The 69,626-nt window shown below is 51.9% G+C and overlaps 3 protein-coding genes across 4 annotated transcripts; 1 reads left to right on the plus strand and 2 right to left on the minus strand.

The window, feature by feature from the left end:
• The first annotated feature begins 709 nt into the window (after positions 1-709).
• Positions 710-6,649, plus strand: OPA3 (outer mitochondrial membrane lipid metabolism regulator OPA3). The gene is made up of 2 exons (XM_048499360.1): positions 710-908; positions 5,973-6,649. The coding sequence occupies exons 1-2, from the start codon at positions 767-769 to the stop codon at positions 6,299-6,301; spliced, it is 471 nt and encodes a 156-aa protein (XP_048355317.1). The 5' UTR covers positions 710-766; the 3' UTR covers positions 6,302-6,649.
• Positions 6,650-10,045: 3,396 nt separating this feature from the next.
• LOC125434237 (vasodilator stimulated phosphoprotein) lies at positions 10,046-42,010 on the minus strand. Of its 2 annotated transcripts, none has more exons than XM_048499338.1 (13): positions 41,600-42,010; positions 22,766-22,937; positions 21,985-22,153; positions 21,070-21,139; positions 19,268-19,332; positions 18,469-18,767; positions 17,981-18,078; positions 16,942-17,002; positions 16,271-16,304; positions 14,884-14,929; positions 13,311-13,395; positions 12,270-12,327; positions 10,046-11,288 (listed from the first exon to the last, which is right to left on the minus strand). In XM_048499338.1, exons 1-13 carry the CDS (start codon positions 41,602-41,604, stop codon positions 11,251-11,253), a joined length of 1,200 nt encoding a protein of 399 aa, XP_048355295.1. In that variant the 5' UTR covers positions 41,605-42,010; the 3' UTR covers positions 10,046-11,250. The 2 variants fall into 2 exon arrangements, with proteins under 2 accessions (XP_048355295.1, XP_048355294.1); XM_048499337.1 differs by having other exon boundaries at positions 18,460-18,767; positions 41,600-41,971.
• Positions 42,011-45,357: 3,347 nt separating this feature from the next.
• On the minus strand, positions 45,358-50,702 carry LOC125434245. Its single transcript, XM_048499359.1, has 5 exons — positions 50,665-50,702; positions 48,343-48,401; positions 47,993-48,167; positions 47,524-47,649; positions 45,358-46,621 (listed from the first exon to the last, which is right to left on the minus strand). The coding sequence occupies exons 2-5, from the start codon at positions 48,360-48,362 to the stop codon at positions 46,280-46,282; spliced, it is 663 nt and encodes a 220-aa protein (XP_048355316.1). The 5' UTR covers positions 48,363-48,401; positions 50,665-50,702; the 3' UTR covers positions 45,358-46,279.
• Positions 50,703-69,626: the final 18,924 nt, after the last annotated feature.

Here is a 69,626-nt window from a genome sequence, read left to right on the forward strand (position 1 = left end):
CCAACGTCAAGGAGTCAATTCAGTTCCTGTATCTCCCAGTTTCCTGTAACAATTCCCTTTTTGCAGGCCTTATCCTCACACTACACTTGGAGGGGAAGAATCCGATCCCCTCCCTGTTCTAGACTGTGGGATACATTTTCTGCTGGGATTTCTATCCATCATTGGGGAAATCAACTCCCTCCAAGCATCTAGCAAAGGACTTATGGTTGCCAACTCTGTGTCAGGAAATTCCTGGAGTGGGGTTTAGCTCCACCTTCCAAAGCAGCCCTTTTCTCCAGGGCAGGGGTAGGGAACCTGCGGCTCTCCAGATGTTCAGGAACTACAATTCCCATCAGCCCCTACCAGCATGGCCAATTGGCCATGCTGACAGAGGCTGATGGGAATTGTAGTTCCTGAACATCTGGAGAGCCGCAGGTTCCCTACCCCTGCTCCAGGGAAACTGGTAACTATAACCTGGACATCAGCTGCAACTCGGGGACATCTACAGGTCGCACCTGGAGGTTGCCAACCCCATCGACCTTCCCTTTACCCGCCTGAGGCAAAACGCAGCCCAGACAGCAACCACCTCCACCTGAGAGGCGGAAAGCCGTGACCACCGGACGTTGCCATAGAGAGGAGCGGCACATTCGTGCGAGCTTCCGGTTTGTCTAGCCGCCTTTCGCCTCTATGATGGGCGGTTTCCCTTAGGGCGCGCGACGTCAGAGGCGGCGTTTTCGCGTTGACGTCAGAGGCCTCCGCGCGGGGGCCGCTGGGAGGGAGCGCGAGGATGGTGGCCGGCGCCTTCCCGCTGGCCAAGCTGATGTACTTGGGCGTCCGGCAGCTCTCCAAGCCCCTGGCCGCGCGCATCAAGGCAGGGGCGCGCGCCAGCCCCTTCTTCCGCCAGTACATCTGCGGGCCTCCCGCGCAGAGTGAGTGAGTGAGGGAGAGAGAGTCCGCGCGGACGCCTCGCGGAGCGGGCCAATAGGAGCGCCTGGGGGGCGGGGCGCGAGCAGGGAGGCTGCCAATGGGCGCGCGATGGGTGGAGGGCGGGGCCACGGAAAGCTGGAGAGGGGTGACATTGTGAGGCTGCACGTGGTCTGGTTGAGGGCTGGGCAAGGATGCCTGATTGGAAAGGGGCCTCCCAGTGTCAGAGCAGTCCACCTGAGTCTCTCCCTCTGTTGGGGTCAGAATGCTGGGCAGGATCCTTGACTGCCCAACTGGCCTTGGCCTAGATTCTGCGGGCTTGTGCAAAGTGCCTGTCCCTCGCTTGAACTTAAAAGGGCTTGGCATTGAGCCAGGGGGAGTAAGTTCGATGGGCGCACTGGGAGAGTTGCTTTGGGGGCATCAGCTGCAAGAGCACCACTAAGCATGTGCAGATTTCATACCTCAGGCGGAGTTTCCAATCCATACTCTTAAATCAGCCCGTGTCCCACCTAGAGGTTGGCAACTTGATTGAAGGCTCTCTGTTGTCAATATGCAGGGAGCTTCCCCTGAAAACAGGGTTGGGGTGGAGGATTGTAGGATTTCCACCTTCAGTTGGGATATTCCTGGATATCTTGCAGTGCGGGGAGGTGGACCTGGGAAGGGTGGGGTCTGCGGAGGGGAAGGACTACTTCGGGTATAGTGCTGTAATGCCAGTGTAAAATGGCTGTGACTGTCCAACATGTACTTTTAGAGTGCCCTATCTAGGATTCCCCTCGCTCCATGTATATCCATCCCTTAATAGGTCAAATATTGATATGTATTCTATTATGAATTTTCTTCTCAATGGTTCTTCTGACCTCATTTGTGAAAATGTTGCCAGCTTTCTGAAACATGACCTGGCCAAGCGTAATTTTTTTTTTTTACAAAATAGTCATGGTTAATTTATCTCTCATCGTGTTATATATATAGGGGTTTGTATGCGGAGACTCAATGTATTTTTTTTACATACTTAACAGGTTCAGTTAATTGATAATTTTTTTAAAAAATACTGTAATTTATAATACCAGTAAAGGACATTATACTGTCTGTAGAGTTCATTCTCCAAAGCAGCTGTTTTTTCCAAGGGATGTGATTTATGTTTAGGGTCCCATACGCTGGTAATCTGAAGAGGGGGGAGATATGGCAGTAGGCAGAGGGGTGTTGAGGAAGGGAGATGCAGCCGGGCTCCTTGTTCCTCCAGTCTCCAGCAATTCTCCCACTTTGACAATAATGTTGAACATTTCTTCATGATGAAATTTAGGACTTGGCTGGCGTGACCAAGACCCAGCTGGGGCCAGAGGATGTAGCATCTCTCACCCCACTGACCCCTCCAGCTGACCCAGTATTTCATCAGTCGGGACAAGGAAGGCAGGGGGGTGGAGTGGTGATCCTCATCCAAAATGGTGCACCTGAGGTCATGGCGTGGTGTGTGGGAACCTGAAGTGACGTGCTGGGGAGAAACCGGTATTCTGCTGGTGTTCTGACCACTTGATGTGCCATCAGTGGGCACCTTGCCAGAGTTGGCTGAGGCGATCTCCATGTGGACCTTACAGTTCTCCTGTTCACTTGTATTGGGGGGGTGGGGCGGGGCGTAGGTTTAAGATCGCATATCCAGGGCAGTGAGCTATTTGGACTGGTCTGTGGAGACTGATGGACCCGATTGGGTTCTGGAATACTCTGCAGGATTTCTCCAGTTCTGCCTTCGGTTCCCTCAATGAGCCAGTTGTGGAGTACTGTAATTCCCTCCGATTCACCATTGATGGGGTTGGTCCTTGACGCCTTCTGCAGACCCGCTGTTTTCCCCTCCTTGGTATGCTGAAGCATTGTGGGGTATGAAGAGGGTCTCCAGACAACTTGAGCAAAACTGGAGAACTTGTAGCAAAGGGACAGGGGCTACCTTTAGAAAGCAGTGGAAGGCCTCTGAGGTAACAGTGAAGGATTCTTCCTTGTTTGCCTCCATCGGGTGTGCTAGTTTGCGTCTAGCATCATTGTTTAGGATAGTTCGGCAGCTGACCTCACCTAATACGGGTTCCCAGAATTATAGCGATTCAGCCATTGGTTGTGACAAATTTGCAGACTTTTTTTGCAGGGGAAAAACTGCACCTTCGCCGTGACCTCTCACCTTCCAATCAACAGTGTTCTGGGGGCATGGTGAGTTCATTCTTGTCCAGTTTGAGTCCCCTTCCGCCTCCTCTCTGTTGCAGATGTGGACAAGATCCTGGTGTCTGTGAAGTCAACAACCTGCTCCATAGATCCCTGCCCTTCACGTCTGACTAAGGCAGGGGTGTCCAATTCTGGAGCTTCAGATGTTAATGGACTACAATTCCCACCAGCCCCTGCTGGCATGGGCAATTGGCAGGGGATGATGGGAATTGTAGTCCATGAACATCTGGAGCACCAGAGTTGGACACCCCTGGACTAAGGCCTGCTGTGAGATGGTTGGATGCGCTCTGACTGAGATTGCTAATCTGTCCCTCAGTCAGGGTTACTTCCCTCGGTCACTGAAGGAAGTTAACGTGAGGCCCTTTCTGAAAAACCACCATTGGATTCTGATGACCCAGCCAGTTACCATTCACTGTCCCATTTACTGTCCCTGGGGAAAGTGGCTGAGCCGAGCCGTGACAAATCAACTGCAGGAGTTCTTGGATGAGACATATGTATTTGTCCCCTTCCAGTTTTGGTACTGAGAGGGTGCAGTTAGCTTTGGTTGGTGAACTCCTCCATCAGATAAGGGTAGTTCTGCGCCTCCTCAGCAGCATTTGACCATTCAGTCTTAGCCTCATTGGGCTTAAGGGGTAGTCCCTTGGACTGGTTTGCTTCCTTTCTCCAGGGACGTGCTCAGAGGGTAGCATTGGTCAGGAGAGCTCTGCAGTGTGTCTAGTTAATTGTGACCTACTGCAGGGTGCTCTTGTCCCTCCAGGGCTATAGAACATCTGCATCTGCCCTCTTACGATGCTCACCGGGAGGTTTGACGTGGGAGGCCACCCACCCACCCACAGATGGCTCCCAGCTCTTCCTCATGCTTGATAAGCTGCCCAAGGGGGTGCTGTCAAATCAAGCCCATTGTCTTGGGACCGGGACAGTCAGCTCCCTCTAAGATGGAGGTTATGGAGTGAAGTCAACCTTTGCTCTCAGTTCTGGATGGTGTTTCTTGGACTCCATAAAGAGTTTGGGGGTACGGCTAGACTCCTCCCTGTCGTTGGACAGGGACAGGTGTTAGCAGTGGGCGATTCCCCACCGAAAAAATGAGTGTAGATACAAACCGGTTTGCGGAAAACCGAGACCTTTTCAGCACGGTTTCAGCGTCCCCACTGCAGCTTCTGCCCCACAAACGATCCTTGTTCCCAGAAATGCAGCAGCAACTAAGGATTCCCCACTGAGGTGGATTGAACACGCGATCTGCTCAGGGGCTATCCTGATTGGCTGTTGTGTTGGGGAATCGACCAGTGACTCAGTTGGCTTTTTTCATCTTAGCTGTGCCTGTCAATTATCCTCATATCTCTTTTAGACTGACCGTGCTGCAGTAATGCATACCATGGTCACCTCCAGACTGGACTACTGTAATTTGCTCTACATGGGACTACCCTTGAAATCATTCTGGACACCTAAGATTGTGAGACTCCTCCCAGGGGTTGGGCCAGGCCCTAGTGGAGACGGCTGCCGTGGTTTGGCCCCAGAGCATTCCTGGGGGGATGCCTGGACTGGCAAGGCCACAGTGGGCTGGGGTGGCTGCCTGAGGGGTCTTATTAGGTCCAGGAGCCAGCTGAGGCAACCCCCCCCCTTCTTGTTTCCAAATATGGCCTGACAAAGGAGGGTTGCCTCAGCTGGCTCCTGGGCTTGATAAGGGGCTGCTTCCCTGCACGGCCTGGGCCCAGGATGAGAGACCGCCTCCTCTGGTATATTCCCCCACAGCTGCTCTACTCTTCTTGAAGTGGTTTATTGAGGGTGCAAGGACCCTGTGAAGCCCGTCTGTCTTCCACCACATCTTCCACTGCATTTTTGCTGGCCGCTGTCTCCTGGGGAAACGCTCTGCCGGGGGAGATCCAAGCCCCTCTGGATTCATCTCAGTTCCACAGGATTTGCAACACGGACTAGTTCCAGCAGCATCCCCCCAAATGTAGGCGATGGGCTGAGTCTGTTCTTCTCTGTGTGGCTGCTGGCCTACGTGTGGCCTCTGGCTCATAGTGCTGAAGAAATCGAATGGACAAATGGTTTCTGTAGCCTAATGATCAGTTATAATTCTGGGTGATCTCCAGCCCTCACCTGGAGGTTGGCAACCCTAGGCCAGTATGTGATGTGTGAAGATAGGAAGACATTTACTGCATGTCCCTCTTCCAGATGTGGGGTCCAGAGGCCGGCTTGTAGGATGGGGATCTTGTTTCTCTTAATGGTTCAGAAAAAAGTCTCTTTTATTTGTTGAAACAGCCGTGTTCTCTCACACTCAGCAGCCATGAGAATCTGCCCAGTTGACCAATGAAGAAGAATTTGGATTTATACCCCCCTTTCTCTCCTGTAAGGAGACTCAAAGTGACTTACCCTCTCTTTCCCCTTCCCCCCCCCCCCCCCAACAACAAACACCCTGTGAGGTAGGTGAGGCTGAGAGAGCTTGGAAGGACTGTGACTAGCCCAAGGTCACCCAGCTGGCATGTGTTGGAGTGCACAAGCTAATCTAGTTCACCAGATAAGCTCAAGTGGCAGAACGTGGAATAAAACCTGGTTCTCCAGACTAGAGTGCACCTGCTCTTAACCACTACACCACTGCTGCTCCTCGATTGCCCATCTCTAGACAGGTGCTCAGATGTTGCATGAGGAAAGAGCTGGTGGGGTTAGGGGTTGTAAAATCGAGGTGACACATGAATCCTGCAGCTTGTTTTGCCTTCAGAAATGCCCAGGGCAAAGGGGGCGGGGGTCTCTTACCAGTTGTGACTGAGTGGGCCAGCCTTCCTTTGACCTGAAGGCCTCCAGATCCTGACCTCTGAGTGAAGCAGGTAATTCCCAGACCCTCACCATGTTTCCTTTCCTCCCTGCAGTTTATCACTGGATCGAGATGCGCACCAAAATGCGGATCATGGGCTTCCGGGGTGCTGCCATCAAGCCCTTGAACGAGGAGGTGGCGGCCGAGCTGGGTGCGGAACTGCTGGGTGAAGCTATAGTCTTTGGTGTGGGCGGGCTGTGCATCTTCTTGGAGTACTCCCGCCAGACAACCAACTCCAAGAAGAAAGAAGAGGAGCTGAACAGCACTCTCCTGGGTCTGCAAGAGCAAATATCAGAGCTCGCCTTGACTGTGGAAACGCTGGATGCGCAACTCCGCGAGGTCAACCGGGCACTTGTGGCTGCCCCGGCCTCTCCCAGGAAATGACTGGCCTCCGGGGAAGATGCTGCTTTCTGGAACTGGGGCCTCAGGCGAGAGGGATGAAAGAATCTTTCCCCCTCCCCACCACGTGGATCGGCGGAGCAGGGGGCATTATATGCATCAGGTTTTGACTGCTGGTGGATTGCCTGACCTCTTCCTACCATGTAAATAATGAATCATTAAAAATGAGTGAGAGGTTGTTCACACAGGTGATCCTGTAGGTGCTACTGCTATTGTCCGAAAACATCTTGTAAGTCCAGGGGTTTAAAGATGAGGGGCTGTATTGTTCCAGCATTGGATGTGGCAGCTGGTGGTGCTCAGAGTTAGATTGTGAATTAAATGAGGCTCAAGGAGTGTTTGTCCTGGTTTTGTCTGTCTGATTCAGCCCTCCCTTGAACAGAAGAGGACGGGGGCGGGCTGGCTTATCAATCATTCTGTCTACAACATTTTCTTAGAGTAATTCTGATTTTGTGGAATTATTCTTGGTGTTCCATAAGGAAAAGGGAATACTGAGGTGGGGGGCTCTTCCTGATCCCACTGGGTAACTCTAATCTGGTCCCTGGATGCAGCAGGTCACCTGGGCCAAATTAACCCCCAGAAGCCCAGTCTTGAGTTTCCCATCCCTCCCCCGTGACAAGCCCAGCCAAGTGACTTCATTCGACGTGCTCCATAAACCCTCAGCACTATGCAGACTAACTGCTTAAATAATTAACTTCTCTGAGAGCCTTTGCTCTCTGTTTTGCAAGACCAGAACGCAGAGGAAGCCCACAGAACCACAGTCATTCGAGGCCTGGTGAAGATCAGGGACATTTTTCCTAGCCCTGCTTCAGCAGGTAAAGGTTGCCTCAGATTTGAGATTGGTGGACTCAAAGACCTCTCCTAGTCTCTGTTTTTAGATCAGGATTACCCCGAGCGGCTACATCTCGGGCACAGCCTGAAAAGGTCAGCCTCGGAGTGGAGGGAGCTTTCCAGTGGGGGAGGGAGAACTGGATCATAGAAGTTCCTCTGTCCTGGCTGGTTGCAACGTCTTGTGTGTTCTGGAACTAAAGAACCTAAATCAGGAGCCTAAATCAAGGGGTTTTTTTTTTGTTATATCTCCCCCTAAGAATCTGTTTTCATGTAGCTGCTGCCAGCCTGTCCTCACCCTCCCCTCTATTCTCACCCTCCCAAAATTATTCTGTCTACCATCAAGGGTTCCAGACGAATGGGCTGAAGTATGTCATGACCCCACATTTTTTGCTATATAAAATTCTAAAATCATTAAAGGCCATATTAGAGGGGTGAATGCATGACAGGGAAAACAATTTGTAAATAGCGTGGATTTTAAACCTCTTTCTGCAGTACTTTTTTTTTCTCCTAGGACTAGTTATAGATAACCAAACAGCTACAAAACAGGTAAATCACAGAAGTCAGAATCACACAGTGGCATGCTGCTAATGGGGACATGGGGTATCCCATGTTCCCGGGCGCATGCTGTTTCGTCACATGGAGGCACCCGGCACTCCCCCACATGACAAAATGGTGTGTGCCCAATCCGCACACTGCCAGGCCCTAGGGAGGGCAGGAGCTGGCCTGCAGGGGGACCCGGGGGGGGGGGGGGGGCTTGGTTACACAAGCAGGCACTACGGCCCAGGAGCCGGCCTGCCGCCACGGCACCTATCAGAGCTGCCCCCGAGCCCCGCTCTCCCTTGGCCTTCCTTGTTGGCTCCCATAAGTGGGACGTGAGGAGGCGGTCATGCCCCCAGGCACCATGTAGGCCCGGTATGCCACTGGAATCACATCAGCAGATACAGTACAGTACCACACCTGCTTTTGCCTGGATTTCTAAATAAGCTCCACTGCTACTTACTGCCAACTGTGACTCGTGGCTGGGCAGAGATCTTTGTGGAGTGGAGCCTCTGGCCTGAAGCTTGCCCCAAATACCTCCCATCTTCTGCCTTACAGGGGACAAGGGCGGAATTTTTGAATATGTACCATACTCAAAGGAGCCAAGAAGCCTCTTCGGTTCCCACGGGTTCTTCACTGGTGCTCCAAGGGAAAGTCCAGGAGCAAGAAACTTCCATTATTTAAATGACCGCCACTATGATGTACTGGTTAAGAGTGTTGGGTTGGGATATGGGAGGCCAGGGTTCGAATCCCCACTTGTGCCACGGAAGCTGAGTGATCTTGGACCAGCCATACTGTCTCAACCTAACCTACATCACAGGGCTGTGAGGATGACATAGAAGAGAGAATGGTATAAGCCATGTTGGGCTCCCACTGAGGAGAAAGGTGGGGTGCCCATGAATAAATAGAAATTATGTCATAAGAGGGCTTATCAGGCCTGCAAGCCAGCTGAGGCAAACCTCCTTCCATTCCTAATCTGTCCAGGCAAGGAGTGAGGTTTGCCTCAGCCTGCTCTTGGGCCTCTGGAGAGGCCACATCCCCAGGGATAGACACTTTTCTGACACCTGTTGTAAGGTCTTGTTTTCAGAGGTTTGCCAACTAACAATATTGGTTTTTTTCAGTTTGGGGTTGAGAATACTAAAATCTGCATGATTTCCAATGCCTGTGTTTGCTTAAAGCAAAAAAAAAAAAAAGATTGCAATTTTCAACCCCCACACCCCCCTTAATTTTCCCAGGTGACAAAAACTAGGCCAACCTCCACTGAATCCTGCGGCCTGACAGCCAGCAGGTGGCGCCATTGCCTTAGCAAGAGGGGCCAACCCGGCTCATTTTATGCCAGGTGCTAGAAACCAGAGGGCCCTGGGTTGGTTTTGCAGGGCCACCTCCATCCCCCCCAGCCAGGGCTCATCTTTATGACTGTGAGGGGCAGGATTCTACTTTGTGCGCCATTTCGTATGTCCACTGGGTTTTTCCTTCTTTTTAAAGGTGGACTAGGTCAGCAGAGCAAGGTACAGCCCAACCCTTCTAAAAACCACTTCTACCATCCAGTTGTGTTTATACCTATCAAAAGCCAAAATTTATACCTATCAAAATCCAGTTTCTGCAACACAGTGAAGGGAATAAGAATTGTCAGGGAAAGACACAAGGAAGAGGAGTTTAAGGCCCCTTGTCAGTCCACCTGTTTCAATTGTAATCCCTCCTTTGTTTGGTAAGCAGGGTTAGGGCTCGCTACGGACCCATGGTTACCCTGTAAAACATCCGATTGTTATGAGCCTACTCAGGTCTTGAAAAGGCCAGTGTGCTGTAGTGGTTAAGAGCAGGTAGACTCGAATCTGGATAACTGGGTTTGATTTTCCACTCCTGCACATGACCAGCAGACTCTAACCTGGTGAATAAGAGTCGTTTTCGCACTCCTGCACATTCCTGCTGGGTGACCTTGGGTCAGTCCCAGTTCTCTCAGCCCCACCTATCTCACAAGGGGCCTGTTGTGGGGAGAGGAAGGGAAGGAGTTTGTAAGCACCTTTGAGTCTCCTTACAGGAGAGAAAGGCAGGGGGGTATAAATCCGAATTCCTCCTCCTCCTCTTCTTCTTGCAGCCTGAGGACCAAATCCATCCATCTTCTGTTCCACTCCTCCACCAAACACACACGGCCTGTTGACACCTAAAGCTTTTAAGCCAAAAGGCAGCCAATGAACTCCTGCATCAGGCCAAAGCACAACGGAAGGCCTCAGAAACCCTTATGAAGGAGGGACTCCCCCAAGCGGCCCCCTTTGTGGGAGGAATAAAATCGTGTGTAGCAGCGACAGCACCTGCTCCTGCCCCCCACCTTCTGCTGCTCAGTGAAAAGACACACACAGTTTGCAATTTTACAAAAAAAAGGAAAAAGATTTATTCCTAGAGCAGTTTGGTGCATGGGCCTGAGATCCCGGTGCTCCTCTGCAGGTGAGTGGGTGCCCTGGGGCAGGAGAGTGCGTAGAAATTGGGCAAACACCCAGCAATCAGTCAAAACAATTTAAGAACAATCAAAATATAATATCCCATCCAGCTCAATAAAACAACACAAAAATAAAAAAATTACAGCTTGGTAGAAAATGCAAGCGTCCGGCCAGTGCCCGGTCCTCCCCAAGGAGGCAGAGTGGTGAAAACTTGTCTTTAAAAAATAATAATAAAAGAGAGGTATGGATTGGGGTTCCAGATAAAACATTTTAAAAGCTACCCAGTCTTGGTGTAAAACAAGAGAAGCCAGGAGAAAGTGTGTGTAATGAGGCAAGGTCCGGGGACAAGGTGAGGGGGTCATGCATTGTGGACGGGGGGCAGTCAGGGACTGAGGCCCAGGGATGGTGACCAGCAGGAAAGCCACCCCCTGAAACCGCCTCCTGTGCTCCCCACCCTGAAAGGAAGCCTGGCCCCCAACACTGCTACACGGAGAAGGGAGGTGGGCAGGGACCTCTGGGCCAGGCAAGGCCCCGGTGGCTGGCAGCTTTCCGGAAATGTCTCCAGTGTCATCGCAGGTGGGATCCCCCCCCCCCGCCCCACCCAGCACAAGAGCCCAGCTCCTGGCTTCCCTCTCTCCCAAGGACCCTCGCTCTGGTCTGGCTGCCCACCCCCTGGGGGGAAAAAAGAACGCACTACAGTCTCATGTTGGGGAAAAGGGGGCAGGGAAGAGTCTGGTCTTCTCTGGGAATGGCACAGGGGAGGGGGGAGGAACCAGTCCCCTCTCCCTCCCTGGGAAACAGCCTCTGGTGGGAGAGGAGGGGCGGGAGGAGGGGGCTGCTATTGCTCTGGGTAAGGCACGGGTGGGGGTCCTGCCCTTCTTGGGGGAGGGGCTGCCACAGATGGTGTCCCTCTCCCCCACCCTGAAATTGCACAGTGAGGGCCAGAGGCCTGGGAGCCAACAGGTCGGGGGGTGTGGATCTTTGGGGGGGGTGCAGGAGGGTCTTTTTGAACTTTTCTCTCTCTTTTTTCTGTTTTTATTCTTTTTCTGCACATTTGGGAGAGTTCATCGGCTGACTCCAGGCGGCACTGAGAAGAGGCTGAAGGGGGTGTGTGTGGGCGGGTGGGGGGGGGGGCTAAGGGGAGCCCCGTTTCCGCAGCTCCGTTATGAATGCTGGGGAGAGAGAGAGAAGGCAAGTGAAGTCATGCAGAACAGCATTCTGAGGGCAAAGGACGGCAGCTGTTATGGACTGTGCCCAGGTGTCACCCACTGCTTCTCTCACAGTAAGCAACTCCAGATTTTTTTGCATCCTGTTCCCAATGACCTGTGCCTAATTTCATAGCCCTGTCCTCTAAATTCATCCACTTTCATCCACGTTGCAAGGGACTGGTGCTCAGCACTTTCATTTCCCACTGGGATCCAGTCTAAATCATGCTCTCTCTTACACAAGTTTCATAATTCCTTGCATTTGGTAACTAGAAATATCCGGTGTTGCTCTGGCACCACACCGTTCCTAAGCACAGCCACCAAGCACAGTAATTCCTGAGTGGCTCAAAGTAGAAACAAGTTCTCCATCTCTGGTTCTGGGAACATTTCGATTCTTTATAAGAGTGTCTCTTATTTGCACAAGCCCTTTCATCACCTGGGGCTGCACCTGCTGGACAGGGTGGAAATGGCTTTACTTGCATCTGCTGAGAGGCTGGCAGAGGGGCAGGAGGCCAACCTTTCCCCTACCCTAGTAACAGCTGGCTGACAGACAGGAGAAACTCATGCCTCCCCTTGAAGGGAAAGTGCTTGTACAATGGGGATGTTCCTCCTGCGTGTCTCAAAGTTGGCACTGAAAGATTCCTTGCAAGAGACGTACCGTCCCTCTCATGCAGCAGGAAGTTTGACCCCCCCCCCATTTGAAGCATAGAAAAAAGGGATAAGAAAGGAAATGAATGAAAGATATATTTTTAAAAATGACTCCAAGACAATATATGCTCCAATATGCATTTCAAGGGTAGGGAAAGATTCTCTTTCCCCATCTTGACGCCTTGGAGCCGCGGAGAGCTGTGTGATCCTTCCAAGGTCAGCAGTGGAACCTGCTTGGTCCCCACAGACTTGTTTGTTCCAGTCCCGTCTCTCTTCCCTCCCTCCAACTTGCTCACTCACCTTGTATGATCTCCTCTTTCACCTTCTGGAGCTCTTTCCGGACCTCCTGCAGTAGTTCCTAGGGAGAGGGGAAGGTGTTAGGAGTGGAAACTGGACAGAGATATGCGGTGGGAGGGAAAATCTCCCTTGCCAGCTGTAAAGCCGGCCCCCTAACTTTTGAAATCTGTTGGTGTTTCAAGAGGATGTGGCCCCTGCCATCTCTGCCGTCAATCTTGGCCTGCGAAGCTCAACAGCCAAAAGATTGTGACGATTAATGCCTTTCTGTTTGATTGCATTTAGGCTATTCACTGTGTCTCAAAGCAAACAGTGCAAGTTAAGTACAGTCAACAGGATGGGGCATCCAACGAACAAGGCTTGGACTGGAAACAGACCCCTCACACAGAGCTGGAACAATATGCTAAGTCAAGTGGTGCAGGGACTGCCTGGTCTGAAGCCGACGGGCAGCAACACAGGTGACCACGGCCACCGGCCTCATCCCTTTAGCCGGGTGACTTTCATTACAGTTCAGTCCGACTGACCCAGGCAGAGAAATTCAGCCTGGCCCCAGCAGCTACATTCTGCCTCTACACTCAGGCATCCCACTGGCTTGGCACGATCACAGCTTGGCAACCACCAACAACATGACCATCTGCTAATTTAGCTACCTCATTTGCATCCTGATAGCCCACCTGAGCCTGCCCATCATACACGCCTGACAGAGCAGCAGCCATGTTTTCAGGGGGAGGCCAGAAACTGACCCTGGTTGGGCACCCCTGTACAGAGACCCGGGGGCAGCAGCCCCTGGTCAGGACGCTACCGGGGGAATAGGAGATGGCTTAGACAGTGGTTCTCAACCTGTGGATCACGACCCCTTTGGGGGTCGAACAACCCTTTCACTGGGGTCGCCTAAGACTCTCTGCATCAGTGTTCCCCATCTGTAAAATTGATAAATGTTAGGGCTGGGGGTCACCACAACATGAGGAACTGTGTTAAAGGGTCGCGGCATGAGGAAGGTTGAGAACCACTGGCTTAAAGCATATCAAAAAGAACGGAGACAGATACCTGTTTCACCCGTTCCAACTCGGATTCGTCCCCTGCTCCGCCGCTCAAGGGTTCTGAGCCAGCGATGGCTCCAGCGGATTTCATCCTGCGAGAAGGGCAGAATTACGAATCGGCCGCTCGACCAGACAAGGCACCGCCCAGCCACACGAGCTGGAGCCAAAGGGCTGGAAGCAGAGGGGGCAGCCCTGAGCCCACGCAGGAGAGGGGCAACGTTTGTGGGGAGGGGGAGACACACACCAGGAAACAGGGTCTGTTTTTAAGGATGCCCATCTGGTGTTCACGGGAGGAGGCCACCGCAGGAAAGGCTTAAACCTGTCCTATAGAGCAGCCATTAGGTTCAGGGGTTCACTCTGATACCCAAGTGGGGAGGAGGGCATAAAGGACTCGGGAGGCGGAGACTAACTTTTCGAGCGGGCAGCAGCCCAGGAGGATCCGAGGTCCCGAAACCAAACTGGACACACTGAGCTGCAGCCCTTCTGCACAGAACACAGACTCAGCCAGAGAGCCACAGCCCAGTGGCAGAAAGCCCAGCTTGGGACTCTGAAGTTCTTTCTCCTATCCAAGAGGAGCTAGGGTGGGTCCAGGAAGGAACCAGGGGACTCTACTGGGATTGGGAGAGGGAACCCCTCCCCCCCCAGCCCACAAAGGTACCTCCATGTTCCTGCCCATGGGCTTCAAGATGGGGCCACCATCATTCTGGCAATTCAACTGGGCAGAGAGAGGACCCCACCCTCGGTTCCACAACCCCCCACCCCAAGAGTGGATGAAGAGCAAAAACCTAGAGCAGGCAGTGGCTGTGCTGACCAGATACAGGAGCCCCTCCCCTGCCCAAGAGCCCTACAGCAGCCTCACCTAGTTCAAATGGCTACTGAGGGGAAAGTTGCTCCTTTAACTCTTTCCTGGGCCTCAGTCCCAAGCAGGGAGGACTCAAAAGGGGACTTGTGAGACTTCAGCAACTGCTCCCTTTTCATCTGCTCATTCGTAAGCACTCCCTCCTCGAAATCTTGCCCACACCATCCCAATGAGATGCAAAAAATGTTTCTGCAGTCAAGAGATCTATTCTGTCCCTCAAACTCTCAACCCAGCCAGAAACTTCTCGTCTTCCTTGCATGTGCCCAGGAGATTTTAGAACCACCTGGGATAGGGGAAGACATCTTTTACTCACTGAGAATCTCCAGAGAAACAGACCACACCCTATAGTGTACTTAGCATAATGGTGTAGCCGGCCTGATACCTAAAATGGCTGACAGGTGTCCGGGCTGGAGCCGGGACTGTGGAGCTCTTCGGGATCACACTTTTCCTGATTGGAAGGGGAAGAGAAAGACTGAGATAGGGGAGGGGAGGGGAGGGGAGGGGAGAAAGGAACCCTAGCCCTTCACTGGCTATCCCTGCCACAGCTCTGGGGGGGAGCATCATAGGGGCCCTCAGCTTCTCCTGAGGAGACAGGGCCCCAATCTGTCCAGTAATGCAATCGGCGGCGGCAGGACACAAAGGTCTGTGGGAGGTGTGAGGAAGGGAAGGTAGAGCCCCCTCCCTGCTCCCCACAAGGAGGCTCAAGGCCAGCAGCTCTTACCTGGGCAGCGTCGTGCTGGTCTTCTCCCAAGGTCTCCGGAAGGCGTCTATTTTTTTAAAAAAAGATAGTGCAACTTTGTGAACACGCACTTCTGCAATCCAGCATCACACGACAGGTAAATGAGCACGCAAATGTCTGTGGCATTATTGCTTCTGGGTTTGCCGGTCCCACGCAGGAACCGCTCTGCTGTTTGGGAGCTGGATCACTGGAGTGCTATTTGGTCCATTCCTGACTCCTGGGCTGTCAGTGCACATGGCCAAGACAGTGTATGTGCTCACTGCAGATATAAAGATGGGCTCACTCGCTCGAGTCACCTGGGGCTATCTCTCTGCAGACCTGTGATTCAAGCAGTGAGTGGACTTTCTAGTTTTAGGATTCTCCCTCTTGAGCCAGACAGACTAGAAATGTGTTTGCTTGTATGTAAAAAGGAAGCAGAGCTTTTTCAGTGGACTGACCTTAGTGCTGGATCCCAGACCCCCCAAGGAAAACACACAACCATTTTGGTTTTTAGAGTGGGGTGTCTGATTTGCTCAACAGGGAAATGGAGAAGTTACTACCTGCTGGGAGTGGACCAGGCTGCCTCCAGGGTGGCAAACCTAGGCGGTGAATTAGCTGCTTGGTGGAAAGGTGTCGTCAGGTGCCTTCATCACCACCCGGAAAACCACCAGGGAGCAAAGGACCAGACTCACCTGCCACCTCCCCCTTTAGGATGCCCAGACCAGGCAGGGCTTATTTGCTTCACTTATGCCCTGCCCTTCTCCCCAATGAAAGTCAAAAGGGTCTTACTTTATTATTTCATTCTCACAACCCTAAGAGGTAGGCCAGGCTGAGGGTGTGCCTGACCCAAGTCCCCCAGCAAACTTTCAAGGCAGAGTAGGTATTTGAGGCCGGGATTCTCAAATCCTAATCTGACACTCTAACCACTCTGGTTCTCTGCCGTCCACAAAACTCCAAGCCAGTCTTTGCCCATCCATATTTGTCCTGCCTTTCCTCCCAAGAACTCAGCAGGGCAGCCGCTGTAACTGCATCTTTTCCCCTCAGTCCAGGGCTGGAGGGGGCACCACCAGAGGCATAAGGCCTACAGGGACATGGGGCCACGCCTTTCTGCCACACAACGAAACAGCCTGTGCCCCAGCCGCATGCCACCAAGCCCCGCCCGCCGAGCCCCCGCCCTCTGCGCAAGCTGACTTTCCCCTCCCCAGGCCCTGGCAGGAGCCAGTCTGCAGAAAGGAAGGGGACAGGGCTCAGACCATTGGGGGGGGGGGGGGAGGGCACAGGAGGTGTTGCCCCCAGGCGCTATTTCCCCCAATACGCTTTTGGGCACCCCCACTCCCCTTTCAAAGCCTGGGTCCACTCTAACGCCAGCCTCATGGTCCTTCACACCTACCTGTGGTCCTGGCACCTGAGGCTTCTGTGTCTTCCTGCAGCAGAGACAAAATTGGGGGGGGGGGGGCGAGAAGCTCAGCAGCAGAAAGGCCACCAATTTTACCCCAATCCCTTGGTGTCCAGCCCACTCAGGTACAAAGAAGCAGCCGGCCAGGGTGGTGGGGGAAGGGGAGGAGGCTGGGCCCAGGTGCAGCGGCAGAAGCAGGTAGGGGCCTCTCACCGGCATGATGCTAGACCAGGGGTAGGGAACCTGCGGCTCTCCAGATGTTCAGGAACTACAATTCCCATCAGGCCCTACCAGCATGGCCAATTGGCCATGCTGGTAGGGGCTGATGGGAATTGTAGTTCCTGAACATCTGGAGAGCCGCAGGTTCCCTACCCCTGTGCTAGACAGAGGCTAAAGGGGCACAGCCAACTACCATGGGAAGTGACGACACAAAGTTGGAGAAGTGAGAGGGGGCGGGTGCCAGGGGTTTAAGCATTCCAGGGCCAGCAACTGTGGCTGCTGATGGGAAGGCAGGAAACAGCAGCAACTGCCGGTTGTGGCAAGTAACCAAGTCCCACCGGCTGCGCACTTCAACACCCGCCCCGTAGCCTGTGGACAAGCAGGCCTTTTTTCTGCTCATGGGTTGAGGGTGTGGCAAGGCGGGGGGGGGGGGCATCCGCTCTCACCTGCACAGGGGCCTCCTCTTTCTTTGGAATGGATTTCTCACCCTGCTCCGTGACTTTTCTCCTATGGAAGGAAGAAGAGTTGGATTTACATCCCCCTTTCTCTCCCACAAGGAGACTCAAAGGGGCTGACAATCTCCTTTCCCTCCCCACCCCACAACAAACACCCTGTGAGATGGGTGGGGCTGAGAGAGCTCCGAAGAGCTGTGACTGGCCCAAGGTCAATCAGTTGGTATGTGTTGGAGTGCACAAGCTAATCTGATTCACCAGATAAGCCTACATAGCTCAAGTGGCAAAGCAGGGAATCAAGTTGTCCAGATTAGAGTGCACCTGATCTTAACCACTATACCACGCTGTAAATGAGTAAATAAGGAGGAACTTGTGGTCTGAGCACCTGGAGGCATGGACCCTGCACACCCATTCCACTAGCAGGGCCATTTTCTTCAGGTGGAAGGAACCTTCCTGGGATGCCAAGAGAAGGCGCCCCCAGCAGAATGAATCCACAAGACCCAACCTGGGCACTCCAGCTGTGGTTCGCTGCATCCCTCCCCCAAGTGAGTGATGGCTAACTGTACTTGGTCCAGAAGGCAGACTGCCCTCCCCTCCAGCTTGCTGAGTACCAAAATCCAGAGTGGGACCTGAACTCGAGCCTTCTTCCTGACTCACATGGTATCCTGAGCTAGTCTTAAGAGAAAACCACAAAAAGGGGAGATAAAAGATTGATTTATATATGAGATTTTTTCGGACAAGTTGCAAGACTGTTCAGAATTTGTTCCAAGTACACCTTGAGACAAAAGGCAGCAGAAGCAACCCAAAGAGCTCTCCTGTTCAGAGATGCCATGGGCCTGTTCGGGGCACAAAGAATGCTCTGATGCCGGGCAGTGGGGGCCCAGACATCCCCAAACAATATAGCCTCGTTTTCCTGCAAGAAACAGCAGCTCCAAAAGGCAGACTTTCCGGTGCAACAGCCCTGATGAGCTCCTTCCCCAGATTCCGTCCGCTCCTCTCCCCCACCGACTCCTTGGGGTTTGGCCCCACTCACCGCCGGGCCAACATGGCACTCATTTCTTCCATGAGCCCTCCCCCGCCAGGCCCACCAGGAGGTGGGGCGGCAGCAGGCGCAGCCTTTGGTCCCTCCTCCTGCAGGACAGAAAAGAGGCACAGAAACCTGTGGGTGAATGGCAGAAGGGTCACAGAAACACAAGGGCCTCTGCAGAACCCACGTCCGGAAGCGGGACACGCCAGAGGTGAGGGAGCAGCAGGCCTTGGACCTCGGCCCCGACGGCAGCCCAGGAGCCTCCAGCCACAGCATTGATGGATGGGCAGGCAAAGAAAGCGGAGCACAGCCACAGACCCCAGGAGCAGCTTTCTGTTTCATTGCCCCAAAGAGTGTGGGGGGGGGGAGAGAGGGGGGAGCTGCCAAGAAATAGGGAGGTGAAACGTGTGGAGACCCACCCACTGCAGGGCACGGAACTGGCCGTGTTCCAAAACCCGGCCATGCCCCCCTCCGCCCCGACTCACCTTACCAACCTTCTTGAGCTTTGCACCGGCCAGGGCAGCAGCCAAGCCACTGGGGGGCCCTGCAGCGCCTCCGCCAGGGGCCTGGGGAGGGGGGAGAGGAGGCGCTGGGGGCGGCCCCCCTCCTGAGGAAACTGAGCCGGGGGGTGGGCCAGGGGGCGGGGGTGGTCCTGGTGGCGGGGGTGGGCCCGGCGGAGCTCCTGGGGGAGGCCCTGGATGTCCCACTGGAGGTCCAGGAGGAGGACATGGTGGTGCTGGTGGTGGCCCTGGGGGCGGTGGGGGGCCTCCTCCCGACGGGGTCACTGCAGATGCTGCGACAAGGAATAGAATTTAGTGCAAGGGAGGCTGGGAGGAAAGGGGCCTCCCCCGCCCCGCCCCGCCCCGCCCCGCCCCGCCCCCAGGCCAATTGGGAGGGCACCGGTTTCGGTTCCAGGGATGGTCCCTGATCTTTGTCCCTGATCTCCAGAGCAGGACTTAGTGGTCAGTTGGATGCCCACCCCCCACCACATTAGCTCCTGCTAAACCAATTGCTTCTCCTCCAAATACTGTCCAGTGGGCCAGACTGACCCTCCCCTGCCAGCCTCCTCCTGACCTGGGCTGGCCCTGAAAAGTACGTGGGAGAGATTCGCCAGCTCAGGCCAGGAGCTGCACAAAGACCCCCAAACCGTCCGGGGGGGGGGGGGGGGGATGTCCCTTTTAAACTGTGGGCCTCCCCAAATCCAGCCCAGGGACGGAAATGGAGAACACAAGTAGAAGGGGGGAGTCAGTGCTGCTGGCTTCATGTTGCTCCCCGCCCCCACCTGGAACCCACCTGAGACGAGGGGTCCCCTCCGTTCTCTTTCTGCCGGTTCCTGCTGTTCTTTCTCCAGCTGCTGCCTGGTGGGAGGGTCAGGAAAAGCTGTTAACTCTCCCACCCAGGAAGGACGACAGTGGGCTGAAACCCCTCCCCCCAGGTCAGTTGGTGCTTGGACCCTTCCACTCCACTCACCTGTGGGGTGGGGGCTCAGGCAAAATGGGGCTGGGAATCCCTGAAACTGCAAAGCCACACATGGCCGAGGGAAGCAGGTGAGCCGGGGGGTGGGGGTGATCAAACAGACAGGGAGTGCACACACCCAAGCCCCAGGAACCTGGAATGGAGGCAGCGGGCAGGGAAGGCTGGACCCAACCAACCCTGCTGACCCCACAATCCGATTAGCAGCTAAGCCGAGAGCACCGCCCTCAGCTGCTCAGAGAGGCAGGGAGGAGGGGCACACCAATCAGCGATCCCCCCGCCCCTTCTGCACTGGCCAAAGCCCAAATTGGAGCTTAATGGGAGGTGTAATTTTGCCCCAGGGACTGAAGGACAGTGGGAAGCACAGAAAGGTTGCATTTAATAGAGGAAGAGTTTGGATTTATACTTTGCCTTTCTCTCCTGGAAGGAGGCTCAAAGCGGCCTACAAACACCTTCCCTCCCGCCCTCTCTCCACAACACACACTTTGTGTTGTAAGTGTGGGCTGAGAGAGTCCTGAGAAAACTGTGACTAGCCCAAGGCCATCCAGCAGGCTTCATGGGTAGGAGCAGGGAAACAAATCCAGTTCACCAGATGAAGAGTCTACTGCTCAAGTGAAGGAGTGTGGAATTAAACCTGGTTCCAAGGTTAGAGTTCACTGCTCTTAACCACACTGTCTCTCAACGGAGCACATACTGGAATTCAGATGCTGCATTCAGATTCCACCTCAACAGCCTGTTTCCTTGCACCCAGTCCCTCTTTTCGCATAGGTGTCAAACTTGCAGCCCTCCAGATGTTATGGACTACAGTTCCCATCACACACCCCCGTCAGCTAGCAGGGGATGATGGGAACTGTAGTCCATAACATCTGGAGGGCCGCGAGTTTGACACCTGTGCGAGTCTTTTGGGTCATGGGGCTGGCAGCAGCCTACCCAACACGGTCCCTAGCAGGGCAAACACAGATCTGCTGGGCTTTAGCCAGATGCTCTACTAACAGCACCCTCCTCTGCTGCCGGCCTCCAGGTGGTCGCTAGAGATCTCCAGGCAACAGTGGCCAGTTCACCTGGAGAAAATGGCTGCCTTGGAAGGTGGGCTCTATTGGCACTACACCTCGTGGAAGCCCCTCCCTCCCCAGGCCCCGCCTCCAAATTCTCCCAAGCTGGACCTGCAGAGCCCCCAAATCCTGCCGGCCTCTCTCAAGCAATCAGCTGCTGCTTCAGGGGCAAGGGAGCAAACGCGACGATGGTGGGAGGGAAAGGAGCATCCCGGAGCCCCCTCCAGCCAGGCATCCGCAGCAGAGCTGTGCCAAGCAGGCGACTGGCCACTGGGACGACCAAGGCGAACTTCTGGAGGCAGAGGCACTGGGCCACAGGTGGCCTTCGGGGAAGGCGTGGGCCTCAGGCATGGCCGGTCTGACCCCGCAGGGGTCTTGTAGTGTTCTTACGCTTCAAGGCTTTTACTCCCAAGGAGACAAACGTCCTGGCCACATCGCAGGCAACGAGGAGGAGTCTTCAAAGACCCACACAGCAAAGGTCAGGTCAACACACCCAGCACAGCTCCAGCACCGAGTGAAAGGGAAGGAGGCAAAGTCCGCCCCCTCCCCCCCATCACAACCCCCAAATACCTCTTCTGCAGTTCCGCGAGTTCATCTGCCGAGGGGCCGTTCTGGGTGGGCCGTGGTGGCACAGAGTTTCCTGGGGGAACAAAAGAGCCCACTTTCGATAGGGCACCCCCTGGGTTACGTCACCCCCTCCCTCAGGTTAAAAAGGAACCTCTCAAGCATCTCAGCCAGGAACTTTGTGCCCCGCCCCTGGGTTTCCACAGGCCCCAGAAAAAGAATTCATTCCAAAGTGGCCCCTCTTTGGCAGATTCACAAACACCTGATGGAGGAAAAGGTTGGGGGGTTTCAACAGAAAAAGCAGTCGCAGGCCTCCGGGCGAAGTGCCGCCGTTTGAACTTCTGGGCTATTTTCTTCCTTGCAACATTTCTCAATCCAAACATTGCACGAAGTGCCCCCTGTGGCCAGCCAAGCCCCTCGTGCAGCCGGCCCCATTTTCCCCTGCAGATGTTTTCCCAAGCCATGGCCTGCTACAGAATTTAATCAGAACACCTCTGTGCCAAGTGTGAAGGACACAGAGAAGAGGCTGCCAGCCGTAACCCTGCATGTTTACTGAAGCAGTTTCTCCTCCTCCTAATAAACCTCTACTGGAGCAAGTCTGTGGCATCTGTGGCCTGCACATGACTGAACTGATCAATCTGCTGCAATGGAAATCACTGGCCCTCCAAAGAGGCTTCCCAGGGCATCTCTGCGTGACACTGCACTGGGTCGCTTCCAATAAAGATGTAGTTCAGAACAGGGACTCACAAAGAGAAGTTTGGATGTGGGTTAACTGAGGCTGTGCAGTTTATCCTGGATACAAAGCAAAACTACCTGCCTTTGTTCAAGGTGGTCTGTCTGCTGCCTCCAAGTACAGGCCCCCTGTTCCACCACCTATGTGAGGTCCTGGAAGACTCCCCCAGCCCCACACTCAGTCCTCACCTGAATCCAGCATCTCCAGCACCTGCAGCATTCCGCTGGCAAACTGCCCAGCATCCTCTTTGGTGCTAAAGTTGAGCCCCCAAACCTGGCGGGCATCACGCCACTGGTGGAAGTTGGGAGTGGCCTGGTTGTATTTCAGCCCTTTCACAATGGCACTGTTAATGACCACCTTTGGCAGCAGGAGAGAAGCAAACAAATCTGTGGTCAGGTGGGGAGGAGGGTATTGATCGGATGAGTTGGAACTCAAAAGAGGACATTCACCCCGCCCCCCAGGCCCCTTCAAGGAAGAAGAAGAGTTTGGATTTATACCCCCCTTTCTGTCCTGTACAATCTCCTTTCCCTTCCCCCCCCCCCTCCTCCAATCCACAATAAACACCCTGTGAGATGGGCAGGGCTGAGAGGGCTCTGAAGAACTGTGACTTGCTCAATGTCACCCAGCTGGCATGTGTTGCAGTGCACACGCTAATCTAGTTCACCAGATAAGCCTCCCCAGCTCAAGTGGCAGAGTGGGGAATCGAACCTGATTCTCCAGATTAGAGTGCACTGCTCTTAATCACTACGCCATGCAGGCCTGTGCTGCTGGGGCAGAGCTTGTGCTCCACTCCTCAAGAAGATGCATCCCATGCTATGGTGACCCAGGGGATGTCACCTTCTTTGCCAGAGAATTTCCTTTTCCATCATGACAGCAAGAACCAAGGTCCATCCCGGTACCTGCATCCTCCTGCCCAGTCCTTCCTCCCTTCTGTTCCCTTTCTTTGGGATCCTGCTGCTGGGGGCATACCTGTTGGTCCGGCTGCATCTTGCGGCCCACCACCCGGAAAGTGTTGAGGGTGGGGTTTTGGTAGATCTGGATGCGGCTGGGGATCTGGGGCCCACTCCCGGCTGGCATCCATTTCTTGTTGACGTCATCATACAGCATCACTGTTGCTCGAGTGGCACAAACGACCATCTCACTGGGCAAGAGAAAAGGGGAGGGTCAGGCACAGACACACACCCCGCCCAAAAGGGCAGCAGAGCAGTCTGTGAAACAGACTCAAGCCCATGAAAAGCCTGGCAATAGTTCCACATCCCCCTGGCGTTCCCTGCCCTGGCATCCTGACCTCTTGCCAGTAGGGCTGGAGAGAGGACTCAAAAGTCTAAAGTTACACAAATGACATAATGCAAATCTGAACGCATTTGTAAACTTCTGGGCTCATATTTTTGCCTAGAAATTTACAATTTTATTCTTTCTTCTAAAAGAAATCTTGTGTGGTTTTTATTCGTATCTTCTGAAATTGTACTAGAATCCAGGGGTGTTTTTTTTTTGGGGGGGGGGGTGTACTAATCCCCTTTATAAATGACATGTTGGCCTATGCTCCTAAAGTCATGTTATTGGGAAACATAAACGACTGTGTGGCTTTTTCAGATGCAGAACTTGTATTAAATTGAATATCACTGCTAGATGGACCCAAAATGTCTGGCAGCTCTGTTCAGTATATTGTTTTGCTTATCAAATTTACTGATCTTCAAAGAACTTAAATAACCTGGATAGATATTCAAGCAAATTTTTAGAATGCTGGACCATATTCAAAAGTTCTGGAAGGATACAGCTACAAAGGAATCTCTTTTGTAGAAGCAATTATGAACAACAGTTGTAATGTTGTTATAACCTATTTATGATAATAATATGCACACTGGCTGATTACACACAGTGAAATTCTCACAATTTCAAAGGGAACTGGCCAAGGAGTCTTTGTTTCAGGGCATGTTCGGCATTATGCCCCACCACCCTGTTTGCACAGGGCAGACAGTAATCATTACCTGGCATTTTGCTTTCAGGGGGGGGGGTGTGTGTGCAGTATTTTGCAGGTTCTCTATCACGCATGCATGCTTTAATTTTTAATATAATCTTTAATTTTTATCTTTAATCTCATCAATAGATTAATCTATCAATAGATCCATCTATGGATAGATCAATATATAGACATAAAAAAGGCAAACCATTAAGGAAAATCTGGAATGTGGCATCCGTACACTTTGTCCGAACACTGATTGTCTTTTTGTCAAACCTCGGATCTGGAACTCATAGAAACTGTAGATTTGTTCTGAAGCCTTTAATTCAGAGCGGTGTTTCGTAAAAGAGGAATCTGGCAATTCCCGCGCAAACCCCTTACCTCTATCCTGTTGCCCCCTCCCACCGAGCCACATGGCTTCTGCTCCTTCCTACAAACTACAAAGTATTCACTACAAAGCATTGCGAGCCTGGGAACAGTTCACACCTTCCTTTGATAGGATCTGTGTCCGGGATACCCTGGGGCGCCGAGGGGAAGACCGGGCTTTCGCCCCACATCGCCTCCCCTTGCCCTACCTGCCATTTGACACTGACACTTTTATGGTGGCAAGTGGGGGCGGGGGTCATGGTGGTGTGCAAACTGCAAAAGGACAACGTGAACTAGTGGTTGCTAAGCTCCCCAGGTTCATGATCATTCCTCTCCCAATGTGTTGCAACCCCAAGTGTCAAGACTGACGGACTTATCCTGGTGTCGTCACAAATCACGGATTGATTGTTGATCAAATGCAGGGGCAAACTGGGTGTTTAGAATGAGTTTTATTATTTTTACATTTTTTAGTATTAATATCAATTTTTTGATTTGGTTATTTAATTTTTTAATAATCTAAAGATCTAAAGATATGCAGGAGTGGGGTGGCCACGGGGAATACAAATAGTGCAGCACGACAAGAAGCAGGAAGTTGACGGCAACTGGGAAGAGGGTGAGGGGAAAGTGGGCAAAGCAGCACAAGGGAGCAGGGGGGTGATATTAGGTGGCTGCGGGCGGAGGGAAGAGATGCGGGGCAAATCTGTGCCCCTGGCAAATCTGTCCCACTCAAGCAATGAAGTAAAATTAAAATCATGCTATAAGTGGCTTTACTTGCCCCGGAGAGAGTGGAAAGTGAAAGCAGGGCTAAAGGAAATATGTCTGCACAAGAAATCTTGCTGCGGTGGACATTCACCTTGTGCATAATTGACCCCTGTGTTTTCGATGCAGGTGAGTAGTCACCTCACATTGTAACATGTTATATTCTGCTTGCCCATTCGATATAACAATTTATGCTCTGCTTGTCTCACTGATTTTGAAAACTAAATATTGAAATTCATAGCTCACGGATGCCTGAGATTTATGTTGGATATGATTATATGCACAGGACATATGCTACTCAGTAAAAAGGGGATCTGTAACCTAGCACCGGCTGACCTTGTGACTTCTAGACAATCCTTCGCTGCAACCCACACACACAACACAACTCCACCGCCACATGACCAACATCTGGAGAAAAAGTTCTGCAAAGCCTCACATCACAGAAGTGCAAACAACAGGCAAGAGAAATGTGCCTTGGCAGAGGGGACAATTTTTCCAGTCCCTCTGCCCAGATTCCCCAGAGGCCTTATATGGGTCCTCAGGAATTGGGGGGGGGGGAGGGGGGCTGGAATTCATTGTCTGCCTCTGAGGAACCTGGAGATCTTGCCATGTCAGAGTCCGTCTCTCCCTTCCTCCTGTTCCTGTCTCCGCTGTTTGAATTCTTGTGCCTTTAATAGCCACCAAGCAGAAATCCAGGAGACGTGGGCAGACAGTCAGGCAGCTGCACCAGTGGAACTGCTGCTTGTTGGAGGCTTGGTGCTTCTGCCAGGAGAAGGGGGGGGGGTAACAAACGGCCAATGGGATCAAAAAGGAAAGCATGTGTGAAATCTTAAGAAAAAAGCGAAGTTGTTTGCATCATCCAGCTTTCACGGGGGGCAGGCGGGGGGGGGGGGAGAGATTTGAAGGTGGGGTTTGATCAAAGCCTTGGGCTGATTTCATATCCAAATCTGTGGCTCAGCCTCAGCAGAAAACCCCAAAACATCAAAAACAGTCCACAGCTGAACACAGGGAGCGTCTCTGCACGACAGGGTTCAGGGGCTTCGTAGCTTTTTCCTCACAGAACTGGAAATCCAGTAAGGGGCTGGGGGCGGATTTAGAGATCTCTCTGCAGAGATTGCTCAGCCCTTTCTTCTGGTTCCACTTCCTAGGATTCCTGGGGGACGGGAAGCCACACCAGTGAAAACTAATGCAAAGCAAGGAAGTCCAGGGTGATGCGGGGGTCCACGGGTGAGACCACTGGCAGGGAGATCCAGGGTCAACCTTGGGCCAGTTTCATCCTCATCCTCACCTAACCCACAGGGTTGTTGCAAGCATAAAATAAGAGGGAAGGAGCCACCACGTCCTAGGAGCTTCTAGGTGGCAAATAATGTAATAAGGCCACTTGTCACACAGATGCCCGGCGGTCAGCAGGCAGAAAGCTGCCCTCCTGAAATTTCTCTTCATCCAAGATACCCTCACTGTCCACTCTCACACGCAGCCTCAGCCTCCTGCTGTATAAAAAAAGGTTTATGCGGTGGGGAGGGGGGTGGCGGCAATCAAGCACTTTGCAGGTCAAGGGTGGGTGGAAGTCAGAGGGTGTCAAACTGCACAGACTGGGGTGGAGAAGAAGAGGAGTTTGGATTTATATCCCCCACTTTCTCTCCTCTAAGAGACTGAAAGGGGCTTACAAACTCTTTTCTCTTCACCCCCCCCCCCACAACAAACCCCCTGTGAGGTGGGTAGAACTGTGACTTGCCCAAGGTCACCCAGGTGGCATGAATTGGAGTGCACAAGCTAATTTGGTTCATCAGTTAAGCCTTCCCAGCTCAAGTGGCAGAGTGGGAAATCAAACTCGAATTAGAGTGCACCTGCTCTTAACCACTACACCACTTCTGGCTCTCTTGGGACTTGGAACTCTTGTGCCAACGGAAGGATGTGTGAGTGCCCTTGACGGATTCAGCCTGCTCTTATTGCCCGGCTATCGTAGACCACCAACAAGACCAATTAGTGGATTCTGCATCAAACCAAGCCTGAACTGTGCCTAGAAGCCAAAACCACTAAACTGTGGCTGTTCTACTTTGATCACGTGGTCAGAAGGCCGGAGTCACAGGAAAAGAAAATAGTGCTAGGAAACACTGAAAGCAGCTGGGAAAGAGGAAGGCCCAACGGGAGATGAATGGGCCCTCCATTTGCAAGGCCTGGCCAAGGCGGTTAGTGAGGATGTTTTGTAGGCCATTCATTCATTGGGTCACCATGAGTCAGAAACATCTTGATGGCAGGCACAAGGCACCAAGGATGTGTGGGGGAGGGGGAGGGGGAGGAGAAGCAGACCAGTGCAATATTAAGAAAGGGAAGGGAAGGGAGGGCCCTGGTCCTCCAAAGCCACTCTGTTTCTGTTTCACCTGGTTCAGGGGTCTGCAACCTGCGGCTTTCCAGATGTTCATGGACTACAATTCCCATCAGCTCCTGCCAGCATGGCCATGAACATCTGGAGAGCCGCAGGTTGCAGACCCCTGTATAATGGCTCTCACAAAGACAGATACAACCTCAGGTGCTTCACAGCTCCAGGCAGGCCCAACACTGTGCAGCTGAACCGTGTTCCGGGTCCCACCTCCATTCCCATCCACCCCCAACGCACCAGAGCTGCCGAGCCAGACCTGACAAGCTTTTCCACTGCCCACCTGTTTCAGAACAAGAATGTGCAACTCCTTGCAACTTCTGACAAAACCAGGAAAGCCAGGAGGAGGGGGGGGGGCACTCCCGCCCCACGGTGCACACATGTATAAAGGAGGGGGTGGCAAAGGTATGGGGCAGAACTGCCTAAGAGTATGAATTTAGGCTTCATGCCATCTTTGGGGGTAGGGCGGGGTATAAACCCAAAAATAAACAAAACAAGAAGAGAACGATGCTAACACGGGAAGTCTGTGTACCCACTAGGGGCATTGCTGAAGGTCAATGGGATCCCTTTTCTGTCTGTCATATGTTATTCATGTATTGAAGTGGTGGCGAACCTTTGGCACTCCAGATGTTATGGACTACAATTCCCATCAGCCCCTGCCAGCCTGGTCAATTGGCCATGCTGGCAGGGGCTGATGGGAAATGTAGTCCATAACATCTGGAGTGCCAAAGATTCGCCACCACGGATGTATTGTATTATTTTCTAGTGTTGATCTTGTCAAGCCCCAGATCTGGACCAATACCGGACTCAGTGATTACAATCAGAAGTCTTTCATTGCCAGACAGCGGCGTAGCCCTACAAGAAGCAAATTCTAAACATTGGCTCTTCTAGCATCCCTTTTAATGCCCCCAGGTCCCCCCCCTTCCTTCCATCCCCAGAAACATCAAAGCAAAACAGTACAAAGCAACAAGGTGACAACCATTCATTCTCAAGCTGGCAGGAGGGGCCTCAGCCCAACTGGGCCTTGCACGCAATTTACATACTACAGGTTACAAAGTACAAAGGCGGCAGGAAGGAAGCACGTTAACATAGCAGGAACCCTAGCCCCTTTTGATGTCAGGTGCGCCGCCTGATAGATATTTGGGTTATTTGGTGGAGCACTTTAAATTATTTCTATTACAGGTTATATTTTAATGTAGTTTTTTTTTTAGCCAGGCAGAGTAATTTTCCTTGCAATGGCACTACTTAAGGTCCCAGCCCCTGTGCGCATCCACGTCTCAGAGGTCAGTCTTTGTCCAGGAGAAAGGCCCAGGGAGGGCAGAGAGGAGCACAGCTGTGTCTGAATAGGAAGACCAGACCTGCCCCCACTTTGCACGCCCCCCCCCCCCACCCATTGCAGTTCAGCTCCTCTCTCCAGGCAGGAAGGGGTGAAGTGGAAGCTGCAGCCGCTCCCTCCGTCTAAACAGGCCAGGAATTCCAGCCCAGGCCGCCTGCAGGTTGTGGCACAGCCCGGAAAGGAAGGGAGCGGCCGGGGAGGGGAGGGGCTTCTCCCAAGAAGGCAGCCCTCCCCACACATACAGGAGGAACAACCATAGACAAAGACACCCCCTGGCCCCCCACCCCCAAAGTTTGGAAATGCAGCAGATAAGCAGTGAAGCAGGCAGCGGCCTCTCACCCTGCCCTGCCCTCCTCTCCATTTTATCCTCACAACAAATTAGGCCGGGGGTGTCACACTCTGACGCTTCAGATGTTCATGGACCACAATCCCCCTCAGTCCCTGCTGGCATGGCCAATTGGACACCCCTGGGTCAGGCGGAGAAAAGGTAAAGCCTGTGAACCTCTGGGCAGCATCAGGATTCGAACCCAGGTCACCACTCAGCTTCTGTGTGTGTGTGTGTGTGTGTGTGTGTGTGTGTGTGTGTGTGTGTGTGTGTGAGAGAGAGAGAGAGAGAGAGAGAGAGAGAGAGAGAGAGAGAGAGAGAGAGAGAACACGAACGGCACCCAGGGCCAGAACCCAGCCGTTTCCCAAGAACATCTGCTTCCTTTTTTTAAGGTTCTACTCTCATGGCTGCAAACCTGTGCAAGAAATGCCCGCTCTGCTCCTTGCCCGGCTGCTAAGCTGCCCTACACCCATCCGGACCATGGGAGCCATTCCCCCCTCCTGAACGGCTGGGCATTTGGAAGAGCGGGTCCAGAGGGGCCTCTTGCCAGTGGTCAAATGTTTTCTGTCCACCTTGGAGCTTCCCCTGTACGCAGCCCAGGCCTCTGCCACCCACAAGCACTGAAGTTTGCCGTCCTCTCTTGCCAACAGCAGAAGCGGAGATCCTCTCTCTTGGGGCCACAGCAAGGACTGACTGGGCAGCTTCTATCCTCTTCGGGAGTCTGCAGGCCAGCCCTCTGCACCACCCAACCACTGTGGCTGCAGCAAGGACAGCCACACTCTCCAGCAGGCCACTCCCCACCAGCAAGACACTGCACAAAAGCGCCGGCTCCGCTCTGCCTCGCTGCGGCCCTCCTTCCCCCGCCCAAGGAGAAACAGGAGAACTTCTCCAGGCCCCCCACTCCCATGTGAAGCCGTTGGGGAGGCAGGAGGAGGAGGAGGAGAAGAGTTCTCGAAGGCTTTCGTGGCCAGAATCTCTAGGGTGTTGTGGGTTTTCCGGGTTGTATGGCCATATTCCAACCATAGATGCTGGTGAAATGTCAGAAGAAAATGGTACTGGAACACGGCCATACAACCCGGAAAACCCACAACACCCTAGAAGAAGAAGAGTTTGGATTATATCCCCCCTTTCTCTCCTATAAGGAGACTTAAAGGGGCTGACAATTTCCTTTCCCTTCCTCTCCCCACAACAAATGCCCTGTGAGGTGGGTGGGGATGAGAGAATTTAGAGAGAACTGTGACTAGCCCAAGGTCACCCAGCTGGCATGTGTTGGGAGTGCACAAGCTAATCTGGTTCCCCAGATAAGTCTCCACAGCTCAAGTGGCAGAGTGGGGAATCAAACCCGGTTCTCCAGATTAGAGTGCACCTGCTCTTAACCATTACGCCACGCTGGCTCCCTTTTGAACTTCACAGGAGATTGGATGGCCTGGTTCATGAGCCACCTTTATTTATTTACTTCATTTATACCCCATTCTTCTCCTCAATACCCTCTCCTCCATTTTACCCTCACAACCCCCTGGTGAGGTAGGTGAGACTGAGAAGGTATGATGGGCCCAAGGCTCAGCAGGCCTCCTCGGCACATGGGGATTTCAACCTGGGCATCCATTGTCTGGCACTCTAACCGCTGTACCACTCTGCATCTCAGGTGGCAACGCAACAGAGCATGCCATTCACACAAATGCAAAACCAGCCACCCCTCCCCCCCAAAACACCCAGGCTAATATTACCACCAAGATGCCCCATCTCCCACAACCCTGTGAGACATAGCCTGCGTGTCACAAAGTCAAACCCCCACAGAACTGCCCCAAAGCTCTCATTCCTGCTAGCCAGCCCCTCCAATTCCTAACAAAAGGTTGTCTGCCCTTCCGAGTCCCAGGAGAGGAGCCCCAGGCCACAAGTCCTTGTCTCTCTTTCTCACACACACACACAGCACAGAGTTTGCAAACTGAAGAAAAACAGGCTGCGTGCAATTTTGAAACAATTGACCAACCATGGACACAATTGCAGCATCAGCCACCTTGCTTTCATAACTTGGCGGCGGGGGGGGGGGGGGATAAACACTCCTGGCTCTACTGCAGAAGAACACTCTTCTGTATGGTTACCAACCTCCAGGCACGGCCTGGAGTTCTCCCCGGATGACTGCTGATCTGCAGACAGCAGAGGTAAGCTTCCCTGGAGAAAATGGGAGCTTTGGAGGGGTGGGCTTCGTGACACACACCCCCCCACCCCGGGCACCACCCCCAGACCTCCAACCCGGACTGGGCAGTCCACCTTTTCCTTCTTGCGCCTCAGTTTCCCTATTCTTTTTGCTGAAAAAATGTGGCCCTGAAGAGCGCAGAACAGCCCAAAGGGAAGGGGAGATGGCTTATGCAGAGGAGCAGCCTGCCCAGCGGCCGGGCGGGGGGGGGAGGGGGGGCAGGCTGGCAGACCTTTTGAACTCCAATACCATCGCCAAGCAGTGCCCGGGCCCTGGAGGAGTGAGGACAGGGCGGGAATGCCTGGGGCCAAAGGGCACCCGATGACCCCTGACCTTGAGAGAAGCCACACGTAGCCCTGGGGCTCAGGTGGAGCAGCTGCCCAGACCCCCTGGGGGTGGGGGAGAGACCCCACTCTCCCAGAGAGCCCAGCCGTGCCCAGAGCCTTCCCTCTGCCCGGAAACTGGGAAGGGAGAGAACAGCCAGGGGCACCTGGAAGAGGAGGGGGAGGGGAGAGGCGGGTGCTGCAAAGGCGGAAGGAACAGTGACGGGAGGGGGGGAGGGGAACGCAGTGGCCTCTGCCCATATAAGGGGCGTTTTGAAGGAGCGGCACAGAATGGAGGAAACACAGGGTGGCTGCTGGCTGCTTTGCCCCCAGCCCCGGCAGCAGAAGCACGTGCCACTCCCGACACAGCCTACATTCCCAGCACACGGCTACACATACAGACCTCTGTGCTGGAAGTCTTTTGTCAAGGGAAGGAATGGGGCGGGGGGGGGGGGCACAAGCACAGAGCTGATAAACAGGTAGGGCCATGAGTCAAGGCTGTGAGTTTTCCTGCTGCCAGTTGCAAAGTTGCCTGTAGGGGCAGGGGCGTAACGAGGCAAACTGGAGCCCTGGGCAAAAACTGAGCTGGATGCCCCTCCCCCCCCCATGGGCGGCCACCCCACCAAGACCAAAAACTTTTTTTGCACCAGGACATCGGTGCCTGCCGGGGGTGCATTTTTAGACATATCGGCACCAAAATTTCAGCGTATCATCAGGAGACTGTCCTTATGCTACCCCCCCAGGTTTGGTAAGGTTTGGTTTAAGGAGTCCACAGTTATGTACTCCCAGAGGGGGTGCCCCCATCCCACATTGTTTCCAATGGGAGCTCGTGGGGCTACAGTTTTGACGGTCCATAACTTTGGCCCCCCAGAACCAAACTGCACCAAATCTGGGGGGTGCCGTCAGGACAGTCTCCAGATGATACCCTGAAATTGTGGTTCCGATACATCAAAAAATGCACCCCCTGCAGGAACATCCTAGAAATTTGCCCAAGAATCTTTGTTCTGCATTGCTGTAAATGGGGGTTGCAGGCTGGGGGGGCACATTTCTGAAGGCACAGTCTCAAAACTTTCATGGTTTCATCAGGAGACTTCCCTAATGATACCCCCCAGGTTTGGTGCAGTTTGGTTCAGGTGGGACAAAGTTATGAACCCTCAAAACTAGCCCCCATCTCCTATTAGCTCCCATTGGAAACAATGGGGGATGGGGGCATCCCCTTTGGGAGTCCATAACTTTGGACTCCCTAGATAAACATCATAAGCGATGAAGGGGTAGCATAAGGACAGTCTCCTGACAATACGCTGAAATTTTGGTGCCGATAGCCTAAAAACTGCGCGCCCTGCAGGCCAAAAATGGAAAACCACTAAAAATACCCAAAAACGAACCCTGCATTTTGATGCCCCCCACAAGGTGGTGTCCTGGGCAGCTGCCCACCTTGCCCAATGGGCATTACGCCCCTGCATAGGGGCAGGAGAAAGTTTGCTGCACCACCCAGCTGCAAACAGGCCAGGCAGAGTTGGGGTGCAAAAGGAATAGCCCGTGCTCCAGATGCCGGGCAAGGCAGGGGTGGGGGGTGCTTTCCAAGTCAGCCACAGAGCAGAGATGCCCATGGAGAGCACGGAGAACACGGCTCCTCTGCTCGAGCATCTAGGATATTTAGATTCCAGCCCTGGAGGTGCAGCGGACTCTGGGGAGAAATTGGGCCAAAGTTCCAAACATTTTTGGTTGCAGAGAAGAAACAAAAAGCAACTACACCTCCCCCCCGCCCCATGTTTCTCTAAAAGCATTTCCTCTTGAGAAGCATGCAAGGTGTTGGGACCCCTAAGGATTTTTTTTGGGGGGGGGGGGGTCTTCCAGGTTCCAGTCACCTTGGCAGGGAGGGACCCAGAGGCCTCATCCAAATTTTCCAGAGCTGAGGGAGAATGTCAGTTTGTTTGCACCCAAGAAAAGCAAAGTGCACGCAGGGAAAAAGGCACAGGCCAGAGTGGTGCAGGAACTAAAGTACTGGATCTGGGGATCCAGGTTTGAATCCCTCCTGTGGTCCTGGAAGCTCACCAAGTGACCTTGGGCCAGTCACAGACTCTCAGCATGGCCTACCAACAGGGCTGTTGGAATAATAAAATGGTGGAGAGGAGAACAATGGAAGCGGCTTTGGGTTTGCATGTCACACAACCAAGCCACAGCTCATTCGTGGCACAGGAGCCATGCCACTCTGCCAGGACCCGCCCCCTAGGCACGTGCTCCCGCCCCGCCACGCACACCTGCTTTTCTCTGGACGTTTCTCTTCCTTCTGCTTGGGAGGCTCAGGAGACTTAGAGGGACGACCCAGCCTGCCAAAGGGAAAGCAGACAGCTCTGCCAAAGGAAATGGGGGGGGGGGGGGACCACACCAGGAAGTGGCCCGCTCCAGGGGATTGCATCTTGTGGGGCGAAGCTTGATCCCACCACACGGGCAGGTCTGTGTGGGGCACACTGCAAGCCCACACATTGCAGCGGCTGTTTTCATACCAAAAGACCATCAGGGAAGGCGATGGCCCAAGGAGCCCTCCTGAGTCTGGAAGACGGACAGAGATCCAGGCCAGACCTCTGACCAGCCAAGGGGGAGCCTGCCAAAGCCCCTCCAGACCCCCAGGGAGGTTCCCAAGTATCCGCACCTGATATTCAGAGAAGTCCGTCCTTCTTTGGGTTTGGGTTCAGGTGCTTGCTTAACCTGGGATCTGCCAAAAAGGAGGAAACTCATTTGCTTCACCTCCAGGGAAAGGAGGAGGAGTTGGGATCAATAACCCACAGCGGGCTGGAGGGGGGCAGAGAGAGGTTCTGGGATCCCGACTGGAGATCAAAAAAGGTTCTGGGATCCCGACTGGAGATCAAAAAAGGGGATCTAGCACCGAGGTGAGTGAGAGAGAGAGAGAGAGTGTGTGTGTGTGTGTGAGACATGTCTTCATCCTAATACTGCCCCTCCCCCAAGAGACACATTCTGTGGGTGCTTGATGGCGCTGAGTCACTCACTTCCTGCTTCTACAGCTGTGTCCTGTTCAGGACATCTTGGGAAGAGAGGGAAGGGAGGGCAGCCACTCCCCACCCCGTCCGTCAGTCCCAGAGGCTGAGGTGAAGACGGAGCTGTGCCAGCCCACGGGAACAAGGCTTTTGCACAGCCCAAGCAGCAGAGTCCAGCAAAGATTGTGCGTTCCTGCACGGCAGGGGGGTTGGCTTGATGGCCCTTCTTGGGGTCTCCTCCAACTCTATGATTCTATGACTCTAACACTGGGCAGCCTCCTGCCTGGTTTTGCTCAACCCCCCCCCCCCACTTTGCTGGAAGGGGCAAGCCCCCCCCCGCACACCTTTCAGAGTGACCACTTTTGAAAAAGGCCATAATGCCGCTGCCTTGGATTGCCAGGGGATGCCCAGGGCCCAGCTGAGTCCCGCCCGGCTTCAGTCTGCCCTCCCCAGTTCTCAAGACCTGCTGAGCCAAACAGAAGGTGGCGTGCGAGGTCACAATCCAGAGTGCTCAGAACAAACCCACAGAACTCTGGGATCGAATACCACCTCTATGGGAACTGCCCAGAATGCAGCAGTACAGCTATCATTGGGGATCTAACAAACCCCCAGAACAGGTGCTGAGGCGCGCAAACCCCCAAACTGAATCCTGGCTCTGGAGCTCTCCCCTTAGCTACCACAGACTGCAGATAACTCAGGCCTGAGCAGGACACTGGTGGTGCACATAAGAGCCCACCATGAAATATTCAGTCGATTGGCCACACAAGCAAAGTGGCTACGTGGCACCTTAGCAGAGAGACAGAGGATCCGGTCTTGAGGGCACTGCTTTCGAAGCCCAACATCTCCCAAGAAAGGACAGCCATTCCCAGTCCACAACCAGCAGAGTATGCCCTGGCCATCTTGCATCGCGAGTTCCTACTGGATCCAACACCCTTTTTCAGAAGTTTGCAAGAAAGGCACAAAAACTGCAGCCCCTCCCACGGCCTGTCTCCTGAATATGAAATTCCAAGGTGGGCTGCCTTCAAACACAAAGGTTCCTGAGGTGTTGTGTGTCCTCTCCAGCCCTTGTCTGCACTCTCTCCAAGCTCCTAGCAAGCACCACACCTTGTGGCAACGGGTTCACTCACTCCAGGGGTTACACTACAAACTATAGAACCCTTTTCCTCCAAGAAGGATTTAATGGTTTTTCTATTTGCAGCCGGTGAGCATAAGATAGCTTTGAAAGTGAACTAAAGGTTTGTTGTAAAAACACATTGAGTAATGACTGATGTGTGTGTGGGGGTGGTGGTGGTGGTGATGATGTCTTCTTGAGAAAACTCAGCAATCAAGGAATAAGAGGGGAAGTCCTCCTATGGATTAAAAACTGGTTAAGAAACAGGAAGCAAAGAGTCGGTGTAAATGGGAAGTTGTCACAATGGAGAGATGTTGGGAGTGGTGTCCCCCAAGGATCCGTATTGGGACCAGTGCTCTTTAACCTATTCATAAATGACCTGGAAGTAGGGGTGGGTAGCGTGGTGGCCAAGTTTGCAGATGATACCAAATTATGTAGGGTGGTGAGAACCACAAAGGATTGCGAAGAGCTCCAAGCGGCCCTTGATAAATTAGGTGAGTGGGCTCAGAAATGGCAGATGCTGCAGTTCAATGTAGCAAAGTACGAAGTGAGAATTACATAGGGGCCAAAAAATTGACTTCACATACATGCTACAAGGGTCAGTGATATCAGTCACAGACCAGGAAAGGGATTTGGGAAAAATGCTTGGTTGATAGTTCCATGGGAATGTCAACTCTAATGCATAGCAGCAGCTGTGAAAAAGGCAAACTCTATGCTGGGGATCATTAGGAAAAGGAATTGATAAGCCAGAAGCTACAAGAATTGTCATGCCCATATTATATAAAGCAATTAGATGCGGCCGCACTTAGAGTACTGTGTCCAGTCCTGGTCGCCGCATACAAAAAGGATATTGAGGAGCGAAAAAGGTGCAAAGAGAGAAGGGGCAAGCAAAAAAAAAGGATGAGTTAGAGAGGACTGGAGCGCCTATGAGGGAGAGGGCTGCAGCGTTTGGGACTCTTTAGTTTGGAGAGGAGACGTCTGAGGGGGGATATGATTGAAGTCTATAAAATTATGCATGTGGTAGAAAATGTTGACAGAGAGAAATTTTTCTCTCTTTCTCACAATACTAGAACCAGAGGGCATTCATTGAAAATGCTGGGGGGAAGAATTAGGACTAGTATAAGGAAACACTTCTTCACGCAACGTGTGATTGGTGTTTGGAATATGCTGCCACAGGAGGTGGTGATGGCCACTAACCTGGATAGCTTTAAAAGGGGCTTGGACAGATTTATGGAGGAGAAGTCGATTTATGGCTACCAATCTTGATCCTCTTTGATCTGAGATTGCAAATGCCTTAACAGACCAGGTGATCGGGAGCAACAGCTGCAGAAGGCCATTGCTTTCACCTCCTGCATGTGAGCTCCCAAAGGCACCTGGTGGCTGCGAGTAGCAGAGAGCTGGACTAGATGGACTCTGGTCTGATCCAGCTGGCTTGTTCTTATGTTCTTATATTACTTCTTTCCCTGAAAGTCTGCGTGGTGGACCCACAAATCCACTGCAATCCTGTGAGTGTTTGGGACAGAGACTGCAGTCATGCAGAGTTTAACAGATACACTGACTCCCACACCACAGACACAGTGGGAAAAGGAAGCTGGGAGGATTTACTCGCCTCCTTCCTGCTGGCCGGGTAATCAGCAAACTCTGTGGCTGCCGGCAGCCCCCCTTTCAGACCCATGGCTGGCAAAGAATTCCCAGCTAACACCACAAAGCTCAGCGGCTGGGAAACTAGTAAGAAACCTGGCTAACCAGCATAAATACAACAACAATAAATTTCTCAGTTTTGACAGATGGGAAACTGTGGCACCAAGAAAGTGGGATTCAACCTCTAAAAATAAAGGTTTGCCTGCATACTAAGCTGGTGAAAAAAGCTAAGTATTAAAATCACAGCAAGAATCCTGTAAGTTTAACTATCAGGCTAAAAAATCCTTCCTCTTTAAGGATGCTGCGCTGAAAGTGCATCAAACCCTCCCAGCGCGTTCAGTGAGGCTTTCTGATCTCAGTCTCCCCCCACCCCCCACAGCGCCACCACGCACATCCTTTGGCTCCCCAAACCGCACCTGTGACACCACAAAGCCCCAACAGCCACAGCAGGTGCCGGAGTGTTGAAATACACAATGAGCCTCCCTCCTACTCCCAGACAGCTGGACCACTTGCAGCTGTCCAGAGACACCAGAGAAAAACCTCAAGTAGCAAACAGCATGCAATGGGGAGGGGACTTATTTCCCCCACCGCAGCTGCTGAACCTGTTCACGTCTTGCTTTCCCCCAGCTTTGGCTACCGGGAAAGGCAGGCATCTGTTGCTCTCGCAGCGTGTGGGGAGAGAAGACTGCACGAGCTTGCTCATAGCCACAACTTCCGAGGCTGAAGTAGAGGTGTGAAATATTTGCTTAGCAGCAGGGAGCTGAGTTCCTACAGGTTGCAGGGGACACCCTCTTCACCCCACAGATCTGGTGCTCTGCAGAACTTGGTGCGCCAGGAATCCTGGGTCTTGAAATTTGTTGTCCCTTTGCAGTTTTCTGCATACAACACAAATGCTTTGCCAATCTAATGCCCATACAGCGATCTCCTGGCCAAGGAAGCAGGCCAGAGGGGAAGAAGGTGTCAGACAGCTGAATTCTGGCCTTTGAGGTGAAGGCAACAAAAGTTTGTTTTTAAAAATTCACCAGAGATGGGGTTGAACAGCAGAAGCTCCCCTCCTGCAGATCAGGAACAACAAAGACTCAGTGAGGCCAGATGCAGCCAAAGGCAGAAAGGGAACCACCATGCAGGGCCGGCCTTTTACGCCAGCCCTGCGGATTCCGGCTGCTCCCAGCTCACTCCAGCCCCACTAAAAACTCTCCCCAAAAGCCACCCCTGAGGACATTCAGGAGCCTGGCACGGGGACACCACAGTCAGAGTTCCACCCCCAGATGCACTTTTCAAAAGTTATAGAAATTCCTTAAAAACATTGGACATTTAAACACTCAGCTGGGATACTGCTAAGCTTTTCCACAGAGAAGTACAACGTGTTGTGAAAGGCCTCCTGAGCAGAGGACTGGAACACAGAACTCGCAGCATCCATTTGTGTGTGTTTTCAAAGGCTCTAGATAGGATCTGAGGGAAAAGTAACTTTCTGTCCAAGTAAACTTGTAGGTACAAGTACTGAGTCAGATTCTTGATACAGAGAAGAAAAGGCCTCCTCGGCACGGGTGAACCAGCCCGGCTTCTGCACAGGAAATCTGCCTCCCCAATTTTGTTTAGAATCCTTTGGGAATGCAGAGAAGCCCTGGGCTACAGGAGATCCAGGACAAGTCACCTTTTGAAACAGTCTCCACAGTGCTCTTAGAAACCCCAGCTAAGAAGACAGGTCCTCTACTGTTGCCCAGGCCTATCTTGTACAGAACTCCCCGCCACTAGAAATAACAAAGGGCAGCGATTTAGATAGGCTCAAAAAGGGGATATTCACAAAGTAGAGATCTATTAACAGTTAATGGCTATGGGGCCTTAGTGGAACCTCCATGATCAGAGGCAGTGTATCTCACAGTGCCAGCAGTTAAGGAGGCTTCTAGCAGGCTTCCCACAGTTTCTGCATGGTTGCTGTGGAACACAGGAAGTGAGACAAGATGGATCCACTGCCTGTTCTGTTAGGCCAGGTGTCCAACTCTGGTGCTTCAGATGTTCATGGACTACAATGCACATCAGCCAATCAGCCATGCCAGCTGGGGCTGATGGGAATTGTAGTCCATGAACACCTGAAGCGCCAGAGTTGGACACCCCTGTGTTAGGCTCTCCAGGCACTGAGTCACACCGCAGGCAAACTGACTGAAACTCGTGGGTCCCTTCCCCATTGTCTGAGAAGAGCCAGGATAATCCACTGCTTTCCGCAGGCCCTTTCAGTGCTTGCTGAGCCCGGGACCACCACCCCTGGGCACGCAGGCTCACAGCGAAGCACAAGGCAGTTAACAATGTAAGCACAGGGGTCCCTGCCCCAAGGAGCCTACGGTCAGACGGAGTGTGTGGCTCTAAGGAGAGGGCAGAGGATAAGGCAAGAGAGAGCAGCCCAGGTGTTGGCAGACGAGACCCCCCTCCTGCATTGCTTGCAAAGGTCTGCCACTTGGAAAACCCCATGCTGCCTCCTCCTCCTCAGACAGCTGTGTGAGCAAGGAGGAGGGCAAAGAGATCCTCATCCAGAGACTGCCCCCCCCCCCCCGGCAGCCGTTGCCTTTCGACATCCACAGATGAGAAACAGCAGCAGCGCCCTGCACACACACACACACACACACACACAGAGTGGGGAAGGGACCCCACAGGCTCATTCACTAGCACCTATACAGAAAGGCTAGCAGAAGCGACTCCAGCAGACAGAAGCCAACCAACACACTTGAGGTCCAGGGGCCGGCAGGGCTCCTCTTCCGCCTTGCATTCAGTGCTGCTCTTAGGACTGGGAGCCTGCGGGCTGGGATTGTTTAGCAACTTAATTATTACGCAGCCCTTGAGTGGCTGTATAAGTAATGAATTTTATTTATGTATTACTGATTTAAGGCCCAGGTGAAGCGGTGCCCGAGCATCCAGCCTCACTGTTTCTAAATATATTTTATTTTTATTTCATTTTACCCCACAGCCGCTTTCAACATTCTCATCTCCTCCACTGCATCTTCACAAAGACCCTGCAAGGTAGGCTAGGGAGAGAGTGTGTGGCCACATAGTGAGCTTCCATGGCCAAAGGGGATTCGAACTCAAGTCACCCAGATCCTACGCACTCCGGCTCTCAAATTCCTTCTTCGTGTAGCTCACCCCATTTGATTTTGGCTCGTTTAGGAAATGCAGGAGATGAGTGAAGTGCAGAGAGGCCCGTTGGGGGAGGGGGGACTTGAAAGAGGAAAGGGGCGGGGCGGGACACAGTCAAGGTGGAGAAGGGCACATCCGGTGACTTGGGGGCCGACAGTTGGAAAAGCAGGTCGAAGGTCCCCGAACAAGCAACTCCCCCCCCCCCGCCTTTAATTCCAACAGGCAGGAGTGGGAGACCCCAGGTCTATTTTGATGCCATCCTTTGGAGTCCAAACCCCTTCCTCTTGACCCCAAAGGAGACAGAAAAGCGGGGCCAGAAGCTGGGGGGAAGGGGAAAGCACTCTACGCATGCTCAGGGGCTTCAACCTGGCTCCCGTTTAAGTTCTGCTACGGATTGGGGGAGGGGCACAAAGAGTTCGAGGAGAGGAAATCGGGGGGAGGGGGGGGTGCAAGTTCACACGCAGCCCCGGAAGGCTGAGAGCCCCACGTACAGTTCAGGCGCCAAAGCATTCTCCTGTCTGGCTGCGGAGGTGCGTGTTAGGGCGGATCTGGGCCGAGTCACCCAGAACCCTTCTCCGGAGTGGGGGGCATCTGTTCGGGCCCAGGGTGCTGGCACAAAGATCTCTGGGGCGGTGCTTGGGCGGGGAGGGAGGAGTCATTCAGCCGCCCCCACCCCAGAGTGTCCAGGCCCGTGGGATCAGCTCAACCCGCTCCCCACATATGGGGGGGCTCTTCTCCCTCCTGCAGCTCCACCCCCCCCCCGCGCAGTCCTAACGATTAAAGCACTTCCTATATTTGGACAGGATCCCCCCACCCCCACCCTCTCTCCGACCTTGCAGGTGAGGGGCCCGCCCCCTGCTGGTGCATCACCCCCGACAGCACCCTCCCCCCGGGCCTGTCCGGAGAACTCCGCGCCCGTCCCGAGTGCCTAAAGCGGGGCAGGAGCTGCAGGACGGAGCCACGGACCGGACTCCGAAGGGGAGAGAGACCCCTCCCCTTGCTTGGGGGTGGGGGGAGCCCCCCCGCCCTCCTCCTCCTCCTCCTCTTTGGTGGCTCCGAGGACTCCCGCACAATCCCCTCGCCGCCTCTCCCCGGCCAGCGCCCCCTCCCTTCCTCCCTTCCTTTCTCCCGGCGCCTTCGGGGGCGGGGGGGGGGCGGCCTTGGCTGCCACGTGAAACCTCCCCGCCGGCCGGAGGGGCCTCGCAGCAGCCCACCCACCCGCCCGCCCCCTCGCCGTTCGCCCACCCCCCAGGCCCGGCGCCCCGGCCGGGGTTGGCAGTCCTGACCTCATGTTGTCTGCCGGCTCGGTGCGCGGCGCTGCAGCCGCCTCGGGGCTGGGCGGGGTCGGGCGGGCGCGGCCGCTGCTGCGGGGTCGGCTCGCAGGTTGCCTCGGCTCGGCTCTGCCCCGGCGGGCTCGGAGGGCGCGTTGCTGCCGCTGCTGCCGCTGCTGCTCCGGTTCCTGCCGCCGCCGCCGCCGCCGCCGCTGCTCAAGCCGCCGCCGCCGGGCCGCCCCTCCTGGGCGCGCCGCCTCCCGCTTCCTCCTTCCTGCGCGCTTCCCTCCGGCTCGGCTGTGGCCGGCCCGCCCCGCCACCTAACTGGGCCCTCCTGGGCCGCCGGGCGCTCATCCCCGCCGTGGCCGCCCGTGGCCGCCGCCGCCCGGCTCCGTGGCCGCCCCCTCCACAATGCCCCGCTCCGGCGCCTCTTAAAAGGGGCGCGCCGCCGGCGCCTTAAAAGGGGCGGGGGTCTGGCGGGCGGGCGGGGGGCGCACCCGGTGGGCCCCACCCCTCGAGTCCCCAACTGACCCGGCGGCGGCGGCGGCGGCGGCGGCTCGGCCTGATGCATGCAGCAGCGAGAGAGCTTCTCGGTGGCGCTCATCGGGTTGCCGACCTCCCTGTGGGACCGGGAGCCCTCCTGGAATTGCAAGGGCTCTCCAGACGGCAGCGATCGAATCCCGTGGAGGGAAAGCAGTGGGGGGCTCTATGGCGGCTCAGACCCCCGCAAACCTCTCCCGACATCCCTCTCTTCCATTTAATCCTAACAACAACCCTGTGTGTTGAGCTAAAGCAGAGAGCGTGGGACTGGCCCGTGGTCACCTGGAACAGGCTTTCAAATCTGGGGCTCCCAGACCCTAAACTGATGCTCTAACCCAGTGTTTTCCAACCTTTTCGATGTCAGGGTACCCTTGACCTCACTCTTCATATCTCACGGTACCCCCGCCATCCTCCCCCCGCCCCACCTTCCCCTCCCAAGATGAAGGGAAGCACGGAGGGTGGGAAGTGGCTGCTGACCTTGTGGCAGGCCCCGCCCCCTGGGCCAGCTCCATATCCTTGCTGGTGCCGGCAGGAGACACTGCAAAAGTGTGGGGGCCGGTAGCATTGCTGCGGTACCCCTGGGACATGCTCACGGCACCCCAGGGTACCAGAGAACCCTGGTTGGGAATCGCTGCTCTAACCACTATCACACACTGGCTGTCATCTCCAGAGTATATAAAAGAGTTCCTTTGGAGGAAATGGCTGCTTTGGAGGGTTACACCTCCTGGGGGTCCCTCTCATGTAAGATCGTGTATCTTGGCTCCATGGCCCGAACAGAGGGAATCACCATTGGATCACAGCAGCCAGAGAAAGTTCACCTACTAGGGCAGCGTGATCTCCTAGAATGGGCATAGAACAATAAAATTGGAAGAGACCACAAAGGTCATCAAGTCAAGCCCCCTGCAATGCAGGACCACATCATCAAAGCAGAGGCAGATGCAGTGGTGCTGCATTGGGAGAATGAACAAGATCTGCTGCTCTAAAGACCAAGGTCCGCCTGCTCACCTCCATTGTGATCCCGACAGCCATTCATGGTAGCGAGACCTGGAAGACATCAACGAGTATCAACAACAGGCTTGACTTCTTCCAACAGAAGCGCCTGTTGTGATGACCACATCACTAACAAAGAGGTGGTCCGAAGGAGCCGCACGTGCAAACTCCATACTGTCATTGCACACAGAAGACTTCGGCTGGCCGGCCGGCCACGTCCTTCCCATGGAGAATGGTCGGTCAGATTCCAAAGATGGCAATGAGATGGATACCTCCTGATGCCAACTGACAGGGAGGACGCCCCTGAAACACCTGGAGGAGAACATTCGAGCAAGACCTGGAGGCACTGAGTATGGTGTGGGAAGAGGCTGAAACGCTCGCCCGAGACCCGAACTGCTGGAGAGCACTTGTTGCCCGATATGCTACTTAGCAGAGGAGGATCTAACTAAGATTTGAACCTTGTGAGTTGATTTTGTATCTGCTGTGAGTTTTTGTTGTGCGTTTTCCGGCCTGTGTGACGGGTGAAAACTGCCAGGCCACAGTCACATAACCCGGAAAAACCACAAAAGCCAGTTGACAATACAAATACTCAACAAGCAAGCAGCTCTTTGCTTGATCAGACCAAGGATCTGTCTGGTCCAGCTACAGGCCCTCTAAGAGGTATATTTAGAGATATACTTCATTTGAACCTGGAGGGTCTAGGGAGCTGCCTAAGAAGGCACTGGATTAGATCGTGCCCAACAAAGTAGGCTGGGGTCCTTTGTGATCATCCAGAGACCCCACAAACAAAACCCTGTTCCTATTGCCCCATTGCAACTGGTATTCAGAGGTATATTGCTTCTGTACATGGGGGATCTATTCATGAATCAGAACTAACAGCCACAGACAGCTCCCTCCTCATGGATCTGAAAAACTGGCCATAGAGAGCAACTACTGCGGGGGGGGGGGGGGGGGGGTTCATGCTTGCATCCTTCCTGCTTTATCCAACTGGATGAAGTTGGCCTCTGTGTTCAGAAAAGGCTGTTGGACTGAAAGAACCTTTGACCTGATCCACTAGGACTCATTTTCTGTTCTAAAGTCCTCAAACAAGTTGCCATCAGCACATCTTGTAGCAATGAGTTCCACAGGTTAAACTGCATGGCAAATCAAGCTCTTGCACAGCATCTCTTCACTGTGATGAAGTTTGCACTGGAGAATTTCCTGGTGGATTGGGCTCCTTGATAATTAACAGGGCAGAAGGAGGCAGGATTGCCATTTGAATTATTGCTCTCAGGCTGGACACAACTTTCTGTATCACAGGCCAGTGGGGGGGGGGGGGGGGGTTCTATTTGTCAGCTGCATCCCCATCCAATTTTTTGCCTAAAGCCTGTAGCTGATCCTCTTTCTCCCACCCCAACACAACCCCTCACATATCTGAAATGACTCCCCTTGAAATAACACAAATCATGATTGCACAAACAGCTTGGGGTTTAATAAAGGAGATGAAAGGCGCGTACCAAAAGCATATATCCTCCCCCTCTAGCAATTGATTAAAGCGCCTTTGTAGAGGATAGAATGTGGGGCGAATCAACGCCCAGAAGCTGCCCCACCATGTCCACCCCCTCCCCCAATTCCTTTGTCATCTGCTGAATGCCAATTTGGGAACTTGGGGACATCTGCACACACAAAACCCAGCATGAGGCCCACCCTTCAGTTTCCAGAGAGGACTTCAGCTTTCAATTAAAAGAGAACCCAAGCAGCTAGACCTTATGGCCATGCAACTGGGGCCTGGACAGATGGTGTGGATGCAGGCTGGGAAGCTCAGCAGGCTCCCCCCGGTGGACAGAGCAGAACTTCCTGGCTCTCCAGCCTCCTTGCCGCTTTCGCAGTAAAAAGCTGGTGCTGGTGCCAAGGGATGGCTCCGGCAGGGAGCATTCAGGAGAGCTGAATTCAGATCCCCACACTGCCATGGAAACTCAATGGACCAGTCACACAGTCTCAGCTTGGCCTACCTGACAGGATAAAAGGGAGGAGAATGAGAAGAATAATTTGGATTTATATCTCCCCTTTCTCTCCTTCAAGGAGACTCAAAGGAGTTTACAATCTTCTTTTCCTTCCCCCATCCCCACAACAAACACCCTGTGAGGTAGGTGAGGCTGAGAGAGCTCCGAAGAACTATGACTAGCCCAAGGTCACCCAGCTGGCATGTGTTAGAGTGCACAGGCTAATCTGAATTCCCCAGATAAGCTCCACAGATCAAGTGCCAGAGTGGGGAATCAAACTGCAGTTCTCCAGATTAGAGTGCACCTGCTCTTAACCACTATGCCACTGCTGCTCCGTTAGCCACTTTGGGGTCTCCATCAGGGAGCAAGGAGGAATGCAAAGGAAGCCAATAAAAACAAAAACATATGGTACAAATTATGTATTATAAGCAAGTCTACACAGATTAATTAATGTCATGAAACCCATCTCTTGGGGTACTTTGATGCTGAAGGAAGAAATTGGAATGTGGGGAAACTAAAAAAAAAAATGGCCCGGAGGCAAGAAGGGAGTGCTTGTGTTGCTCTAGACACAGCAGCAGCAGCAACAGCATAACTTGAACCTGGAGCTCCAAGCAGCAATTTAAAGACCTGCCCCAGGTGTGCAGGCTGTATACACCTAGCCATATGCTGTATACACCTAGCCATGTCCAGCCAGTCACAGGAACCACATGCTGTGCACTGGTGGGTGAGACTAGGGCCTGGCCAGCGAAGCCCCGTGTGGCTCCCTGCCTCCTCTGTTTGTATTGTGGGAGGGGAGGCTGGATCTGCCCTGGGGAGTTGGCTCTTTGAGAATATTAATCACTCAGCTCAACTCTGGCTGCTGAAGGGCCTGAAACCCTTCCCTGCATTTGTGCCAGCCTAATTCCAATATTTGCATGTGATTAAAGATGGCCCCAATCCATGGTCTCTATCCCCACTCCCTTCCCCTTCCCTATCCACGCAGGACCAGTGGTAATCCCTTCTCTCAACTTTTTAAACCACGATGGTAAGAAGAATGAAGAGTCCACAAGAGCCAATAGGACAAGAGCATCTCTAACACTTGCCAATCACAAAAGCAGCAAAGTAGTCAATAAGACTGTCCTTTCCTTCGCCATCCAATTGGCTGCCTGGTGAGAAGTTCCCAGAAGGCAAGCCAATCATGGCCCTATCTTGAGTGCACTCTGAGGAAGAGAGCTTGGTGTGGGGCCAGCTGAACTTCCTCCATCTTGACTTCACTCTGGGGCTCAGGGCAGCTGCTAAACAAGACCTTGGCATGGTTTGGGAAGCCGGGTTGGCTCAGGTTGAGCCGGCAGGGCTGAGAGCCCAAGTTCAGGACCACCAAAATACCAGAACAGGTGCCAGGGCGGAGAAAAGCAAAGATGTCTTCAGATGGACTGGTGAAGGGGAGAGCGGCAAAGCTGGCACCTTGCAATGCAAATGAACTTGCATGGAGTGGCAAAAGGGAGCGGTAGAGAGTAGTAAGAGGGTGCCCATTTGTGGCCGGCTTCTGCAAGAGACAGATAAGAAAAAGAGAATTTCAACTGAGGAAGGAAGAGAACGTCATCAGAACCAAGAGCTGTGAACAGCAGGGGTGCGAAAGCTCACCAAAAAAGTGTGGACGCCAGCTCCGTTCATTACAGGGGGATTTGCACAGGAGAGCTTTCTCATGGGTGGTGCTTTCTGTGGAAAGATTCCGGCTGCCTGTAAAGCCTGAATTCGAGTCCTGAACCCGGTGAGCAGCTGTGTCTGATGGTGCATTCAGGGGCCAGCCAAACCGCCTCTGAAGGCCCACAAGTGGGGCACAGAGGGCAGAGTGCCCCACCAATTACCCCTCCAACACTGGCATTCAGGGGTTCCTGCCTCTGAATGTGGAAGCTCCACTTTGTCAGGGTGGCAGGCAGCCCTTGATAGAGTCCTCTCCATCCATCCATCCATCCATCCATCCATCCATCCATCCATCCATCCATCCATCCATCCATCCATCCATCCATCCATCCATCCATCCATCCATCCATCCATCCATCCATCCATCCATCCATCCATCCATCCATCCATCCATCCATGCATCCGCCTGGCCCCCACTTAAATCCATCTAACTGAGTGGCTGTCAGTGGCCCTAAGTGAGGAGGTGAGGGAGGAAGTCTGTGCTTTTGTCTGTTCCAGATCAAAACTCTTTGCTAAATTTAGATAAATTCCTTAAACTGTAAATGGAGACATTCAAAAAATGATTTAAAAAGGAAACTGTGAGATTTTATTAAACTCAAATTCTGATACCAAAATGGCATGGTCCAGACTTCTGGATGAGAGGGAATGCCTCCCCCCCCCCCCAAAAAAAACCCTGCCTATCCCAGAACTCTGCTTTTGCACCACTCCAAATATTTGACCAGGGACTAGTGTTTATTTACTCACCATGGTACTGCCCAGTGGAACTGGAGATCCTTCTCCACCTTGCAAGAGGGGTATTCCAGGAAGACTGAACAGTAGAACACCAAGTGTCTCCCCCAAATCTGCAGTCAGTGGGAGCCCCCTGGCCACCTAAGAGAGCAAGGAGAGAAGGCACATGTGCACAGAAACTGGGCCCTTCTCCTCCTCCCCTCCCCCACCTTTTCTTAAAACTGCCACCTGCACAATGTTGCCAGTTCTTTGGCTTCAAAGCTGCAGCTGCTTTTTTCATCCTGAAGACTACTGGGAGGTCCCTGTCGCCCCTCATCTTCCTCCTCCTCCATTGGCCTCGCCCCCCCCCTCGCCGTGGCCTTTAATTCCCACAAATATACCCCCACCCTCCAAGACAGCCCCCCTCCTCTGCACAAGCGACAGGATGCTAACTAGTTTGCTCCATTATGAAGCGCCACAGAGATGCCTGAGGCCCCCCGCTCACCGTCCAGCCGGGCCACGGTCTTCCGGGGTTCTGCAAGGCCGCCCTCACCCGCCGGGTCAGGGCACTGGCTGTCAGATTCGCCTTGCTTCCTGGCAGGTTGCAGGCGAGGATGACCCTGCTTGGCACCCAGTGGGAAATGTTGCAGGTTTCGCTCTGGTCCCAAACCATCAGGACTCTGCGGGGGATTGGCAAATGCACAACCTTCCACACAAGCTGATGCTCCAGCTCCCAATGCTCTGTTTGACCACCACCACCACCCCGGGACCCCACAGCACAAGGGCTGGGAAAGGGGGAATTTGGAAGTAGCGGGATACTCCCCCCACCCACTCCCCAAGATCTCAAATGCTCACCTCTCCTGGTCTGGATCCATCCCTCTCTGTCTGCCCAGGTCGCTCCAGGCATTCAGGACCTGCAATCATAGGCCACACCTTGAAATTCAGGCCCAGGCTAGCTTTTGACCCAAGGGCCAAACTGCATGGTGAGGGGGGGGGATGTTCTTGGCCAGACACCCTGGGAGCAAACCACCCCCCCCCCCCCAGCTCTCTGCGTTCTGTCTGGCCGGTCTGCAGGTCAGGAGGGGTGCGGCAGGCACTTCCCTCCCAAACCACCAGGCTGCCAGCATCTCTGGGGCTCAGCCCAGTGGCTGGGTGAGAGAACCAGTCCTGTCTGCTGTCTGATGTCCGGCATGAGGGACGCCTGCTGGCAGCGGCTGGCCAGGCAAGCGATGCTCAGCACTGAGCTCCCCCCCCCCCCCCCCCCCCCCACACCATTGGAAGTGGAAGCACAGCAGAATGTTGAACTGGACCCCAGCCTTAAATTGTGCACCTGCCCCTGAATTCCTCCACGTGGAATCCAGGGGCATCGTTTGACTGTGCAGAGGCGGGGCTTCTGGGGTAGGACTCTGGGCTGCCTGGGGCCCCACCCCCCACATTGCCAGTGCACAATTCCAGATGGAAAAATTCCTGGGGATTTGGAGGTGAGTTTGGGAAGGGCAGAGAAGAAGAGGAGGAGGAGGAAGAGTTTGGATGTATACCCCCTTTCTCTCCTGCAAGAAGACTCAAAGGGGCTGACAATCTCCTTTCCATCCCCCCCACCAAACAAACACCCTGTGAGGTGGGTGGGGCTGAGAGAGCTCCGAAGAGCTAGGACTAGCCCAAGGTCACCCAGCTGGTGTGTGTTGGGGTGCATAGGCTAATCTAGTTCCCCAGATAAGCCTCCACAGCTCAAGTGGCAGGGCTGGTTCTCCAGAGTAGAGTGCACCTACTCACAACGACTACGCCACTGCTGCTCAGCCGGGATGTGATGCCAAAGAGTCCATTCCCCAAACCTGCAATTTTCTCTGGGGAAACTGATCCTCAGAGATCTGTTGTGACCCCAGGAGTCCTCTGGATCCCACCTGGATGCTGCCAAGCCAGCAAGCATTGGTCCTGGCTCACACATTCCCAATCATAAACGCACATTAAAAATCCTCCTTTGCTTCTACATGCCTATTAAGCAGGCACCTTCCTGTCTCTTAAGATAAGTCGAGGATGCTGTGCTCAGAACACTGTCACAGGTGTGGGTGCCACATGACTGAACAGCCCCCCCCCACCCATACTGAAGTTGCCAGAGATGAGAAACTGCAATGCAGTTTTGGACACACAGACAAACAGACACAGACACAAACACACAGATCTTATCCATTAACAGCAGTGATGTAGGAATATATTTTTATGGGAGGGTTCGGGGGTGGTGCCACGCCTCCCCAAGACCCGCCCCCGGCCTCAGTGCTTATAAAACCAGCTTTCCGAGGCCAAAGACGGCAGACTCCCCTGCCCCCCCCCTCACCGGCTGGGCTCCCCACTGGCAGCCAGCAGTCCCTTCTGCCCTCCCCTCTGGGCAGAGGCGTAACTAGGGAAAATGGAACCCGGTGCAAAATCTGAGTTTTGCGACCCCCTCCCCCATGGGTGGCCACTGTGATGCTGGAATCCACCCCCAAACTGCATCACTTTCAATGGTGTTTAAACTAGGGAGACCAGATTCTCCTTTTAAATCCACCTTAAAGGGAGAATCTGGGGTCCCCAGTTAAAACAACATTGAAAGTGATGCTGCTTGGGGGTGGATTCTCCCCCACCCTGAAACAACATCACTTTCAATGTTTAAACTGGGGACCTCAGATTCTCCCTTTAAATCCATGCCGAAGGGGGTGGATTTAAAAGGAGAATCTGGGGAAATTTGGGGGGTGCCTGCTTTCAGTGGTGCAATTGTTAAGCTAGCAGCACCAAACTTTCAGGGTATCTTTAGAAGACTCTCCTAATGATACCACCCAGGTTTGGTGAAGTTTGGCTCAGGAGGTCCAAAGTTATGGACCCTCAAAGGTGTAGCCCCCATCTTCTATTAGCTCCCATTGGAAACAATGGGGGATGGGGCACCCCCTTTGGGAGTCCATAGCTTTGGACCCCCAAACCAAACCTCACCAAACCTGGGTGCTATCATCAGGAGAGTCTCCCAACAAGTCCCTGAAAATTTGGTGCTGGTACCCTAAAAACTGTGCCCCCTGCACGTCAAAAACTGAAAAAACACTAAAGAAATACAAAAAAAACCACAAACGGGGTGGCGCTTCAGACATGTAATGGGGGAGTTAAACCCGAGAACCCTCCCTTACCTACATCCTTGATTGACAGTGTACTTACTACATCCAGACGCCAGGGGGGGTCCTTGGCCACCAGGAATCCATTCACTCCTTGGGCCTGCCAGAACTGCAGCGCTCCCTGCAGGAGAAGACAGAAAAGTAGTATGCCGGAGCGATGTGGGACACAGAGTCAGGGGTCACCCGTAGAACATGTCACATTGGAACATGCAGGGCCTAATCTGAGCTCTGAGCACAGAGCCCTCTGAGCATGCACAGAGCAAAGTCTTCCTCAGCCAGCCTCTCTACATCTGGGTCCAGGGCCAATCTGCCAAGCAGGTTCCAACTGGCTTGTTTTAGAAATTAAGCAAAGAGCATCATCTTGCAGACAAACATCTCTCCCCTCCCTGAGGAAACAGAAGCAACTGAGAGCCCCAGGGTCAGGGAACAAAGGCAGAGCCAGGAGCAGTTACCTTCAGGTGCCGTCCTGTGCCGTTGTCCTCAGCAGCTGGGTCCAGCTGTTCCTCCCAGGTTGGAAGTTCGAGCAGGATCTGGATCCCTGGGTGGGATGTGTGGAACACTGCTTAGCCTGAGCCCCCCACTTGGCCCCCAGACCCATTCTAATCAGCTTTTTCAGTGGTGACCCCTCCCCTGGGGTTGGCCTCACCAATAGATGATTGCTTGGTCCCACCCACTACTTGCCTGGCATCACCCAATGCTCGCCTGGCACCTCTTTGGCCTCTTTTAGGCACAGGCCAGGACATTTTCTGTGCCCATGCCTTTTGCTAAGGGGTTGCCTCTTCTTTAGCTGTTTTATATTCTGCTCCTTGCTTGAGGACTGTGGTATCAATATCATTTCAGACAGTTCGGTTTGCTTGATGAAGGGGGGGGGGGTGTTTTATTTTTATTTACCTTCTTGGCATTCTTTCACTGTACTTTTCACTGTTAAGATTTATTTTGTTGAGCAGATTTCAAAGCAGGACAGACATTTACTGAATAAATAAACGGAGTGTCTCAAATCATGCGCAGAGTGCCTTCCTCTTTCTGAGGGGTAAATACAGCACATTTCTGCACGTGGGACCGGAGAAGTGAAGCTAAGTTGGTTTCCCTTCCCAGGTAGGACTGCCAACTCTGTCCTGGGAAATTCCAAGATGCTGCCTGCAGAGGTCACAGTGTGGAGATGGAAATGGGAGGGGAGCTGCCACTCCCTTCAGGGAAACAGATCTCTGTAGCCTGGGAACTGGGTGAAATTTCTAGAGAACTCCAGGGCCCACCATGAGGTAGGCAGGATAATTCTACCCACAGACCCCACACTTACCGCCGACCCACACCGCCCCTCTATACCTTGTTTGTGTCCGTCTGTCACCAGTGCCCCCAGCTGTTCCAGTGAGCCATGGGCAGGGCAAATCCTGCTCAAATTGGCACCATCTCCCTCAAGTATAGGGCCCAGCACAAGGGCTTGGATGTGGAGTTTCAACAGTTGGTCCAAGAGATGTCTCACACCTGGAGGTAGAAGAAGGGATGGAGGGCAAACATCTGGCACGCTTACAGAACAGCATCTACCTGGGCTTAGAGAAAAGGTGCTGCTCAAGGAACTACAGTCTCCAGGGTTCTCTGCAAAGAGTGCCAGGTCTTTAGCCCTCTCAGCTGTTGATTCGCAGTGGTTTTTGCAGGGGCCATTTGTTGCCAATCTGCAACCTCCTGCACAATATTCAGGAGTGAGCCCAGGCCTCCCTGCATCTCAGCACAGATACAGACAAGTGGTCGCTGTTTGTTGCACATTCCATATTTGGCCTGCATTTGCAGCTTCTTTCTTAGGTTAACAAATACCCTAAAGTGCAATTCATTACTGTTTTGGTGTTTCCAGAATTCTTGGAGTGTCTCTGCATGTGACCTGGCCAACACGTTTGCATTGGCAAAAAATAGTGTATTGTGAAAACAGGACCGGACTGCCAACTCTGGGCTGGGAAATTCCTGGAGTTGTAGAGGTTGAGCCTGGGACGAGGAGACAGGATGCCATAGAGTTGCGCCCATGTCCTCCAAGAGAGTTGATCTCTGCCATTAGGAGATTTTTTGTAATTCCAGAAGACCTCCAGGCCCCACCTGGAGTTTAGCAATCCCAGACCAGAATAGCACCGTCCCTTACGGACTTAACAATGCCATGTTCATTCATTAATGTGATCTAGGCCAAAGCTTCGAAGGTGTAAAGAAGAGGAGACCCTTATCTGTGCTCTGCTTGATTTCTGCCGAGGATTATAGCAAACTTGCAAGGACTGGCAGGCATCTAGCTCTCCTCAGCTGTGATAGTGCAGCAGAGCAACTACAATAACAGCTACAAACTCGCTCTGGGATGAGTCAGTCAGCCTTCTCCCAGGAACTCCTCGGTGGGTCCCAGCTCTGGAGGACTCCCAACGGAGGGATGTCTGGGGCTGGTCGGCAGTGACATAGCTACAGATTTCTTATGGAGTGGGTTTTGGAGGGTGGGGCTATGCCCCCACCTGCCCCCTGGGGGCGTGGCCACGCCTCCCCAAGGCCCCCCCCGGCCTCAGTGCTTATAAAAGCAGCTCTCCAAGGCTGGGGATGGGAGACTCACCCCGCCCCCCCACCCACTGGGCTCCCAGCCAGCAGCCCCTTCTGCCCTCCCCTCTGGGCAGAGGCGTAGCTAGGGAAAATGGAGCCCAGTGCAAAATCTGAGTTTTGCAACCCCCTCCCCCATGGGTGGCCACTGTGATGCTGGAATCCACCCCCAAACAGCATCAATTTCAATGGTGTTTAAACTAGGGAGCCCAAATTCTCCTTTTAAATCCACCTTAAAGGGAGAATCTGGGGTCCCCAGTAAAAACAACATTGAAAGTGATGCTGTTTTGGGGTAGATTCTCCCCCACCCTGAAACAGCATCACTTTCAATGTTTAAACTGGGGACCTCAGATTCTCCCTTTAAATCCATGCCGAAGGGGGTGGATTTAAAAGGAGAATCTGGGGAAATTTGGGGGGGTGCCTGCTGTCAGGGGTGCAATGGTTAAGCTAGAAGCACCAAACTTTCAGGGTATCTTTAGGAGACTCTCCTGATGATATCACCCAGGTTTGGTGAAGTTCCATCTTCTATTAGCTCCCATTGGAAACAGTGGTGGCACCCCTTTGGTACTCCATAACTTTGGACCCCCTGAACCAAACCTGGGTGGTATAATCAGGAGAGTCTCCCAAAAAATCCCTGAAATTTTGGTGCTGCTAGCCTAAAAGCTGTGCCCCCTACAGGCCAAAAACTGGAAAAACCCACTAAAATGCAAAAAACACACAAACGGGGCGGAGCTTCAGACATGTAATGTGGGGGCGGGGGGGGGGGTTGAACCCAGGAACCTCCCCTTACCTTTGTCTTTGCTCCTCGGCCTCCATTCATGCTTTGTTGGGAAATCTTGATTATACTATCAGGCAGGGTGGGCAGGGAGACCAGGCGGGGCTTTGGTTTCCTTCCTGTGTTTAAAGGTCACGGCTTGACAGGACTTTGCCCCCAAACCTGATTTTCGCTCTAGCCAGGCTAAGCCTCAAAATAGGACCCTGGAGACAGTGAAGGGGTTGGTCTAACATTGTCTTAGATAACTGAAGACGATTCGAAACGGGCAGAGACTGAAAGAGGCAAGACAAAACATCCCACATAGCCTTTGGCTGACAGGTTTGGCAGGTTTTCATAATGCTTCAAGAACCTGTTTGACTTGAGGACATAGAGGGAGGAAACAATAATCTCTCACTCGCTCGCTCTCAAATTGCATTCAATCCTCTGCATTCAACTCTGAAGCCTGCCAGAATCCTGGTCTTTACATGTGGAATTCTTCTGATCAGGAATGGGCTGCCAGTCTTCCACACCCCCTTTCCCAGCTATCCTGAGGATATTGTGGAATTCACTGCCAGTGGAGGAAGTGATGATAGCTTTAGAAGGGTGCCAGACAGATTAATGGAGGGGAGGCCCATCGTGGCTACTAGCCATGGTGGCTGAAGGGAACCTCCCTGTCCATAGGCAGTCTCTGAATTCCAGTGCATCTCATGCCCTGACTGACTGGGATGGCCCAGGCTGGCCAAACCTCATCAGAGCTCAGAAATCAAACAGGGTCAGCTGGGTGGGAGACTGGCAAGGAAGTCCTGGGATGCTACTCAGAGGCTTGCAATGACAAACCACCTCTGCCCGTCTCTTCCCTTGACCACCATGATAAGTCAGCTATGACTTGACAGCTCAAGGGAAAGTAGCAGGCTTATAGTCACTCACTGAATTTCATGGCAGAGTGGGGTCTGGAACTCAGGCCACTACACCAGATCCACACACTCTTCTTTGTCAGGAGGTGGCCACAAGTGGGGCATTTGACATGCAGAGCAGAGGCAGAGTTACAGGCCACACAGGGCAGGGGAGAGGGAGCTGCGCAGGAAGCCCCGCCTGTCTCCTCTGTCCCTTACCTTTGAGGTCTCCGTGCTGATCCCCATCAGAGTCGGGGAAGGAGGCAGGTGGCAGGTGGTAGAAGGAAGCCTTTCGCCACCAGGTCAGGGGTGGGGCCGGCCGGGGCATCATGAGCAGGAGCGCCAGGGCTGTGGCCAGCATGCAGGCAAAGAGGGTCCCCACCAGGCACAGCAGGGCAGTGCGCAGCCCTTGCCAGGGGGCAACCGTCGCCTGCTTCACCACCTCCTCTTGGGTCAGGTAGCTGGTGCTGGGAGAAGACTGGCAGAGCAGCGGCAGCCGTTCACTGGACACCTGGCGGGCAGCGGTGGCTTCAGCCTTGCCCATCTTCCAAGCCCTCTTCACAGAACTGGGGGGAGGGAAACAAACAACAGAACGCTGAGTCAAGCTAGACTGCTGGTCGAGGCCAACCACCGGGATGACTGTTACCCACTGCCAGGGGTAACTAGAAAGTGATTCAGAGTGATTTCAGCTTTGGCAGCAGTGAGCGGATGCAGAGGCAGGCTGCCTTCGGAGCAAAGGTTCTTTATTGTGATTTCAAGCTCTTTCCAGGCCGGACTGCTGCCTACAGAGCGAAACGCAGCCCTTTTATACAGTTTTTCACCCAATCAGAGGGCAAAAGGGGCAGTCCCCTGCCACACAATACAGACAATCTGAAACAAAGAGGAGGAAGACAGTCTTTTGTTTTTGCTGATGGGATTAAGACCCAGAAGAAAAGGCTGCCAATGAATCTTGAGATCCTAGAAGCGGAAAATTCAGTAGTCCGATGGGTCTTGAGATCCTCTTCATTGGAAAGCTCAAATAGTCCAATGAGAAGTAGGGTGACGTCCTCCAAACAGCCAAGGCACACTTGTGAGTCCAAAAAGTATTTTGTTGAGGTTGACAAGCTTATCTGATCGTAAAAGGGAGTTGTCTTACTTTGCATTTTACTTCCTTGTGACCTTAATATTAACTAAAATAAAACTACTAAAATCCTAAGAAACTTATACAATAAAAGGTAAAAAGAAACATTTCTACTTGATTATTCCCCTGTTTTCTATCCTAATGGAACATTACAGGCAGGGTAATATCAATGAAACACCAAAGACTCTACAACATATCTAAAGGTACATATATCAAAAATAAACACAAGAAAGGAGTTATTTAAGTAATATCCTTATTTCTATGCCTATTTCTTTAAAGGTTTACACAATTGCATTCTTCCAGGCAAAGGCTTGGTGTGGCTTCATGGAGGGGGGGGGGAGGACTTAAAGGCCTTAATAAATCCTTTATTAGTACTAACATACACATATATAAAGGGCCAGGGTTCAACAGAATATAGTTCACTGGTAACAGTACATCAAAGAGAGCATAGTGTACATCTACAGTACATCTACATCAAAGAGAGCATAGTATCACATAAAATTGACAATGCAGGGGGAGCTGATTCCTCTACAGAAGCACTGTGGATATCAATACCAGGGGTGAAGCATAGTTTAGCATTATGAATATATTATCGTCGCCCTGACCAAAGCGCACAAGAGGATTCTGAGATGGAAAAAGAAATTAGAGAGGCCAACAAAAGCAAAAATGTAGTGGTAATGGGCAATTTTAACTATCCCCATATAAACTGGAAAAATGCATGTTCAGGTCATAGTAAGGAGAGAGCATTCCTGTATATGCTAAATGACTGTGGCTTAGAGCAGATGGTCGTAGAACCAACCAGGCGAGAGGTGATCCTAGATCTAATTCTATGTGGGACCCAGGACCTGGTGCGGGAAGTCAGTGTTGTTGAGCCGATTGGGAACAGCGACACAATTCTGTCAGATTCAGTATCTCTGCATGCGAACAAGTGACAACTACTAATGTAGTTACATTTGCCTTCAAAAAGGGAAATTTCTCAAAGATGAGGGGGATAGTGTGCAGGAAGCTGAAAGAGAAAATCAAGAGAGTCAAAACTGTCCAAGATGCTTGGAGGTTATTTAAAAACACAGTAATAAAAGCTCAGCTGGAATGTGTCCTGCCGGTTAGGAAAGGCAGCGCCCAGTCCAAAAGAAAGTCACCATGGTTAACAAGGGAAGTTGAGGAAATTATTAGGAAAAAATATGTCTTTTAGAAAATGGAAGTCCAACTTAACTGATGAAAAATACCAGAGAGAACACAAATGGTGACAAAAGAGAAGCAAGTTAGCTGTAAGGGAGGCAAAAAAAGGATTATGAGGAACGCATGGCTGCAAACATCAAGACCAGCAACAAACAGTTCTTTAAGTACATCCAAAGCAGGAAGCCAGCTAGGGAAGCGGTAGGCCCATTAGATGACGAAGGAACAAAAGGTGTGCTAAAAGATGACAGGGAGATTGCAGAGAAGCTGAATGAATTCTTTGCATCTGTCTTCACCCAAGAGGACGTGAGGAAAATCCCCGCACCTGACCCAAGCTTCTTAGGAGGTGAATCCGAGGAACTAGCGAAGATAGTGGTAGACAAGGAAGAAGTTCTGGCAGCCATTGATAAACTAAATGCTACCAAATCCCCTGGCCCAGATTGCATTCATCCAAGAGTTCTTAAAGAGCTCAAGCATGAAATTGCTGATGTTCTTACTTTAACATGCAACTTACCCCTGAAATCAGGCTCCATCCCTGAAGACTGGAAGATGGCTAATGTCACACCAATCTTTAAGAAAGGATCTAGGGGGGACCCAGGAAATTACAGGCCAGTCAGTTTGACATCTGTTCCTGGTAAATTAGTAGAATCTATCATTAAAGATAAAATTATTAAACATGTAGAAAAGCAAGACCTGCTGAGGAAGAGTCAGCATGGCTTTTGCAGTGGCAAGTCCTGTCTTACAAATTTGCTAGAGTTCTTTGAGGGTGTAAACAGGCATGTGGATAAGGGGGAACCAGTGGACATTGTCTACTTGGATTTCCAAAAGGCTTTTGACAAAGTTCCTCACCAGAGACTGTTGAGAAAACTCAGAAATGAAGGAATAGAGGGGAAGTCCTCCTATGGATTAAAAACTGGTTGAGGAACAGGAAACAAAGGGTGGGTATAAATGGGAAGTTCTCACAATGGAGAGATGTAGGGAGTGGTGTCCCCCAAGGATCCGTTTTGGGACCAGTGCTCTTTAACCTATTCATAAATGACCTGGAAATAGGGGTGGGTAGCGTGGTGGCCAAGTTTGCGGATGATACCAAATTATGTAGGGTGGTGAGAACCACAAAGGATTGCGAAGAGCTCCAAGCGGACCTTGATAAATTAGGTTAGTGGGCTAAGAAATGGCAAATGCAGTTCAATGTAGCAAAATGCAAAGTGATGCACATAGGGGCAAAAAATCCAAACTTCACATACAGGGGTCAGTGCTATCAGTCACAGGCCAGGAAAGGGATTTGGGTGTCTTAGTGGATAGTTCCATGGGAATGTCAACTCAATGCATGGCAGCTGTGAAAAAGGCAAACTCTATGCTGGGGATCATTATTAAAGGAATTGATAATAAAACTGCAAAGATTGTCATGCCCTTATATAAAGCAGTGGTGCGCCCGCACTTGGAGTACTGTGTCCAGTCCTGGTCGCCGCATCTCAAAAAGGATATTGAGGAGATAGAAAAAGTGCAGAGAAGGGCAACAAGGATGATTGAGGGACTAGAGCACCTTCCCTATGAGGAGAGGCTGCAGTGTTTGGGACTCTTTAGTTTGGAGATGAGACGTCTGAGGGGGATATGATTGAAGTCTATAAATGCATGGGGTAGAAAATGTTGACAGAGAGAAATTTTTCACTCTTTCTCACAATACTAGAACCAGGGGGCATTCATTGAAAATGCTGGGGGGAAGAATTAGGACTAATAAAAGGAAACACTTCTTCACGCAACATGTGATTGGTGTTTGGAAGATGCTGCCACAGGAGGTGGTGATGGCCACTAACCTGGATACCTTTAAAAAGGGCTTGGACAGATTGATGGAGGAGAAGTTGATTTATGGCTACCAATCTTGATCCTCTTTGATCAGAGATTGCAAATGCCTTAGCAGACCAGGTGCTCGGGAGCAGCAGCAGCAGAAGGCCATTGCTTTCACATCCTGCACGTGAGCTCTCAAAGGCACCTGGTGGGCCACTGCGAGTAGCAGAGTGCTGGACTAGATGGACTCTGGTCTGATCCAGCAGGCTAGTTCTTATGTTCTTACAGTAGTTCCACCAGCTGCTGATCCACTCCTAAGCCAAATTTAAAGTGCCTGTTTTGCCCTTTAAAGCCCTACATGGCTGTCGACAGGGGTATCTGAAGTGCCATCTTCTCCCGGATATTTCTGCCTGGGAATTGAGCACAGGAATTGGCACTCCTGACTGCCCTGCCAATCAAAGAAGCTTGTCAGGTGGGTACAGAAGAGAGGGTCTTTTTGGTAGCTGCCCCACTGTTATGGAACTACCTCCCCACAGAAGTGTCCCCGGCCCCCTCAATCCTGACCTTTAGGAGACAACTGAAGACAGTTTTATTTAGGATATTTGTTTAAAGCTTTCTGAAATTGTGACTTTGACATTTGGTTGTATGTTTTTTTAATTAATTTATATTGTAAGCTGCTTGGAGCTCCGTAAGTAAAAAGAGGGCTAATAAATGTCTTAAATAAATGAATACACAAATAAATAAGAAAGCTGAAGGCAGACTACCACTCAGTGCCTCTGGGCACATGCAGAGTGCCTCCCTGTCCTCTCATTGCCCCAGTCCCTGTGCACATATTTGGAAATATATAGGGAAAGGCTTGGGGACAGAAGCTATGACTTGCACATCACAGGTGTCCTCCACAATGTTATCAACCCTCAAAGATGTAGCCCCCAACTTCTTTTGGCTCCCATTGGAAACAATGGGGGATGGGGCACCCCTTTTGGGAGTCCATAACTCTGGACTGAACCCCTGAACCAAACCTCACCAAACCTGGGTGGTATCATCAGGAGAGTCTCCCAACAAATTCCTGAAATTTTGGTCCTGGTAACCTAAAAACTATGCAGGCCAAAACCTGAAAAAAACCACTTAAAATACAAGAAACCACAAACGGGGCGGAGCTTTGGGCATGTAATGGGGGGGTTGAACCTAAGAAACCTCCCTTTACCTACATCCTTAGTGCTTGAGTGGGAGACCACCAAGGAGTACTGTTACCACTGCTGCTCAGGTAACATTAAGCGATCTTAGTTCAGGCAACGTAGTGAGGTACAGGAAGCTGGTGTTCTTCGAAAGCAGAATATTTGTATTCGAAAGTGATTGATACAGCTCAGGCAGAGGAATCACACCACCATAGCCAAGCGCAGGACCCTTTATACACAAAGATCAAAAGAGGGCAAGGGAGCAGGTAAAGGGGGCAGGTAAGGGGGCAGGTCCCTTATCTTGCAACAATAAAGAAACATCAACACATAAAAGAAAGGTACAGTTACAACTTTGTGAATGGAACCATGAGATCTTGCTGTCAGGCATCTTCCAGTGAGACTTTACGATAGAGCAGAAGGGGTGAAGAGTGTCCATTCATAAAACTGGGTGAGGCTGTTAACGCACCCGGGTATCTGGTTATCAGATGGGCTGCTTCCTTGACTTATGTCCTGAGGCTCCCGTGCCTCAGTCCCGCAACAAAAGAAAGTTCAAATGGTCCAATGGCAGTCTTGGCATGTTCTTCAACAGCTGGGATATCTGGGGTACCGTCATCAGATTCAATTTGTAATTCCAAATGGGTCTTTGTTTTCGCTAAAGAGATCTGCCGGGTGTGGGTCCAAACTGAATTCCAGGACTAACTTCCCTGGACCTTAATATCAGCTGCTACAATCTATTGCATTTACTAACAGATATCTAAAGTAACACTGCTAATTTAAACATTAGATGCAATTCTAAAGAGCTTACAATATAATAAAAAGCACCTCATATATGTGAACAAGAATATCCTAAATTAACATTAATTAATTTGAGTCAACTGGAAAACCTAGCTAAGATATAAGCATAAACATTAGGCAAACAATAAATCCAACACTGGGGGGCTTATACTAAGTCTTAAAAGAAATAAAAGCAGGAAGAAAACCATGTGAAACATTAGCACAACCATATATACCCGTCCTTTCCAGGCCCTATGGAGACTTTTGGATAACACTGGTCTCTTTGCTCTGGTCCTTAGCTAGTGTAGTCTAGTGATAGGCTTAGGAAAATATTTTTTATATTTTCCTGGCGGTAACAGTACCAGGGTTGCTACGCAGAGGAAGGCAATGGCAAACCACATTTGTCTATCTCTGCCACGACTTGCATGACCCAGGATAGCCCAACTGCATCTGACCCAGGATAGCCCATCTGCATCTGGTGTTTGGAATATGCTGCCACAGGAGGTGGTGATGGCCACTAACCTGGATAGCTTTAAAAGGGGCTTGGACAGAATTATGGAGGAGAAATCAATCTATGGCTACCAATCTTGATCCTCCTTGATCTCAGATTGCAAATGCCTTAGCAGACCAGGTGCTCAGGGGCAGCAGCAGCAGCAGCAGGCCATTGCTTTCACCTCCTGCATGTGAGCTCCCAAAGGCACCTGGTGGGCCACTGCGAGTAGCAGAATGCTGGACTAGATGGACTCTGGTCTGATCCAGCAGGCTAGTTCTTATGTTCTTATGTTCTTATGATTGTGGAAGCTAAGCAGGGGCAGCCCTGGTTAACACTTGGACAGGGTGCTACACAGAAGCAAGCAATAATCACACTTCTAGAGTGTTGTGGGTTTTCTGGGTTGTATGGCCGTGTTCCAGTAGCATTTTCTCCCAACATTTCCCCTGCATCTGTGGCTGGCATCTTCAGAGGATTCTGATGGTAGTAAAGCAAATGGAGTATATATACCAGTGATAGCGAACCTTTTTGAGACCGAGTGCCCAAATTGCAACCCAAAACCCACTTATTTATCACAAAGTGCCAACAAAGTGCCAGCAACCGAGCTTACTCCCAGGTAAAGGATTGTGCTTTAGTTCTTCACATGAAAATCAGTGGGATTTAACTGCGCTTAACAGGGTTACCTACACTGCTTCGCCAAAACTAGGTCTTAGGTTTAATGCTAATAATTGAGCCCAGTGGCCCAGGCCAGCCTAGATGTGTGTGTTGGGGTGGGGTGGGGGCTCTAATTGCACGTGCCCAAAGAGAGGGCCCAGAGTGCCACCTCTGGCACCCGTGCCATAGGTTCGCCATCACTGATATATACCTATGGAATGTCCAGGGTGGCCCAGGCTAGCCCCATCTCGGAAGCCAAAGAAGATTGGCCTGGTTAGTATTTGCATGGGAGACGGTCAAGGAAGTCCCAGGTCCCTGGGCAGAGGCACGCAATGGCAAACCACCTCTGAGCATCTCTGGCTTTGAAACCTCCATGAGGGGTCATCATAAGTTGGCTGCAACATGACCGCATTTCCTTTCCACTGTCACCACTTCTCAATCATGAATTCAACACTACTGTTGTTTTCTCTCCCCCCACCCGGAGACTTCGAGCAATGGAGTCTGGGTGCTTTTCAGGGCGGCACAGCAGAAATTGGTCTGTTGAAGCCAAAGGGCCCCGTCCACCAGGAACAGCTTGGCCATGACTGGAAATGCCGCTTCTTTCACTCATTGCGAGGAGGCTTGTCCCAGAGACCCTTCCCAGTGGGTCATGCCCTGTGCTATTTTGAGAGGAGCACTGAGTTTTCCCACTTCAGGCACAGGCATTACAATGTGTGGGGCAGGCTGGCACTCCCACATCACCTCCCTGCCTTCTAGCCCCCCACCCCACCCCCTTTGCTTTTTGTCCTTGCTTCTGCCCACCCCCATGCAATTTTGTGTTGTGAAATGGTGCCTTTTGACAAATCCTCTGCAGGAGAGTGTGTGACAAAAGGGTGAGAAGGTCAGGTAATCTGTCCCTGATGTTTGGTTAACACCCCCTCTGCTCCAGCTCTGCTTGGTTTGCCAAGGCTATCTGTCCTTCACTTCTGCTCCAGTTCCTGAACCTTTGGCGATCTTGGCCCCAAATCCTTCAAGAAGTAACAATGCTTCTTTACATGATGTAGATCATGCAGGCCTCTGAGTCAAATGCAATGCTTCTGCACTGTTAAGTTGCCAAACTCCAGCTGGTACCTGGAGATCTTGAATTACAACTGATCTCTGAAACTGCAATGGGGGAAATGGCTGATCTGGTTTGCACAAACTTATATTTAAAAGGGGTTCTTCTGAAGACCCTGGAAACTATAGGCCAATAAACTTACTTTTAATCATCAGAAAACTTTATGCCCATTCTCTTACAAATACTAACCTCCTTTTTGGAGGAAAATAACATCATCTAGGATTTACAAGCTGCTTTTTAGAAGCCTGTTTGTTAGATCCTAATGAACATTTCAAAAACTGAAGAAAGGAAAATCCCGTCCTTCCTTTATGCAGATGAAGTGGTTATTTTATCATGTTCAAGATCAGGTTTAAAACTCCTATCAACATTTTCTTCCTTCTGTTCTATAAACAATCTAAAAATAAATTAGTAAAAATCCAAAATTTTGGTTTTTGAAAAGAGGCTTTGCCTTTGAAATTGGACAATAGAAGGAAAGTAGATAGAACTGGTCAAACGTTTCCAATATTTGGGCCTTTTCTTTCATCATACACTATCCTGGTCAAATTGTTACCGCCAGGAAAATAGGAAAAATATTTTTCTGAGCCTGTTGCTGAACTACACTGGCTAAGGATCAGAGCAAAGAGACCAGTGTTGTCCAAAAGCCTCCATAAGACCTGGAAAGGACGTGTATATGTGATTGTGCCAATGTTTTACATTGTTTCCTTCTTGCTTTTAAGCCCCCTCAGTGTTGGATTTATTATTTGCCCAATGCTTAGGCTTATATCTTAGCTAGGTTTTCCAGTTTATTTAAGGTTTGTTAATGCTAGTTTAGGATATCTTGTTTGTGCTTTTTTATTGTAGGTTCTTTAAATTAGAAGAATGTTATTTTTGATATTTGTATCTGTTAGTAAAAGTAATAGCTTGTAACAGCTGATATTAAGACCCAAGGAAGCTAGTCTTGGAATTCAGTTTGGGCCAACACCTGGTAAATCTCTTTAGTGAAAACAAAGACCCTTTGGAATTACAGATTGAATCTAACGACAGCACCCCAGATATCCCAGCCGTTGAAGAACGTGCCAAGATCGCCATTGGACCATTTGAACTTTCTTTTGTTGTGGGACTGAGGTGTGGGAGCCTCAGGATATAACTCAAGGAAGCAGCCCATCTGATAACCAGATACCTGGGTGCGTTAACAGCCTCACCCAGTTTTATGAATGGACTCTCTCCGCTCTCCGTTTCAGCACTATCGTAAGTCTCGCGGGAAGACGCCTGACAGCGAGATCTCGTGGTCCCATTCACAAAGTTGTAATTGTACCTTTTCTTTTATGTGTTGATGTTTCCTTATTGTTGCAAGGTAAGGGACCTGCCCCCTTACCTGCCCCCTTACCTGCCCCCTTGCCCCTTTTGATGTGTGTGTATAAAAGTTTTTGCGCTTGGCTGTGAAAGCACAATTCCCCTGCCTGAGCTGTAGCCACCACTTTCAAATAAAATACTTTGCTTCTGAAGAACACCGGATTCCTGCTCCTCACTACGTTGCCTGAGCTGAAATCACTTAATGTTACCCGAGCAGCAGCGGTAACAAAATCACAAATCCTGTATAATTTGGAAAGCGGAATGTACTCAATCTGCTCAATCTCCTATTTCACTTTTATTCACACCAAGTGGGGGGGGGAGGGGGGCATTACATCCCTGGTGCCATAAATGTTTATAATGTGTGGATAGTGGCACTAACGTTATACTTGGTACCTAGTTGGATTATGGGAGTCACCTAAGTAGATTCTGTGCAGCAGATTTATATTGAGTTGCAATCATTATAAATGAATTTGATTTATATTTATTAAAAGGGAAAATGAGCTCATTTATAATGATTGCAACTGATTATAAATCTGCTGTGCGGAATGAGCCCTAGAGATCCTCTGACTGAAATTTCTCAGAGCATTTCTGAGCATTTCTTCAGTTTCCAAAATGTATACCAAATGCAGTGCTGTTTCTTGAAGCTAGAGTTCTTCCTCTACAAACGCAAGCCTGGCAAATGGCTTTCAAAATCATTTTTAATATTGGTTTGGGGCTAATAATTAAAATAGGTCAGGATAATCACATAATCCACTGGTTAAATGGAACATAATGCAGCTTTGATTGGTCTCTCCTCTACTTTTCTGTTGCATTTGGGTTATACTACTGCACTAAGTTCTTCAAATCAAAGATTAAGAGATGTCAGAACTCTGGCACTGCGCACATCATGTTTTGTGTCCCCTTCTTGCAGCGGGTATTGAAATTTCAGGCTCCTTTCAAATAGCAAATGACCTTGTGACTGTGACGGCCCCTCGGCATCCTTTACTTTTTGCAAAAGTCAGATCAAATGTCTAACCTTTGGAATTGCTCTGGGGCTGATTTATTGGCGTTCCGCATGCACTAAGAATTTGTGTATTTTGTAAAAAGGAGGTAGACTCGATGGAACATGTTATTTTAAATTGTGATGCCCATGGATTGTTATATAGACAATTTATTCATCCCCTGCCAAAGCCAATTCCACACCAGACCTCTTATGTTTATGTTAGATTTTTACTTGGAGATAAAAATCCTAAGATAACTCTGTTGGTTGTAAAGTTTTTATTTGAAACATGGAAAAATATGTCCTAACTTGTAGTGACATTGTTATCAGCGAAATGTGGATGTTTTTGTGTAATTTTCAGGGTCTTATTGTTTGGCTCTTACATGACTGTTGTGTCTTTGAACCACAAATACATTTATATATAACAAGCTATACACAACAGTATACCACCCATCCTTACCATTTATCCAAGGAAGTTTGTGAACCATTTTGTACTATGTAACCCTATTCCCTTTTGAACAGTTCAGTTCTGCATAGAGGGGCCCTTGATGACCCCCTTGGGCATTCTCAAGGCAGGAGCCACAACCGGGAAACTATGTTCACAGGCAGCTGATGATTTTTCCCAGCTGATCTGAGCAAAGTTGTTGTGGCAGGACAATGGGAGACAGGGAGTCTCGCAAACAAAAGGGGCTAAGGGCTACACCTGTGAGAGCCCGTGCCTTAAACTGAGCTCAGTAATAGAGGAAGGTCTGTACTAGCTAAGATCTATTTTTGCAGCAGCCGGGGTGGGGGGTGGGGGTGGGGGGAGCTTCTGTTTGGAGCCAGCTTGAGCAAGGAGCTTGTTCTGGCTCTCAGAGCTATCTGGACACCTCACTGTGAACTCTCTGTTGCCAGAAAGAATTGCCATCAATGTGAGACATTTCTCAGATGTTTGCTAAGGCCTGACAAGTGTACCCCCTTCTTTTCTCCACACAGAGCTTCAAAGGCGCTAACCCTTGCGTGGTGCCACATGTTCCAGGGTGTTCCTAAGTCCAACTCCAGATGCCTCCAAACTATCTGGTGGTGAACTAATAGTTGCGTGCTCAGTTGAGTCAGTGGTCTGTATAAAAGGGGAACCCCCCCCCCCCTCCTGAAGCATCCAAGGCTCTAAAAGGCTCCGCTTGTACTTCAGGGCTACATGGACCCCAGTTCCATTTCAGTCTGTGGGTCTCCACTTTGAGACAACTGAGTGATATTCAGACCACAGACAATGGATGGACGGGGATGAAATGTGCGCAGCAGCACAGATTTGGGGGGGGGGGAGGGCTTTTGTAAAATAACAAGGGGAAGGGTTGTGACTCAGTGGTGGAGCACCTGCTGCTGGGCATGCAGAAAGGCCCAGGATCAATTCCTGGGGTCCCCAGTTTGTGAGTGAGGGGAAAGGGCCACCTCTGCCTGAGACCCTGGAGAGCCACTGCCAGCCTAAGTGGGCAACATGGACTCTGGTGGAGTGAGGGTGTGACTCAGCACAAGGCAGCAGTGGTGTAGTGGTTAAGAGCAGGTGCATTCTAATCTGGAGAATTGGGTTTGATTCCCCGCTCTGCCACTTGAGCTGAGGAGGTGTCGGGACTTTGTGTGTTTATAGGTGCAGGGTGTCCTTGGGGTTTTCCTGCCAAGCCTTTGGCGGGCTGCCCAGCTTTGGAGGCTCTGAGTTCTTCTGCTATCTCCTTGGGAAATTATCTGTGTGAAAGTTGCTTTGTTTTCTTTACAGTGGCGGGAAGGAGGGAATTGATACTTCTAAACTGTTGCAAGAGTTCTGGGCCTCAGAACTCGCATGTCTTGCTTTCTGAATGGTCTGCCAGTACAATAAAGAACTACTATGAGTTACTTTTGACTGGACTTTCCCTAGTTCGTTACAGGAGGCTTATCTGGGGAACCAGATTAGCTTGTGCACTCCAACGCACACCAGCTGGGTGACCTTGGGCTAGTCACAGTTCTTTGGAGCTCTCTCAGCCCCACCCCCCTCACAGAATGTTTGTTCTGATGGGGAAAAGGAAAGGAGACTGTGAGCCCCTGTGAGTCTCCTTAAAGGAGAGAAAGGGAGGGGGATATAAATCCAAACTCTTCTTCATGTGCTGCAGAAGAGCTCTCCAAGCCAAACATGCATTTGAGCACGCAGCCTTGCAAGGGGTGGGACGGGGGCCCCCTGGGTGCCACCGTTTGGAGGCGTAGATCTAAACAGCCTTGCAAAGAGTTACCCGGGTTGCCGATTCTGGGCTGGAAAATTCCTACAGCTTTGGCAGTGGAGTCAGGGGAAGGAAGGGGAGGGGAGGGGAGGGACCTCAGCGGGGTACAATTGCCATAGAGCCCCCCCCCCCGTCAAAGAAGCCATTTTCTCCAGAGGAGCTGATATTAGTAATCAGAAGATCAGTTGTAATCCTGGGAGACCTCCAGGCCCCGCCTGGAGATTGGGAACCCAATGCCTACAAACATTTAATGCAGTTAATGCAGTGGGGCTTTTCCCCCACACATGCACACCTCTTCATTGTGCTCTTAGTTGCCTGTGCAGAGTAAGATCAGGCTCTTGGAAATTAAAGAAGGCATCCCACCCCCCACCCCCCACCCCGCCCCCACCCTGCCAACGCACACACTTGTTTCAGCCTGTGTCGGCTGGCAAGCCAGTGAAAATGTGCAGCCTGAAATGGCAGGCTGAACTGGGTGGCATCTGCATTTGCAAGGTGGTCACTTGCTGGGTGGGCGACAGGAACTGTTGGTTGTGGTGGGCTTTCCGGGGCTGCGTGGCCGTGGTCTGGCAGATCTTGTTCCTAATGTTTCGCCTGCATCTGTGGCCGGCATCTTCAGAGTGTAGCACACTTCTCTCTGTGACACACCTCTGAAGATGCAGGCAAAACGCTAGGAACAAGATCTACCAGACCACGGCCACACAGCCCGCAAATCCCACCACAACCAGTTGAGTCCGGCTGTGAAATACTGACCCAGAGGGTTCACTTTGTAGGCATTGACAGGAACAGTTCTTTCCCACTGGTGAACATTTGTCCTTTGGGTGCTGGGCAATGCCAGATCCAGGCAAAGCAACACAGATCCAGGCAAATCTGCCAGATCCAGGCAAAGCAACACAGATCCAGGCAAATCTGCCAGATCCAGGCAAAGCAACACAGAAGCTGACCTGATGTGTCATTTTCAAGACAGAAATACAAAAAGAAGCATGGGGCAAGAGGCTCCAGAGACCTGATGAATCGCTGTGACGGCCTATGGTTCGAATCCCACCACTGCAATGCACCCTCTGGCCCACCTGTAATGCAGGTTCGGTAACGGCTGTGGCAAGGATGACTGAGGAACTGTCCTCAGGAAAAAGACCAAGGAAAAGGACCAAGGGACCCTCAAGCATTGCGGGGCCTGAAAAAGGGCTCCTCCTTCCCTGGGACAGTCAGTGTTCTTACCTTTTTCTCTTCCACAGCCCTGGCTTGGAAAGATCTGCAGAGAGAAGGAGATGCTGTCCTGGGTGGGTCAGAAAGGAGGCGGGGAGGCTTCCAGTGTCCCACCTCCCAAGAACAGACAGGAGAAGGGTGTCAGGGAGACCTTTCCCAGCCCCTGCCTGCACCCAGAGGTGATAGAAGTCTGTGTTCGAGTGTGGGGGGGGGGGGGGGGGGGTGCATCTTCCAGGTCTTTGTGAATCATTAACAGGCTTGTGGCAATCTGAAATCCCTTCAGCAAGTTGGAGGATTCTCCCTCTGAGGATAGCAGCCATTTGGCCCTGAAGCAGCCATGCAAGTGAGGTCTCGGACAAGACGGTGGGATCATAGAGTCTTGTGTTATTTCTGTCTGCGGCTTCTCATGCCTCAGCCCCTTGACATTCAATCCACGCTTTTTCATCAGCCTGGCAACTCTCCTCGACTTTGGAACCAATGACTGGTACTTCGCTACAGCTTCCGCCTTTGCATCAGCTGGATTTGCCTGATCTCTCTGCTGCTTTGCGATTTTTCATTAATTGATCAACTCTCAAGTTCTATCCTGTATCCACTGTTCCTTCTGGGTCGCCCAGTTGCCTCTTCTGCGCTCCGTCTCCGCTGATTTTCAATTTCCGGTAATTGTTGTAGCAGCTGGATGTCAGAACCTCCTTAAACCAGACAATTGAAACAGTTGTTGATGAACTATGATTTCTTTATTGCAGGTAAGGTTAGTCCAGTACAGTGCAAAGACATCTCTGGCTGCCCAAGCCAG

Source organism: Sphaerodactylus townsendi, linkage group LG06 (genome assembly GCF_021028975.2).
Source record: "Sphaerodactylus townsendi isolate TG3544 linkage group LG06, MPM_Stown_v2.3, whole genome shotgun sequence".
Taxonomy (NCBI): Eukaryota; Metazoa; Chordata; class Lepidosauria; order Squamata; family Sphaerodactylidae; genus Sphaerodactylus; species Sphaerodactylus townsendi.

Excerpts from the sequence above, each read along its gene's own strand:
- LOC125434237 (XM_048499337.1), bottom strand. Across the intron at positions 22,154-22,765 it reads AGATGCAGCCGGACCAACAG|GTGGTCATTAACAGTGCCAT; the intron begins GTATGCCCCCAG and ends CTGCTGCCAAAG. Across the intron at positions 17,003-17,980 it reads AGTGCCATGTTGGCCCGGCG|GAGAAAAGTCACGGAGCAGG; the intron begins GTGAGTGGGGCC and ends TTCCTTCCATAG.
- OPA3 (XM_048499360.1), top strand. The coding sequence starts at position 767 with ATGGTGGCCGGCGCCTTCCCGCTGGCCAAGCTGATGTACTTGGGCGTC. Across the intron at positions 909-5,972 it reads CTGCGGGCCTCCCGCGCAGA|TTTATCACTGGATCGAGATG; the intron begins GTGAGTGAGTGA and ends TCCTCCCTGCAG.
- LOC125434245 (XM_048499359.1), bottom strand. The coding sequence starts at position 48,362 with ATGGATCCAGACCAGGAGAG. Across the intron at positions 48,168-48,342 it reads ATGGATCCAGACCAGGAGAG|AGTCCTGATGGTTTGGGACC; the intron begins GTGAGCATTTGA and ends AATCCCCCGCAG. Across the intron at positions 47,650-47,992 it reads GACCGTGGCCCGGCTGGACG|GTGGCCAGGGGGCTCCCACT; the intron begins GTGAGCGGGGGG and ends TTGCTCTCTTAG.